At 56.5% G+C, this 60,948-nt stretch overlaps 3 protein-coding genes and 3 non-coding genes across 6 annotated transcripts; 1 reads left to right on the top strand and 5 right to left on the bottom strand.

The window, feature by feature from the left end:
• The first annotated feature begins 2,520 nt into the window (after positions 1-2,520).
• Positions 2,521-8,448, top strand: B3GNT7 (UDP-GlcNAc:betaGal beta-1,3-N-acetylglucosaminyltransferase 7). Its single transcript, XM_075716872.1, has 2 exons — positions 2,521-2,531; positions 7,242-8,448. The coding sequence occupies exons 1-2, from the start codon at positions 2,521-2,523 to the stop codon at positions 8,446-8,448; spliced, it is 1,218 nt and encodes a 405-aa protein (XP_075572987.1).
• A 4,588-nt stretch (positions 8,449-13,036) lies between these two features.
• NCL (nucleolin) lies at positions 13,037-20,962 on the bottom strand. Its single transcript, XM_075716116.1, has 15 exons — positions 20,917-20,962; positions 20,111-20,218; positions 19,227-19,509; positions 18,714-18,866; positions 18,082-18,264; positions 17,778-17,861; positions 17,378-17,513; positions 16,849-16,985; positions 16,254-16,380; positions 15,908-16,041; positions 15,411-15,546; positions 15,155-15,306; positions 14,510-14,636; positions 13,838-14,055; positions 13,037-13,652 (listed from the first exon to the last, which is right to left on the bottom strand). Exons 1-15 carry the CDS (start codon positions 20,932-20,934, stop codon positions 13,573-13,575), a joined length of 2,076 nt encoding a protein of 691 aa, XP_075572231.1. The 5' UTR covers positions 20,935-20,962; the 3' UTR covers positions 13,037-13,572.
• LOC142594372 (small nucleolar RNA SNORA75) lies at positions 14,187-14,326 on the bottom strand. The gene has a single exon (XR_012831366.1). It is a non-coding gene; the product is annotated as a small nucleolar RNA SNORA75 (small nucleolar RNA).
• LOC142594377 (small nucleolar RNA SNORD20) lies at positions 14,942-15,018 on the bottom strand. Its single transcript, XR_012831371.1, has one exon. It is a non-coding gene; the product is annotated as a small nucleolar RNA SNORD20 (small nucleolar RNA).
• On the bottom strand, positions 17,601-17,669 carry LOC142594376 (small nucleolar RNA SNORD82). Its single transcript, XR_012831370.1, has one exon. It is a non-coding gene; the product is annotated as a small nucleolar RNA SNORD82 (small nucleolar RNA).
• Positions 20,963-39,559: 18,597 nt separating the features above from the next.
• On the bottom strand, positions 39,560-42,174 carry NMUR1 (neuromedin U receptor 1). Its single transcript, XM_075717073.1, has 2 exons — positions 41,280-42,174; positions 39,560-39,960 (listed from the first exon to the last, which is right to left on the bottom strand). The coding sequence occupies exons 1-2, from the start codon at positions 42,172-42,174 to the stop codon at positions 39,560-39,562; spliced, it is 1,296 nt and encodes a 431-aa protein (XP_075573188.1).
• Positions 42,175-60,948: the final 18,774 nt, after the last annotated feature.

Here is a 60,948-nt window from a genome sequence, read left to right as displayed (position 1 = left end):
GCGGGGTCTGCCTGCACAGAGGGGGTTATTTGAGCCAAAACCCTGAGCAGCAGCACAGGAGTATTCGGGATGTCTGTGCGCTTGCGGCCCTGCCGCTTTGCTGCACAGAAGCAGCCATCAGAGAGGCGGGAGCCTGGAAGCAGGGCTGGCAGAGCTCCCTGCCGCAGGCTGCCAGGAGCCCTCCTCGCCCCACAGCAGTGCCACTTCCATGCCAGAGGCAGCACAGCCCTCGGGCACGCTGCACTGCGGCCAGCCCCGGGTGCGCCGGCTGGACGTGCTGATGGTGGGGGATCCAGAGAGCCCTGGCAGCGTGTTGCACACCCACAGCATCTGGGCATCCCCTGCAGCTGCAGCAGCTGCTCCAGAGCTATGTTTTGGGTTTTACTCTGGCTCCCCATGGCAGGGATGCTGCTGTCCCCGTCCCCATCGTGGTCCCAGGGCACATTGCAAGGAGGAGACGGTGGCTGCTCTTTTGGGGCTTTGCTGTTTGCATCCCTTTGTGCCTGTTTGTGAAGGGGGGGGTCTCCAGTGGGGTCCCCCTCCACCATGAGCCCCTCTGTGCAGAATGGGGTGAATTCCCATCCATGGGCTGATGTGCACCCACCATCCCTGTGCTACAGGGATGAGACGAGTCCTTCTTGCATCTCACTCCGGTCAAGCTGATGCTCAGTGCGGATCTTTAAGGTACCCCTGACACCCTTTCTCTGTGCATCTCACAGCCATGACTTTCTTGTGCCATGAGTTCAGCAGATACCAACTTTCCTGTGGGCAATGGGAACAGACTAAAAAGAAATCAGAAAAGGTGTGTAGGGACCTTTGGTGGTGATAAGGTTGTGGGGTGCTGCAGAGCTGGTGCAGCCTGTTTGGACAATGTTTTCTGGGGAGCTTTCACAGCCCCCAGGACACGGAGCTGCAGGGCATCTGCTGAGCTGCTGTGGTGGGAAAGCTATAAGCCGAGATAAGGAGAGAGAAGTGAGTCTGGAGAAAGCAACGCAATTTTCCTCCCCAAACTCAGCTGGACCTGGGGGTTTCCTGGAGCAGGACTGAATGCTATTTGAGTAGCAGAGGTTGCATGGGTCCCACCACGTGTCCAGCCTTGGAACAGAAGAGCCTTTCCCATGATAAGTGCAGCATGTCCAGGGGTTGTGAGGGCTGTGCGAGACACTGAGCCTCAGCACTCTTGCAAAACGCAGAGGGGCTGTGCGGGAAAGGGACTGGGATATCTCTGCTGGGCAGGAAAGGAAGTATCCTAAAGGATTTCCTGCAGGCTTCCCAGCCTGGCTTTGTGGTTGATACAAGCAGCTGGTAGGCATGGGAGGATGACAAAAAGGGAGACATCAGAAATTATGGGGGCTGATTTTCATGGCTGAAAACGACCCTCAGCTGAAATGCTACATTTAAGAGGAAAGGAAGGTCTTAAATCTGCTTCACAATGGACAATGGGATGTCCCATGCTGTTATGGCTGCAGCAGGGATGCTGGAGAAACACTGCTCCAAACCAGGGCTGAAGGAGGAGCTTGGAAGGGCACCTCACCTGCCTGTGGTGCTGGTGGAAATTTGACCTATGAGACAGGTCCTGGTATGCTAAGCAGGCACCTTCCTGCTGCAGTAACCCTCCTCCTTGACTCCCTGCACCGCCAGGTGAGGTGTGGGTCCCAGGAGATGTGTGGATCCTGGACAGAGCGAGGGTACCTGGTGAGGTGGGAGTCCTGGGCAGAGTGAGATGTGGGTCCTGGGAGAAATGTGGGTCCCAGGCAAGGTGTGGATCCCAGGGGAGGTGGGGGTCCTGGGTAAGGTGTGGGTCACAGGAGAGGTGTGGCTCTGCTGCTCCAGGGATCCCAAACCATGCTGTGCCCCGAACACAGAGGCAGAGCTGGGCTCTCAGTGTCCCTGTGAGAAACTGGGGTTGGGCCCCAGCTCCCTTTTGGGTTACATCCCAAAGTGACCCGCCTGTGTTGGGGGAGCGGAGGGAGGGGGGGCACAGAAAAGACCCACGTTCCCTTGCCAGAGGTCAAATCCCAGCTGCCAAAAGCACCTCTCCTGGTGAGCACTGGGATCCCCTTCCCAAAACTGTGATCCTTTGCAGTTAACAGCTATGGGGCAGGGCTAACGCACCCCGGAGAGGGCACCGTGCCCGGGGTGCAGAAGACCCTGAGGGGTGCTGGGGTGGGACCCCCAGTCTGCTGACGGGTGGGTGTCCCATCAGCAGCGTGCCGCGGGGAGGGTCCCCGGGGGGGGGCGTGGGGTGTCACCCTTAAACCCCCGCGTCCCCGTCCCCTGCCAGCGCTGGGGGTGGGGCTGGTGCGGCTGGGGAGGGGCGGAGGGGCAGGGCAAGAGTTAACCTACCTGCTCTGCCATCCCTCTTGGCTCCACCTCGGAAAGCGAGGGGAGGGAAAAGGGAAAAAGTAGGGAAAAGGAAAAAAAGAAGAGGAGGAAGAAGAGGAAGAGGGCAGAGAGAAGCGCCCGGACCGCGGGCAGCCCTGTTCAGCAGCGGAGCGGCCGCCCCGTCCCACTCCCAGCATGTTCCAGTGGTGAGTGCCGGCCGGGGAGCGGGGAGCCCGAGCCCCGCTCCTGCCCCGCTCCTGCCCCGCTCCTGCCCCGCTTGGAGCCGGTGTCCCCTGCCCTCCCCTCCCGCCGCCCGGCACTGCCGTCCCGGCGCTGCGCCCTGCCCGGAGCCTGGGGGGCTGCGAGGTGCCCATCCCGTCGGGTCCCTTCCGAGGGGTGCCCCGCTCCCCTCCCCGCCGGGTCCCTTCTGAGGGGTCCCCCGGTCCCCACCCCGCCGAGTCCCTTCCGAGGGGTGCCCCGGGAGCGGCTGGCTGGGTAAGGGGCATCTTGGGTGGGGAGGAGGCTGCGGATGGGGACGGGACAAAAGACGGCGCCTGTCCCCTGTCCGTCTGTCCCCGTCCCGGGAGCGACGCTCCTCCCCGCCCCGGGTCGGGGTACGCCGGGGAAGGGTCTCTGGGGTGTTCGCTCCCAGCGCAAACCTCGCCCCATCGCGGGGCACCGGAGCTCCGGCACGGCGGGAACCGGGCCGGGGGCTCCGGGCAGGGGCTGGCGGTCAGTCCCCCGCCTTCCCTGGGGATGCCTTCCCAGCCCTTCCCGGCACAGGGCTGGTTGCGTGGGGCGAGAGCGGGGCCGTGGGGGCAGCCAGACCTGCCCCGTGGGGTCCCTGTCCCACGGCAGGGGGGACCCCAGGGCCCCTGGGGGCAGATGCCCACGGGGAGGGAAACATCCAGGGTTTCACCTCCTGCCTCTTTCCCAGCACCGTGTTCTTACCACCTTGTATTTAAAGCAGACGTCTTTTATAAGAAGGGGACCTGTCCCTGGGCACCCCGGGACTGGGGACAGCCATTATGAGCTGGGGTTCTGCTTGGTGCTTGCACCCAGCTGGCGTAGGCTGGTTTTGGAGATATTTGGGTGCTTTCTGCCCAGCATCTGCTCCTGGATAAGATACCCACTCCCAAGCCCTTGGCACTGCCAACAGAAAGGGCTCTATACTGGCAGTGCCTCCACCAGCTCAGTGACTGGGTCTAATTGAGGGGCCAGAAAAGTCTAAATAAATAGATAGCACTGGCCGATCAAAGAGGTTTTCATGCGGATCAAAAGTGGCTGTGTGCCTCTCCGGGGACAGAGAGCCCCAGTCTCCTGGGGCCTCGCCTGCCCCACAGCATCACCACCTGAAAGGGAAACTGCCCACCTCTAATTTGGGGGTTTATATTTAACCGCCCGGGGCACAGCCGGCGGTGGCATGGTCATCTCACAGGGAGGCTTTTCAGCTTTTCCTGGTGGAGAAAAGGGAGGAGGAGGAGCTGGTTAGGACCCTTTCAAAGCTCTCTCGATGGCACCAACACTGGCGGTTGGGTCAGCCGCTCCTGGTCGGCGCCGGTGGGAGCCCAGCCCGGATGGGGCATGGGTTGCTGCTGTCCCCGGGTTGCTGCTCTCCCCGGGCCCCGCAGTGCTGCCGGGTGCCCCAGGCTCTTGGGGACGCTGCCGGGGACAGGCTGGGGGTTGTGGCCCAGAGCAGGGTGCTGGGGCTCAGCACGGTGTTTTCTCTGTGACGGCAGCAAACCCAAAGTACCTCCCTCGCCCTCACCTCCTGCAAAGTGGTGGTTCTTGGGGTCTCCAGAGAGTAGGACCTGGTTTCTCCCCCCAAAGTACTTCCCAGCTGAGGAGACCACAGAGCAGAAGGACTCGAGATCAGGAAAGATGCGCAAACAATTGCCACTCTTTTGTCCCCCCAAGTCCTTGCTGGGAGTCGCCTGCAGTTGTGGCTGAGGGTCCCCCCACTCCCCATTGCTTTTCTGCCAGTGGAGGGATGAGGTTTCTGCAGGGCAGAAGGCGGCCATGGGGCTCCCAGCTCCTGCTGGACCCGGTGGTGCCCCGGTGGTTTGCAGAATCAGACCTATAGGAAAAATCCCAAATAGGTTTTTTGTAACAAAGCAAAAATGGCAGGTTGCACTGGTGAGAACTGGGAAACGGTGTCGACTGAAGGAGGGAGGAAGTTAAGTTTCTGCGCTGTTGTGCAACACCTCACTGATACACCTAGATGTACCCAGGCTACCCAACCCTCCACGTCTTACTAAAAGGTGGAGCTCTCCCCTCACCCCCAGGACAGTGTCTGCTGCTGCGCCTGAAATAAAAAGCAGTGACCCAAGTTGGGGAACGGGGGTGAGAGGCTTCCTGCGGCTCCTGTCTATGGCAGGCAGAGCCTGCCAAGGGTGGGACCTATCCGTGCCAGTTAGCAACAGCCCTATCTATGCAAATTTTTAAAAAATTATGTCCATAATTCCTTTCCCATGGCTTCTGGGGAACAGAATGGCTATCCTTCAGGCTGGGTATGTTATCACGTGTTGTTCTTGGGGTGGTGGGGAGTGCAAGGATGGGATGGGGTGGGAGCAAGGCTGGGGTGTCGGAATGGAATGCGTGCAATTGGGGTTACTATGAAGGGGTGACCGGGTTTATTTCTGCTGCAGTGCCAGGTTTTAAACACTGGTTGGCTGTGCAGGGCTTACAGTTGTCACTGTATCAGACCGAAGGGTTTCTAAGAACAATCTCAGAGCTGTGTGGCCAGGGCTGGAGAGGGTTAAGGGAATGGTGAGATCTAATCAGAACTGCTCCCTCATCAGTCGCAGATGAGTGGCCACATATAAAACTGGACAGGGAATATCTCTCCATTTACCCGTAATTACTTATTTCCACGCTGGCTCTCACAGGCCACGCTAGCGATCACAGTTTTCCCACGTGATCACAGTTTTCCCATGTAAATGCAGGGCTGAAAAGTTCTTTGTACTTAAGTGTGAAGATGGAGACAGGAGCTCCCAAAAGCTCCTGGTTCCCGTTTGGGGCTCCTGCATTTCAGGGTGGCCGGAGTCCCCAAGTGTAATGCTGTCCCTGCCCTGGGGAGCCTGAGGGGCATCGGGGTGTCCCACCAAGCAGGTGCTTTGCTGCAGCCTGTGCCCCAAAACCCCAGCAGCTTCCCGGCAGCACTGATCACAGTCTGGCCCCTAGGGCCAGGAGAGTTTCAGGGCTTTATTTTTTTTCGCTATCTGGAAATTACTTGGGTTAAATGTTTTAGATTTCAGCCCCAATCTCCTTCTCTGGACTGTCCCAAAGTGGAGGTGCTATCTGCCTGGTAGAGATGATCTTGGATCTTTCTGGCTCTAACGGGGAGCAGGAGGCTGCGGGGCTGTCCCCGGTGGGTGGCACCCGCGCTGGGATGTGCTTCTGTCACCAAGAAGACGGGCGCAGGGGAGCCGTGAGACCGGTGTCACATCTGTCTCCTTCAGCTCCCCAGCTGAGGTCCCCTTCACCCACCAGCAGGGAAAGGGGCTCCAGGGGCTGCTGAGCACCTTGTGTGTCCCCTCCAAGTGGGAGCAGCCAGAGATGGGGCTGCCCTCAGGAAGCCGTCGGGCCCCAGTGGGCATGTGGAGCCCAGCTTCCACGCCAGTGCCCAGTGCTCATTTGCACAGGGAGATAGCCAGAGGCAGCTGGAGCAAGCATGACTGAGGCTGGAAGAAATTGATGTAGATGTGCCAGCTGTGGAGGAGAGCCGGGCGCTCAGGGGCAACGTGGTGCAGATGGGCAGAGCAGGCAGTTCCTCTGCTCCACGGCAACAGAGCGAGAAACACACCTTGAAGTGGGTGGAAGAGCAGGTGGGGGGGGGTATTTGGTGCATCAGTAGTCTCTGGGTGCAGCCTTCCTGCTGTCCCAAGGACCGCAGGAGGGTCCTTCTCAAGCCCTTGGCGAGCTCCAGGGTTTGTCCTGTGAGCCAGCGGCTTCCCCAGGCAATGGGTCTGCAGCAGGGGCTGGGATGGCCCCAAAAGGGGCTGGGTTTGATCTACCACCCCCAATCCCCCCACTCCCCTGCATACCCTGGACATGCAGACACCTGGTTTGCTGCAGGCTGGGAAAATCTGCTCCCAAACTTGAGTCTGCAGTGGTGCAAATCCCCAGCGGTGCACCCGCTGTCCTTATCCTTATCACTGCAAAGTGAAGCGATGGGTCTCGAGAGCTGGCCAAAACACCCAGCAGTACCCCCAGAAATGCTGGTTCCCAAGCCAGATGCAGAGCTAGGGACATCTTTTCCCCACTGAACTTTGTAGTTCTTCTCAAATGACCATTTTTTTTGTTCTGATCTGCCATTTTGAAATGAAATGGCGATGCCTGTTTCGCGTTGACTTCCGTGGTCTTCCCAGCTTCGGTTTCTCAGTGCTGTGTAACCTGTGATGCCAGTCTAGGGCCATGGGCAGTACATCTGTGTTTTGGAGCTAATGCTTCCATGGAAAAGATAATTCCCTTCTGCTCTTGTCCTAAACTGCAATTTTCAGATGGCTGAAACGGGTTTCCCTTGGGACTTTCCTCCGAAACAGCTGCTTTGCTGAAGCTCTCATCCTGACTTCATCTCTCTCTCTCTCCACCCATTTTCCTCTTTCCTGTGAACCCTTCCCAGCTCTTTGCACAGACCTGGGGTTACCAGATGACACCACAGCCACCTGCCATGTGCCTTGTGCCTGTCCCTGTGCTTGAGTATGACCCCAGAGCCGCCCCACAAGCGGGATGGAGGTGGGAAGAGCATGTGTAGACGTGTCCCACGACTCTTCCCACAATGCTGCTGCACGTCAAAAGGTGATGGGACATGGATTATGAGCATCCCATGACCTCTCTAGGAGGTTCTTTTGCAGAAAAAAGCCTCTCACAGCCTGCAGTTTCCTCTCCTTAACCCCCTCGTCTTGTCCCTTTAGGAAGAAGACCATCTACAAAACAGTTTGCCTTTCCTTCTTGCTGGTGATCACCGTGACGGTGCTGCAACGGGGAATGGCCCCCAGCCAGTTCATGCAGGGCCAGCAGCAGAAAGAGCTGCCCCCTCTGGAGCCCCTGAAAACACAGAAGAGAAACAATGCTTTCTCCATTACCAGCACTTTCTGGAAGAGCAAGAAAGAGAAAGCTCCTCTGAAGGAAGAGGAGGAGCGTGTGATGGCAAAGCAAGTGAAATCCTGGGACATCACCACTACCAACTGCTCGGCCAACCAGAACTTCAGCAAGGCCGACTGGTTCAAAGGACTGGAGCCCAACTTCCAGCAGTTCCTGCTCTATCGGCACTGCCGCTACTTCCCCATGCTGATCAACCACCCGGAGAAATGCAGTGGGGACGTCTACCTGCTCATCGTGATCAAGTCTATCATCACGCAGCATGACCGCCGCGAGGCCATCCGGAGGACCTGGGGCCAGGAGAAGGAGGTGGATGGCAAGAGGATCAGGACACTGTTCTTGCTGGGCACAGCCTCCAAGGAGGAGGAGAGAGCCAACTACCAGAAACTGCTGGATTACGAAAATCATATCTATGGGGACATCTTGCAGTGGGATTTCCTGGACAGTTTCTTCAACCTTACTCTCAAAGAGGTCCATTTCCTGAAGTGGCTGAACATCTACTGTGACAATGTCCACTTCATCTTCAAAGGTGATGATGATGTGTTTGTGAGTCCCAGCAACATCCTGGAGTTCCTGGAGGACAAGAAGGAGGGAGAGGACCTCTTCGTGGGGGATGTCCTCTACAAGGCCAAGCCAATCCGGAAGAAGGAGAACAAGTACTACATCCCCAGCGCCCTCTACAACAAAAGCAACTACCCACCCTATGCAGGGGGTGGGGGTTTCATCATGGATGGGCTCCTGGCCAAGAGACTGCACAAGACCTCGGAGACACTGGAGCTGTACCCCATCGATGATGTCTTCCTAGGGATGTGCTTGGAGGTCCTTAAAGTATCGCCTGTTGGGCATGAGGGCTTCAAAACTTTTGGCATTGTGAAGAACAAGAACAGCAAGATGAACAAGGAGCCGTGTTTTTTCCGGAGTATGTTGGTGGTTCATAAACTGCTGCCTCCAGAGTTGCTCCAAATGTGGGACTTGGTCCATAGTAACTTGACATGCTCGAGAAAACTCAACATCCTTTAGCTCAGCCTCTCGGAGAGCTGGGCCTGGAGGGGCCGGGACAGCCGATCCCTGCTCTGGGATGGGGTGAGCCTCTGCTGGTGGCACACAAGTCTTTTGGGGACATCTCCCTCCAGGGCAAGGAGGGCAGAGACACTGTGCTCGCAAGCAGGGTTTGCAATAGTGTTTGTTCCTGTACTGTAATATGGTTCACTTATCTCCAGCTGGGTTGGGGGTTGTTGTAAAAGAAGAGAAAAAAAAAACAAAACCACAACACAACAAATCTAGCACAAAATGAAGAGAGTGAGAGAGGGCAGAGGGGTTTGTGCTCTGCTTTGGGTACCATCTGCACTGGAGCATGATGAACAGTGGGGTGAGGGGAGGCAGGGAGTGATGTGGCACAGGCATTTTTTGGAGATGTTCAGGGTCTGACTATGCAGGGAAGCTGCTCCAAGGGAGTTGAGCAGTTTACAGGTGCATGAGCCCCCCATGATTCAGAAGTCAAGGGGATTTTATTTGTTATGTCAAATTTCTCCTCCCTCCATGCAAGGTTTTAGTGACATTGACCCTGTGAGCATTGGATTCACCCCTGCCAAAGTCCTCTCTGTGTCCCTGCTACACAGCTGGGGAAAGGAACTCTCCTCCGAGGCTGGACCTCGCCAGCCCTGAGCCCCCATTAGGGGTTCAGCCAGGTGAGTGGGGAACTGGGGTCTTTGTCCCTGATAGAAGGTCCCAGATGACGGTGGCTCCCAGCACCAGCCTGGGCTGTGCTTGTCTCCCCAGGCCCTCTGCCAGCCTTGCTGTGCATGCACTTGGAAGAATGCACCCAGCCGAAATTCCTCAGGGATTTGTTCCTCCTGGCAGGAAAGGAAAGGGATGAGGCAAGCTGTCCTTGCCCATGGCTAAGGAAGTGGCAGAGGAACCCGGTTGGTCCTGGCTAGAGCGGCCCAGGGGCTTATCACACCTGGGACCCCAGCTTGGGTGCAGGATTCCTTGGGGCTTGCTGCAAGGACACCCTCTCCTTGCAGCAGGGCTGCCTTGGTGGGGTTGTCTTGGAGGGGGACAACAGCCCCCAAAGACCCCATGTGTGCCCACTTCGGGCTCAGCCCCGGTTTTGCAGCAAGAGCAATGCTCCAGGGTGGGTAGGAGAGCATTGGTCCCGCCCTGCCACATGGTGCAGGGTCCAAGGGGACAAAGTGAAGGAGGGCTGGTGTTTCACACCGCATCTGCTCCTCTCAGGGTTGTTGCAGTGTTTATTCTGCAGAATGAAGCCAAGGAGCACAACAGGTAGTGGTACCATGAGATATGGCCCTTTTTCTTCGGGCTGAAAGGGCCACTGGAGCTGTTGAGGGAGCCCTGAGCCAGCTGACGTGATGGAAACCCCCAACACAGTGAGACACGTGGCCACGCATGGGGCCACAAATGCTCTCCAGCCACCAACTGCAGGCATGTGCAAAGCCACAGGCATGTGCAAAGCCACACATGTGCACAGGCACTGGCATGCCAGCTCCGAGGCAACAGGCTCTGCACATGCAGGTGTCCCCATGTGCACAGCTTGCATGCCCAGATGTCCTGGTGCACGGGTGGACATGCACAGCCACATCCGTGGCCTTGACCATGCACAGCAGAACACAGGCACATGTGCGCTCTCTCGCTCTCTCTCCCCGCTTCTCTGGTGCCAGGCATTGAAAGGAAAAAATTTCGACTACCTCAAAGGTCCCCCTGTGCAGTGCCTTTTTTTTTTTTTTTTTCCTTTCCTTTTCTTAATGTGTTTTGGAAACGGGCCCGTTTCATTTACTCCAAGTCTGTATGTTCCCCAGGTTAGAAAACAAACAAAAAAAGGGCATAAACTAGCCAAAAAAGGCACCCTCCTGCCAAGCCACGCCATTTCTCGGCAAATGCCCCTCGTCTACTCAGACGAGCTGCGAATTTGAGGAGGAGGAAGAAGAAGAGCCCATTGCTACCCTGGGCTCAGCTGTTGGTACTGGGGCTGGTGGCAATACTGTGAAATTTGATTTTCAATGCACCTAGCAGCACCGTGTCCCTGGGGCAAGTGCCGGCAGCGCAGGGCAGAGCCCCGAGGGCATTTTTGCTGCCTGCTGGGCTTAGGCAGCACACAACACTCCTTCGCTTTCCCGTCCCCTCCCTCCTTCCAAAGGGAGCAAGTTCAGAAATACTTTCCAAAATGACACCTCTGTAATTTATGGCAGGTACAGTACATCAGGCTGTATATTTATCCTATATGCAGGGGACAGCTCTCGCTCTCTGTAGCAATGTGTACTGTGAGTCAGGGCTGTGTGCAGAAACCTCTGTGTTGCTTTTCACCTGGTGGGACCTGTACAGAGAAACCTTGTAGATTTGGTGAATATTCTAGTTTCTAAATAAAAGTTAAAAGAAGGAGAAGAAAAATCCTCAAGCCCTCACCTCATGTCTCTGCTAGTGGGTTTCTGCTGGCCAAGACAACCTGGCTGGTTGGGAACAAAACCTGGTAATGGGCTACAGTGGCAACAGCACTGCTTGGAGCGGGCATTTGGGAGCGTAGCTGCCCTGCTCGGGCTTTGCACAGCTTCCTGGCATGGTGCTTAACAAGGACCAGTGGCCATTTTCTCTCTTCCATGTGCTCCTCCAGCTGCATTTCAGACCCAGCTAAACTTCAGATCGTCCTGGTGCCCTGCATCAAGGAGCTCCTCCCCTCGACCTCCATGGAAAAAGCCACTTTGGCAGATTTGGAAACTCACCTGTTTTGTCGAATACCCTCTCCTCCTCATGCTGAAGGACCTCACCACCTTGCTGTCCCTATCACCCTCTCCATGGCAGGGCCATGCTCACTGCTGGTTTTGCCCCAACTGAAGCACCGCCACATCCCCTGACCATAGCGCAACGGGAGGCACACGGACGGGTCAGCACTGACCCCAGAGCGGAGCGAGCCACGACTGCAGGGACAAACCTGAATCAGTTTGAATCTGGCTGAGGGGAAGAGGAGGAAAGCCATGCGGGAGCCCATGGGTCTCGCCTCAGTGTTCGGGCACTGGGGGCTCAGTTTCTGGAGCTGGTACCTGGCTTGGCCACTCGGCACAGCGATGGGGAGCAGAGAGGCCAGCGATGGGGACCAGCCCATTCTGGACTTGGCCGGCTGGGCCACCTGCCGCCAGGGCCAGCTTCCCTGTGCAACCCAGGATTTCACAGGTGGCACAAAAGGAAAATGCTGAGCAGCTGCACTTGTGGATGCTCTTGCCCTTTCCTTCTCCAGTGTGACCCAGGGCTGCCTCCTCCCGCTGTGGGACTCCTCCCCAGGGCAGCAGCGAATGCTCCAGGCAGGGATGCAGGGTCCCGCCGCGGGAGCAGGGCCCATGTTCCAGCGTGAAAGTGGGGCTGGGCCCCATGGGGCAGGGATGAGGTTGACAGCAGGATGAGGAGGCGAGCTGTGCGGTGTGGGAGGGATGCTCCCTCTGTTCAGCCTCCTTCACGCCTAAGCGGGGGAGGTCTCCGAGCCCCGCCTGCTCCTCGAGGGACATCAACCCGCCCCAAGGCGGCGGCGGAGCCCGCGGGGCCCCAGCCCCAGCCCCAGCCCCGGCTCCGCACCCCGCGGGGCTCAGCCCCGGCCCCGGCCCCGGCCGCGCCGCCGGAGCGCGGGCGGCTGCTGCCCCCTGGCGGCCGGCCTCGCCGTCGCCCTCCGACCATTTGCCGCCGGGCTCGGGCGCCGGCTCCAAAATGGCTGATGCCCAAAGGGCCCGAGGAGCCCTTGCTGAAGGGACGGGGGGTAAACGACCCTCTTCAGGTCTTCAGCAGAAGCGGCACCCTTGAAGCCAAAAGCAACCGCTCCCCCGCTGGCTTAATCTAAAACATTTTATCTGCAGAAAACCCCTTGTTTTTCTCCTCCAGGGGCTGTATGGTAGAAATGACAGACACAACCACACCAGCATTTGAGAGGCTGCAAGGACTTTGCGTGGCAGTAAAAAAGGTCTCAAGTGTTGCTATGGTACGCAAGGAGGGTGGAGCTGTCTGCAACCACAGCCAGACTTGAGGCTTAAGGTCATTCCCGCTAACTGGGAAGCCCAAGGCCAGTCTGGCAGAGGGCCTTTTGGCAGGACACAGCCAGCTGACATTTGAGCCTGCAGGTACCTGTGCCCACGGGAGGCTTGAACTGACAGCTACGCAGCCCTGCAGCCAATGCCGCCCAGGTTAAACCAAAACAGCAGCTGCCCCCGTGCTTTCTGCACCCACGTGCTGCAGTCACTCAAGAGCAGCGTTGTCCCCAGCAGCTGCCACTGCAGGACACCAGCCAAGTGCCCCGTGGGATAAAGAGGCCATTAACTACTGCTGAGGGACTGGGCCAGCACCTTCATCCCCACGCTGGTGGAAGCACTCACCCGTACCAAGCTTGAGAGGAACAGCAGAAGGCATGTGATGGTCAAGGTGGCAAGCAGTTACTTCCCCTGATGCCATGTTTCAATACCATTGCTTCACGTGTAAGAACAAGGTCAAGAGACAAAAGGCAATACCTACAAGAGTGTGACTGAGGTGCGGTGCCTTGGTACCAGATCCAATTTACTCATTTGTTTAAAAAAAAGTAAAACAGCAATTGGCTAGCATACAACAATACATACCTCTTCAGTTAAAAAAATCCCAAACAAACATACATGTAGGCTAGAGCATGTCATGTCATTAATGACCTTAGGAGAGAGAAGACTCACGACAGACCATTTCTAACAGCCCTGCTTCATTTAGCGGCACAGAAGTAACACAAACCAGTTTAGGTCCTTTAATCTGTCCAAGACAGGGTGCTGAAGCACAAATGATAAAACATTCTGCATTTTTACAGCAAAAATGCTACAGAAGTTTATAGGAAAAAAAAATATTTTTGTACATGGGTAAAACATTATAAATTCAAGACAACTCACAGACAAGGGCTAAACTCCCACATCTATCGCTCATTTTTTTAAAAAGTTCATTTGAATAGGCAAGCAGTCAAAATGGCTTGCTCTCTCTTCCTTGAAATGAAAATTGTATCTTCCAAGTGGCTCACAGTACTGCTTCGCATCTTGGAATGTCCTCCGAAGGCTCCGCCAAGATAAAAGGAGAATAAAAACCCCCGGAGTCCTTTCAGATAGTCTCAGAGAGCAGGAGAATGGAAATAAAAGGGGAAGTTTATTCAAACTTTATCTTCCTCCCTTGCGGCTTGTGATCTCCACCTCCTCCTCTGCCTCCTCGGAAGCCACCTCCTCTACCTAGAAAGAAAATTAGGTCAAGAAGCAGAGTTACAAAGTATCCCTGCACAGATACCACTGCCCTTCCAAACCCATCCCCAATTCACATCAAGCGCTCTGTGCAGCACTACACCATCATCCCAAGAATGGCTTGGGATTAATTTTAAGCATGCCCCCTTAGAACAGCAGCATTTGTCTCTTCTTACCTCCAAATCCTCTGCCACCACCTCTGCCACCAAATCCACCTCTTCCTCCTCGGCCTCCTCCTCTGCCACCACGACCACCAAATCCACCGCCACGTTGAAATTCACCCTTTGGCTTGGCAAAATCAAGGATCACTTTGTTTCCATCTATCTCTCCATCCTCCATGGCTTCTTTAGCTGCTTTGGCATCTTCTGGGGAGCTGAAGTCCACAAACCCAAACCTAGGAAACCAAGTTAAGAGAAAGACAGTCAAACTCCACAAGCTGTAGCACCACCTACAGGCACTCGACAGCGATCCCTTTGGAAACAAACACCTGCACTTCTGCAACCACACAGGGATTGGGACCGTGCTACTTGTAGAACAGTAGTGGCTAATCACAATTGATGGGAGCCCCATTGTGAGTTTGCCAGTACTGAACAGTTAATATTCTTCTCGTGCGAATCCATAGGCTGCCACGGATTTGTTGGCAGGAAGGAGCTCATTGAGAAGTGAGCATGTGCTGCCCTCTACAACCAGACCTCAAGCTGTAAGCTCGTTCTCCGCTTCTGTGTGATTTACTGCCTTCAAAGAACCACCCGCCATGAGCATTAGAAACACCCTGCACTGCATACATCAGTTAAAAGTGAGGCTTTTTGTAGCAACTGGACTAATCCCAGGTGACGTTTAACACATACCCTTTAGATGATCCAGTGTCCCTGTCTGTGACTATTCTAGCACTTATAGAGCCTTCAAATGATTCTCTTAGCGTCTCCTCTGTGGTGTCCTCAGAAAGGCCTCTGACAAACAATGTTTTGCTTTGTTCTATGGAAAGAGAATACATTCAGAGATCATTATGTCCGAGCAAGGCAACCATCAGTTTCTTAACATCACAACCAGCTTGCACTACTGGCTCCTAGAACAGCTCACAGGGCTAAGGGCTTTGTTTTGAAGTAACAGCTCAGGCACTTAAAGTCCTTGAAAACTTTTTCAGGACCGCAGTTAGAACCTGATGCCAAAGTATCCCCATCAGCCAACCTGGTACCACCAAAATTCTTCTTCCCCCCCCCCCCTTTTTTTAAATAGATGCTTGCATCTTATCAATAGGGATACTAACTGGACAGACACTGCTGGATCAGCACTTGACTATCTAGAGGACTTCGGCAATAGTTTCATCAGCATTTCAGATAATCAGTCATCATATCCAGCACACTCACTTACAATGCGAGTCACTCCACAGACATGCTTTTTTTTTTTTTTTAAAAGCAGCCCTAAGTTTGCATGAATGGTACACTCCTGCCACAGCTGTCACAAGATCAAATGATCAAACATGGAACACTCACGATTAAATCCTCCTCTTGCATTCGCGTTCCCTTTCTGCCATGCTGGTGAACTGAATTCCAGTCTGATTGCTCTGCCTTCGATCTCTGTGTTGTTACAAGAATTCAGTGCCTCTTTGGCATCCTCAGTCGTGGGAAATTCTACAAACGCATACCTATTTGGAGAGGACGATTTCAGTCAGCCTGGGAGAACAAGGGATCTGTGGAGGTAAGTCATTCGCAATGCCAACCCAGGAGTCAGGAAAAAGGCGCAACATACCCTTTAGGCCTGCCCTGGTTGGTCTGTGGCATCTTGATGGAAGAAGCTTTCTTAAACAGTTCTTGGAGAGTCTCTTCTGAAGCAGCGTATGAGAGGTTGTTGACAATTAGGGTCTTTGACTCCCTCTCTCCACCACCTGTGGAGAAAACTCAGTGCTCTAAGTGCAAGTTTAGAGAGGGAGAGCTCTCTCTTCCTCTAGGCACAACATCCTCTCTAGGGCGAGAGCAGTTGTTGCTCCCTCCTCACCTCAAGGTGAGGCACAAGGTTAAGTGCAACACTGTTTTGGTCACCTAGACTAGTTGTCCCCCCTTGCCCAAAACATGCAGTAGAGACACAAAAGGCATAGGATGCAGAGCACAAGTTAGGCAAAAGGTCCCTTCCCGATATCTTAACAGTTTTCCTGCAGTGCTTCAAGTTGCTCGATCCCTAGCAAACTTCCGAAACTCAAGTGGAATTAAATTCTAAATGTCATTTGCATGCACATTATTGGTCTGTACCTTTCTGATGTTCTTGATGGCTCTTCTCACCAATGAAGTCAATGACCATGGCACGACCATCAATCTCTGTGCCCTGCTTCTCCTCCAGAGCTTTATTTGCCTCAGCTTCCGTTTTAAATTCAACATAGGCCATCCTACAGCACAGAAAAGAATATAAGCAAATGCCTCCTTCCAGGAACGACTAAGTTCATGAGTTAGGAGAGGGAAGGACATGGAAGAAAAAGGCTTCAAAAATTAGCGTTTTCAGTACATCTAATGCAGCAAGTCGCTTAAGGACACAAGCTGATCAAAATACGCCAAGAGTTTGAGGAACAGCAAACATCCAACAGTTCTCTCAGCTACATACCCTTTGCTGTTCCCCTCCTTGTTCATTACTATTCGGACTTCTAGTGCGTTTTCAAACACATCTCTCATTTCATCTTCAGTTAAGCGGTAGGGCAGATTCTTCACAAACAGTGTTCTAGCATCTCTCTCTGCAAAGAGAGAAAACAAGTTACTTTCATGTTACCAGCTAAAAATCCCCTCTTGTCTACACTGCCAGTTCAGTGAGAACCACAGAGAGTTGATCCAGCAGAAAATAAACCACAGTAAGTGTTCACATTTTCAGAAGCTGAAAAAGCAACTATTATGACAGTTAATTAGGCTGCCATTGTACTTCTCTTAAGGGCATCAAGTTCAGAAAACAGGTCCTAAAAGCTTCAGAAAGAGACACATTTCCTCCTCAGACCCCCAATATGCACTATTTCTTGGGATCAGGCAAGTTTGGACTAGCGTATCTGTATGTTAGCATTTGAGAAACTGTTCATGATATAGAGCCCAAACCAGGAAGATATGCCTTAAAAGAGCAGAACAGCGGCCATCAGTTTAAGCCAGCCCCAAGACCCGATTATGACAATTATTATTCTTTGCTGTGCACAGGTATTTAGAGTTATGGGCAGTACCTTTCTTATTTTCTTTCATTGTTTCCTTGCTCTTTGCTTTTTCCAGTTTGATTTCCAAACCCATTAACTTCTTCCCATTCAGTTGGAGAGCTTTATCCAGGTCTTCAGCAGAGGAAAAGTCTACATAGCCAAACCGCCTGAAAGAAGAGTAACCTTACTATTTAAGCTCATTTATCTCTAGTAGCAGAGAACACAAACAGAAACCCAGAACCAGAGAGGACCCCACTGGTCAAGTTAAGAGCGTTAATAAAAGAAATGCTAACTGGCCCACATAACCAAAACAACAGTAGAGAACAACAGCTCTGTAGTGAAGTGGCAGCTCTCCCTTTAGGGAGATGCTGTCTGAAAGAGCTGCAAGCCAGGCAAGTGTTTTACCCTTATTACTACGGTGCCTCCTCCAGCTTCCATACACTACTGAGCAACCACCCCAGAGTCTTGAAGGGAACCAGCATCAGCACAGCATCACCTCTCTGAACAAGTTACTGCCAACTAAAAGAAATAAGCAGCAAAATTCTACTAATGAACTCACTTGGAAGCGCCAATTCTGACTTCTAAAACTTCAATATTCTTCTTCCCAAAGAATTCCTTGAGGCCAGTCTTCAGTTCTTCAAACTCCTTGGTGGGGACCAAATTTCCCACAAAGACGGAAAAAGCTGAAGCAGGCCCTTTAAATGAAAAAAAATAATCAAGTTTGGTTTTGGTTTTTTTTAAGGCAGTTAAAAGAACCAGAAGCCAGACTCCAGACACCATTAGCACATCAGTTTCTGCTCAAAGGTGACATCATACTTCAGTATTAAGTCCCTTATATCATCATTTGTGCTGGAAAAAAAACCCACTCAGCATCCTGTCCCTTCACACTTATGTGCCTCACCAACAGTCCAGTAACAGGCCATCAAACAAACATCGTTTGATGGTCCCACATCACCTACCATCTGTTTTCTTTTTCTTGGCCTCCGGTGCACTTTTATTGGCCATTTCTTTCTTCCTCTTTCCAGGTGCTTCCTTGACAGGTTCTGTGATAAAGAACAAACAACGCTACTGAAATAAAAATACAAAACAACTTTTCCTATACTGGATCAATACAGGAGCATTAAGGTCTTGTGTAACTGTTAACAGTTACTGTAACTGCTACAGTAACTGTTCCTCAGCCCTAAAGACCATGATAGGACAAAAATTTTGCTCAGGCATCTTTCCTGTTATTAGAGTTATGGTCTCAAAAACATTTAAACTCACTTTCATCCTCACTTTCCTCCTCGGCGTCCTCTTCATCCTCCTCCTCTTCATCATCATCTTCATCATCATCCTCTTCATCTTCCTCATCTTCAGAGTCTGCCTTAGCTTTCACTGGTGCGGGCTTTGCTGGAGTAGGTTTCTTTACCTGAATGGGGGCTGTGTCCATAGCTTCATCTTCAGACTCTGAAACAAGTTGAGCAGAAGATTTCAGACACGTTCAAGATTAAACCCCTTTTGAGACTAAGGAAAGAAAAGCTGTGAAGTAAAATAGGGCTTTTCATGCCTCCTTAAAGTTATATATTCTCAGGAAAGGAATTTAATATATTTATAGTGTTTATAAAAGCTGCCTCTCCCTCAAGTTTTACTGCATTAAAAACCAATACTTGTTCCCCAAGAGAAAAAGAAATTTTATTAGCGATAACAGAAACAAACACCTACTCAGCCACATCTGATGGACACTAGCAGCCAGCTAAAATCAGCTGGGCACTAAATGGAGACACACAGACACACTCTGCCTCAATCCCACTAATCCATTAAGTTACACCCCCCCCCCCAGCTCCCTGTAAGCATTTATCAGTTTAACTTTTTTTTTTTTTAAAAAAAGAGTCAAAGTTTTCCTAAATCCCACATACCATCATCCTCCTCATCATCATCATCCTCTTCCTCATCATCCTCCTCTTCCTCAGATTCTTGTTTTGCTGGCACAACTGCAGGCTTTTTGGCTGGTACTGCTGCAGGCTTTTTGGCTGCAGGCTTCACAGGCATTGCTGGTTCCTCTTCCTCATCTGCAACAACAGTACCACAAGTGTTTACCTGTACCACTCAGCCTTCAAAACTGTACTAGTAACGTACTTTTTTTTTTTTTTCCAAACAAGATTTTGGCTAAGTTCAGGAAAGAACAATCAGGAAACTATAAGATGCTTTACATGCTGCGTGTAATGCAGTTGCAGCCCACGTTCTCCTCCAAACTTCACTGATCCCCCACTCTTCCTTCCTCACCACCTCTTAATCAATGAACCCCCCCTCTTGAGAGTATTAGATCATACTCAACTTTCAATTTCAAAGGTACTCGAATTCAGCAACTTGATTGGACCAGCTTCAGTCAACTTATACAAGGATGAACACATATTTCAAAAGTAACTTACCAGAATCATCCTCCTCCTCCTCTTCTTCCTCATCATCATCTTCCTCATCATCTTCATCTTCCTCCTCGCTCTCTTCCTTCTTGGCATTCTTTCCATTTTTTGCTCCTTTGGGTAGGACAGCAGCTTTTTTAGGTGACGGAGCAACAGTCTTTTTAGCTGGAGTAGCCACAGTCTTCTTGGCGGGTGTAACTGCCTTTTTCGCAGGGGTAGCGGCCTTCTTTGCAGGGGTAGCGGCCTTCTTGGCTGGTGTAACTGCTGCTTTTTGTTTCTTCTGAGGGATCATCTGAAATACACATTAGTGTAAGACACTTATGCTGGCCCTCTAAGCTACTATTACTTCAATGTCAGACAAACATACAGCAGCTGCAATCTAAAGCATATTCTTCTGACAGACTTATTTTCTGTTGAATGCCCTTAATTGCCTATTCTGTTGAATTAACAAAGCTCAAACCCAGCTTTTCCATGCTTTTAACAGACTACTTATGGAACATTAAAGCATCTCCAAATTCCCTGGTCCCGAAGCAAGACCAGTGACCTCTCCAGTAGCTTGAAAGTTTTAGTTTTGCATATTATTTGTGTGATAAATCACTTATTGCTTATGTGCTACTAGAGTAATTAATCATCCACTTGCTCATCGGTACTAGGAACAGCTTTAAGATCCCAGCAGACCTTCCAAAGCCTAGAAGTACAGACCTAGCAGCTAAGCTAGTTTTCCCCACACTGCTTTCCTCTTATGAAATCCAGTTCATTCTTTAGCCACGGTTAACTGACAGACACAAATTGTTTATTAACGCTGATTCTCCGTCACATACTATGTGCCCCCCAAACCTCATGACACTTTCGTAACACGTGCATCCTTTCGACTTCATTTCTAGATCGATCACCTCTTCCCCGCTGCTTTCCTCCAGCTCAGAGGACTCCTCTTCCTCGCTCTCCTCGACCTTTTTGGGGGGAGGAGCCATCTTTTTCTGTTTGTTCTGATTCTTGGGAGTCTGAAAGACAGATCGAGCTGTTAGGCGGCGTTGGTCTCTGGGCCGGGCGGGAAGGGAGCAGCACGCTGACGCTCCGAGGGCCCCCCCGCCCCCGCGGACAATTGTCCCAACCACGTGGCCGCCCCGCGCCTGCCCAAGGGGCCGCCGCAGCCCGGCCGGGGGGGCGCTCGGCCCGGTCCCGGGGGGTGTGTGTGGGGGTGCCCGGTGGCCCCCTCGTGCCGGCGGGGCCCTCCCGGGGCGGGCGGGGGGGGCGCCCCGCGCTCCCACGTGCTCGCTCTCCGCGGCGCAACCACGTGGCCGCGCGGCGGCGTCGCCCCGCCCCCTCCCCCGGCCTGGGCGCGCTCGCACGCGGCGCGCGCCGAGGTCGTCGTCCCCGTCCCCGTCCCCCGTCCCCGCTCCCCCTCCCGCGGCCGGGCCCCCGCGCGCGACAACATGGAGGAGAACGGGACGGGACGGGGCTTGAAACCGCTCCCACCGAGCCCCTCCCCTCGCCGCCATCTTCACGGCGAGGGAGGGGAGGCCTGGAAACCGTCGCGCGGCCTGAGGAGACGGCGGCGGGAAGGCGGCGCGGCTCCCCCCCCCCCCCCCCCCCACCCCCCCACCCCCGTCCCCCCCATCGCCGTCCGCCCGCCCCGCCATGGCGGCGGCCGCTCGCTTCCCGCCCGGCGCCCGAGCGCGGCCCCGCCCGGCGCCCTCACCTTGGCGATCTTCACCATGATGGCGGCGGTGCCTGGCGGCGCAGGGGCGGCGGCCGAGCTGCCTCAGGAGAGAGGTGGGCACGTCCGGCGGGGCGGCGGCGAGGAGCGGAGCGGGCCCCGGGCGGTCGGCGGGAGCGGCGGCGAAGCGCTAGCGACCCGGACCGGGGATTGAAAGGAAAGAGCGAGCGCAGGCCCCTTCCGCTCGCTTGCCTAGCCCTGCGCCACGCCACGCCCCCTCCGCCCCCGCTTCGGCCAATCGCCGCGCGCGCCGCGCCGCTCGGCCAATCGGCCCTCCCGCCCCTCGAGCCCCCTCCGCCAATCGTCGACGCTTTGCGATCAGCCAACGGGAAAGCGCGTTACAGCAGCCGGCGAGAGCGAGCCTGGGAGGTGGGGGGCGAGCGCGGGGGGACGCGCTGCCCACCCGGGAGGAATCGGCGTTAGCCAATGAGAGAGCAGCAGCTCGGCGCCTGCGCCCTGATTGGGCGGAGGAGCGTAGCGGAGGGTGGGCGTGGCCGGGGCCGCGGGACAGCACGTGGCGATTGGCGGGCCACGTGGTGGAGCCGAGCCGGGCCGGGGCCGGGAGGGGGGTGCGGGGGTCCCGCGCCGGGAGGGGAGCTCGGGGGGGCCGGGAGGGGCGTCCGGGGGGGCCGGGGTCGGGAGCGAGCCTGCCAGCCGCTTTCCAGGCCGGCCCTGCGGCAACTCGGCTCCAGGGATGAAACTCAGCCTGAGCACGCTTTTGCCTTTTCCTTTGGCCTTGGTAAAGGGACTGGGCTGGGGCCTCCGCAGCGCTGCCTCTACCACCCCCCTCCGCATCGCCTCCCCGACCCTCGGGAGGCGCTAAGCCCTCTTGGACAGCTTGAAACATCGCCAGGAGCTGGTCGGTGTGCAGCTGCTGGGGTTGCAGTTGGCACAGGAGCACCCTGCAGCTGCCGCCCTCCACTGGCTCCCGGCAGGGAGAAAAGGCCCAATGCTGGAGAAAAAAAAAAAAAAAAAAGTGCTTGCCTGATGAATGCTTTTGAATTCATGCATTAAAGAAGACACCAGCCTTTCTCCCTGGAGTTTTACCCCAGTGGCTATAAAGTCAGGGTAGGAATGACCGCAGGGCAGCGTGCAGCACCCCCATTTAACTTGCCAGTCTGCTGGCAGGGCTGAATGCTGCCTTGCCCCTGCCTGACATGGTGTTCCCCGAGGACCTGAGCAGCCTCTACTGCTGGGGCTTCCCTGCTGCCTTACATCCCCTCCCACTGCAAACCGGGCATCCAGCCAGCTCCTGAGGGCTCCTGACAGACTTCAGGATTATAGCAGTTTGCCCTTCTGAGGCCTGCTTGAAAGAAGCCCCTAACTTGGGGAACACAGGATCCTAGGGAGCCCTACAGAAAAAAAAAAAGTCAGACTCTCGATGAATGCAGTCCTGCAGGGCCCTGATAGCCTTGAGGAGACACCCCTGGGTTGCTCAGTGCCACCCGAAAGCAAGGGACACACTGTGGGTGGGGCAATGTACCCAGCTATGAGGCTGTCCTGGTGCCTCCTTCTCCTCTGCTGGGTGAGGAGAGGCAGTTTCCAGGCAGGCAGAGCCATAGCTGAGGGCACCTGCTCACGGAGAGGTGATGGGATCATCGGCCGCTCCAGGAGTAAGCCAGCCTGTGGAGAGATTGCCACCATCAGTCAGTACAGGGAGGGAGGGAGCTGGGACAGGGGAGGGCACTGCCCATGTCCTGGCTCTGGTCACATACGCAGGCAGATGGGGATCCCACCTGGGGAAACCCCTTGTATAGGGCAGCTGGACTCTGTGAAACAGCAACGCCTGGCTCACGTCCCACTGTGTGCTGTAGGAGCTGTCCAGGGGAAGCAGCGACACAGACCCAGGGTGGCCCATGGGGATGCTGGGTGATGGAGATGGCGGAGGTAGAGGCCTGGCAGGAATTTTTAGCTGTCTGAAGCAAGAGCTGATTGCTCCCTCCTTACCATGCCTGCACATGGTGCAACAAAATCCTGTATTATCATTGCTCATACAGCTCTGCCGCCAGTGCCGGGGCTGGCCTTGGTTCCTCTCCATACTGCAGGAGGGCTGGCTTGCCATGGGAAAGGGACAACTGTTGCTTCAGCCAGGGGCAGTTTTGGCAGCCAGGGCACTGCATGCGTCTAATAACATAGTGCCAGCGGTGGGATCAGCAAAGGGTTGGGCTGGCAGCTGGCCAGTCTTGGTTCCCAGCCCTGGCAGGGGCTGTCTCAGTACAGCCTGTGCTCCATCTCTTCTCCCATGCAGCATCCTCGGCACTGGCGGGTTGTCCTCGGTGCTGGCACAGCTGAAGCTGCAGCTGGACCCATGTGCGGAGGAGTGAGAACTGATGCTGCCCGCGGCACTGCGTTAGTCCATGCACTGTGTTAATCCATGCACCGGGTTAATCCACGCACCGGCTTAATCCACGCACTGTTGAGCAGGTCTGGATACGGCCCGACCCTGCCAGCCGCTGCTGTGGCCATCAAGGGCCAGGGATGCCACAGGGAGGAAAGTAGCCAGGGGCCTGCAGGTGCTGGCATTTAGGCTGGGCTGTTCCCCGTATCCGACCCGTGGTCAGGACCTCCGGGCAGCCCTAGCACTGGGCAGGAGGATGACAGAGCAGCAGTGATGCCAGCCTTTTTCTGGGGACATACCGCATTGCAAGGCTGTCCCAGCGGCACAGCACAGCCCTGCTCCTCTGCAGGCACCACCAGAAATTTCAGGGCCAAGGGAGGTCTGCAGAGTGGCATCGGTTGCGAGTAATTTGGCCAAAAGGGCAGGTTTAACAGCTCTATTTGTGGAGTAAATGTATTTTCGGTGCTTTTATGGCTGTCTCTTGTTGTAGCATGTCTACACCTTGGGAGCATTGATCTAATTGCACAGTTAAAGGGAATTTAGCTGGTTTAATGGAGATCCCAGGAGGGATTTGCCGAGGATTCGCAGTTTCTGGCACAGCAGAGGCTTGTCCCCTGTGCTTGTCCCCAGCCTGGCAGTGCTGGGGACAGCTTGCCCGGCTGCCAGTGCCCAGGGCCGGGAGGGAGCGGAGCTGCGGGGCAAATGTGGCTCCCCAAAAGCCAGGCCAGATGGGTGCCTAGCCGGGGGGACACGTCCATAGGTGGGGGAGTGAGTGTCCTCAAATGTCCTGTTCAGCCTGTGCCTGGTCGCAGCTGGGTGTTTCCACTAGATGGTGACAAACGGCTGCAACTCCTGTCCCAAGTGGGAGCCCGCGGGGTTACCCTGGCTCCCCAAAACAGGCCTCCGTGGGTGCAGCTGAGCAGGACATCCCACCCTGCCTGCTGCATCTCTCCCAGGAGATCCCGGGACACGGAGGACGGTCTGAGACGAGCCCCACGTTTGATACGCACCAAATAAAAGCAGTAGCCAAGCGCAGCCGGGAGGGGAAAAGTTTTGCCTGTGGCTTGTGCAGGCATCTGCTGCCAGAAAATCATCAGGGACTTCAAACCAAACACCCCAAGGGTGCCCAGAGAGGGGGGAAACGAGCTAGGAAAGCCTGCAAATGTGGCCCTGAGTTCCCCAGCCCCAGCCTTGCTTCCCTGGCATCACAGCTCAGCTGCTACGTGGTCTGAGCGGTGGCCTGGTGTGGGCATGGCATGGCAAAGGTGACAGCAAAAAAAAAAAAAAAGCAAATTTACCCATCCCAGGTCTAGGCGCTGCTTAAAACCTCTTGAGCACCCCAATGTCCCATCACCAAAGCCCCTTCACCTGCCACCAGTGCCCACCTCACCCTATCACACTGCTCCCCTGCCCATCGCCTGCTGCCAGCAATGGGTGGGTACTGCAGATGCCCAGTGGGTACTGCAGAGCATCTCATGGATGGTAATCCAGTAGGGCCAGACACACAGGACTTGTCCCCTCTCTTCCCAACCACACACCTCACCTAAATACCCAGCAGGTGGAGAAAACTCTCCCCATGCCCTGATTAATGTAGAGCATCAAATGAGACAGGCCTGTATTGTACCCTAATTAAGCCTTTTCTTCATTACCCACCCGGCTGTGCCGAGAGAAGAGCCCTTGAGGATGACAAGCATGAAGCAGGCACAAGGTTTGCCATGACAAATGGCATTTAGTTCAAGCGGCCACGTGCCAGCCCACATCCTGTGCCTTGAAATGAGTGCCTTGGGACCTGGTGTGCTGCAGGGATGAAAGTCAGTGGTGTCTAGCAGAGTATGGGATTTCTTCTCTGGGGAGCATCCTTTCTGGAGGTGGGATGCTGCAAGGATTGGCATGGGCCCCTGGAACCAGACACACCCTCTGCCCCCAGCCGATGGTGGGTGATAACCCAGCACATCCCTCCTGGATAAGGCTGTGCTATTTTCTGGGGTTCGTGACAAGGAAATGTCCTGTGACTCACACAGGGAGTTTTGTACATGCAGCGTTTAGGCTCCCCATGACCTCCAAGGATCCCTCAAAGTGATCATTCCCGGTACCTTGCAGAGAAAAAGGGCTTTTCTGTTTCCAGAAGAAGTTGATTGCCCCAAGACGTCTCTTCTGCCAGCCCGGTTCCTCTCTGTAACACCCCTCGCCTGGAGCTGGCAGCAGGACCTTGCAGCCTGCCTGCAAGCTCCCACACAGCTGCCCAGAGCCTCTGGGCCAGGCAGGACTCCCCTCCGGCTCTGCTCAGCAGGAGAAAAAAGTGCAGCCCTGGAAAAAAAGTTATGAGGGAGAGAAGTGGGACTGAAACAAAAAGGACTTGCGTTAGGTGTGAGATGAAGAAGGGAAACCAGGCTAGGGAGCTGTGGAGCGATTCGGGTGGCAAGAGGGAAGCTTGTGAACACCCTCTTCTCTCTATCAGGAGATGGAGGAAGTCAGTGGGATGGGAACAGGGAGGCATTTTGAAGCAATACGTGCAAATGCCTTTATAACCCACAGGGAAGTCAACCTGGGGAGAAGTTACAGGTGATCCCAGTTCAGCGATCCCAGGCCAGCAGCCAGCATACCCGTCGCCACCCCACACAATTGCACATCTCCCTGCGCTGCCTCACAGTGCTTGGGAAGGCTTTGCAGACTTTTGTGGAGACAGCCCAGAAGGGGGAAGCTCCTCTTTGCACAAGGCATTTCTGTGCATCCTATTCATCTCCCAGAGCTGGGGCAATAGGGAACGGTATCCAGACAAGTGCCAGGTCCCCGGGGATGACTGTCGAGAGATTCAAGTAAAACATCTGCAAACTGCTTGTGGCTCAGCACATCTGCCCCTTGGCACAGGCCCACAGTGCAGTGACACGGGGCTTTGCCTCTCCTCGCTCACATTTTACCTGCTGGAAGCTCCCTCTGCTCACAGGCTTGTGTTGGGCTATTTCCATTTCACGGCAGCTCCTGGGCACGGGGCCAGCAGAAGGCAGATGCTCTGCCTGGAACAAACCCAAACCAGGGGAATTTTTTTTTTCTTTTTTTTTTTTTTTTCCTTCTCAAACAAAAAACTGAATCTTTGTTGAGTCCAAACTGGAAAAGCAGGAGTCTCCCTCCGCTCATCCCATTTTTGTGTTTATATCCGAGCAAGGGGGTGAGCTCCCTGCCTTGGGAGCTGCATGAACCCACCGCTCAGCGAAGGCAGTGAGCAGTGTGGCACGGCAACCCTGGAGCTTCCCCATGTCCTTACCTCTAAAACTAGGACAGAGCTAAATGCAACTGGAGAGAGCAGAGCCACAGTGCGCTGCTGTTCTCGGGACCCCTGTTGCAACCCCCAGGCGCACACACACACATGTCCCAAATATAATGTGTCCCAGCCTCTGCCAGGGGAGCCAGCAGATCCCTGCCATCAGAGTCACATCAAAACTGCCCTTGGAAACAGGAATTGGTACTTGTGGAAAGCATGCTGGGTGGCTTCTTTATCTTAGTGGGAAATGGTCTGATGTTTTCCCTGGCAGCTGCTGTGCTGTGTTGTCCCAGCAGAAGTTGCCCACTGAACCCCATCCATGAGATTTGCAAAGCTTCTGCCCCAACTTGCCAGCAGTAGGGACCAGCCACCCCAAGGGCTTTCGTGATTGCATCGGGAGGTCCAGTCACGAGCCGAGCGTTTTGGGAAGTGTCACTTTGCACTTGACTGTACCTGCAGAGCTCAAGCGACCTGGGCTGGTGTTGAGCTGTACAGACCACCCAAGAGCCCAGGGAAGGTCAGAGCTCAGGAGTCACCAGCACAGCGCCAGGGATGCTGAGCCCACCCAGCTTTCACCCTCCATCTGCCCTGGCCTCTGCAGCAAGCTCCATCAAAAGGAGGTTAAAAATAAGGGCTGGAAGTACTTCCCCAGCCTGGACCACTCTCAGGCTGTTTGTGCCTTGTCCCAGCAGCACATTGGGCCATTTCACTTACCAGCTCTCGCCACGGGAATTCCCACTGGCAGAGTGCGAGTTAAAACCACTGCTTTCAAACTTCCTATGACTGTAGTTAAAAATTAGATTCAGAGCAATAATTTTCCCACTGTTGGTGTTGTCAGACCTGAAACCTGGTCCTGAACAAGCCAGTGGTGTCTCATTAAGGTGGGCAAGTGTGTGATCATGATGTCTGCATCCTAGGAGGGAGGCAAGAACATGGTTTCTTGGGGAAAAGTCCTCTCCTTCCCATCCCTTACAAGCCATCAGCTCATCTCCCTGCACACAAAACGGCGGAGGAAGCTTAAAGCAGACTGAAAATTACACTGCATCTCTCCTGCTCAGTTTTAATTGTAGAGCAAAGAAAGACGTACATCAATTCATCCCGCTGGGTAATTAAGTGCTTAATGCCATGGACTATAAAGACATTATCGTTCAGCAGCCCAACGCTAACACATTAATAATCGCTTATATCATAGCTAGGAAGGGGCACGAGCTGCTCCCAAGGAACATGGTTGTTATGTGGGACGAGAGCTTGAAGTGAAAAACCTTAGGACCTGAATTAGTGCAGTGATGACCTGCAGGAGTGAGAACTTCTCCCGGGGATCTTGGGGGACAGGGGAGGGCTAGGAGGACCGTGGAGGGGGCAGGCAGCCCCTACCCCAGGGAAGCCCCCCCCAGCCACACAATGGATGGGCAGTGGGGATGGGGGTCTGGGCTCTGAGCGTCAGTGCTGCCCTTGGCACAGCGCTGGGATGTTGTCAGCCATGGGATCAGGAAGATAAATCTGAGCAGAGAAACCCTTTTATAACAAGCCATGGCTCAGGCATGAGCAGGGTCTGCCCACCTCCTGCCAGGTTCTATATTCCCAATAATTAGCTGGCTGCTTTAGCTTATTATCATGCAGACCATGTGGAGCACAGGGCAGAGACTGCACACTGCCTGGGGTCAACCACATCAAAACATGGCCGAGCGAGCGCTGCTCCAAGCCGGAGAGGGCGATTTGCTCACTGGGAGAGGTGGTGTTGACCCTCAAAGCGTGGCGTGCCGGTAGGTACCATGCACTCCCCGAGGGGTCTCACCCAGCGAAGGATGGAGATCACTATGGTGGCTGCACAACATCCCACCTGTGGGGTCTTCAGAGTCCAGCACAGGGCAGCAGTCCCATGTCCTGTGGCCAGGCAGGCTGGATAAGGCCCGTTTACAGAAGGTGGAGGAAGGAAGGACCCACAGCAGCAAGGGGAGAGGGGACCCTTCTCAAGACTATCCTCTGCTGAGTTTTTTCTCACCTCCCCATGAGCAAGGTGTTGTCCCTCCAGCCATGGCACGCTGGGTTAACCCAGCACCTCACCTGCAGCCACTTCAAGATACAGAGCAGACATGGCCCAAAAAGCCACCAGAGGCACAATTTCCATCCAAGCTCTCAAATCCATGTCAGCAAGCCCTGCCCAAGGATAGGGGAGATGGTGCAGCTCTTCCTGGCCTCCAGCACGAAGACCAAAAGCACTTGCAATTTTCTCTGAGCAAATACAAGTGCAGATCATGTTGTCAAACCCTTATTTGATTTGTTTCTCTGGTGGCTCTGCACCATTTGCCTTCATTACTTTCTCTGCCCCATGCCACAGTCCAATAACATAGCATCTGCCCAATAAAAGGTCCATTAATATAATTTACAAGTAGTTGGCACTTTCTTGCCTTGCCCAGGAGAACGGACTCCCTGGGTACCCTGTTGCTTGGAAAAAGAGGGTTTTTTACAATTATTCAGAGCAGGATAAGTAACCTCCAAGCACTGTTTATTGTCTGATTTAGCTTCGTGAAGTTACATTTCTCCCAAAGATTTGATTCACGGCTTGAAATCTAGACTGTTTAAGTGTATTTCTTTAAAGAGTCTTGAAAAAAAATAAGGCTGGAAAGAAAGAGAAGGGAAGATGCTTTCCTACAGCCTCCAGGGATGAGGAAGAAGGTGCCTCTCGCTCTTTGGGAATGACCAAAGGGGGACACTGAGTCAGGGGAGGAGGAGTGCCTGGTGCTCCCAGTCTTCCACCTTGCCAGGTAAGGCAGCCCTGACTGGATGAGCTGCCTCATTTCCTCTAGAAAAGCCTTTCTGAGATCTAGGTTTGCCTAAATACATACCTATGTTGGTACGTATGCGTGCATAAAAGCCTCGCTAAGGGTTTGTTGGGATATTAGGAGCAAAACGTGTTTCCTGAGGATGCTGTGAGGGGAAGGGAAGCGTGCTGCTGTTGCTGGGTCTCCGCACCCCTTTGCTCTGAGGCTTCAGGACGTGGCCGTGCAGCAATGGGCAGAGGTTGGGGTCTGTGCTGTGGAGCAGTGCTCACTTTGCGCCCTTTTTTAGGAGCAGAATGAATCATCACCGCTATGGGTGCAAAACCCAGCATCCTCTGGGCTGTGAGCCTCACAGCCTCATGTCTAAACTTGCTGAAATTGGTTGGGGCTTCTGCAAGGTGGGTGGTGTCACCCTGCACCTTTCGGCTGAGGAGCACCCGAACCGGTCCCACCGCCTCACTGGGGCTCACCCTGCACCTGCGTCCTCACCCTGGCTCGGGGCGTCACTCCCCAGAAAACTGAGCTCTTCTGCACAAGGCACTTCCCGCCGCAGGGCCAGCATCTCCCAGACCTGGAAGGTGATAAAAGGCCCCTGGCAGATGAGCCAGAGGCTGGGAGGGGGAAAATCCATCTGCAAAAGGAGATCGCGCTGGGAGAAAGGTCCAGAAGAGAAAGGGCAATTTTCAGGGAAAGCCCAAACGTCTCCAGCCACAGTAGTGCCAGGTTTCTTTATTTAAATGGGTTTTCCTTGGCCTTCAGTTTTCAAGCGGCTCCATCACGATGCGGGTGAAGGCTGCCTGTGCACAGACAGGAGACGGGCAGTTTCTTTACAGGACTGGCCCAAGCCCTCCTGCACACTGGGGCAGCAGCAGCACAAGGGTTAGCACGCAGCCTGGTCTCACCATCCACCTTCTGCCAAAGCCTTGGCTAAAAACCATGCTGGGGCTAACAAAATGATCCTGCAGATTGGCCAAGCGTGGGGGGCCAAGAGCCGCTCCCACCCCCGGCAAAGGCAGGGGAGACAAGCGCATCCCAGGTCCCTGCCCCGGCCACCAGCTTTGCTGAAAAATTAGCTAAAGGCAAACCTTAACGGATCTAAAAGAGCACCGAGCTGTACTTGCACTGTCATTAGTGCAGAATTTGTGCAGTGCTGCATAGCCTAAACCTTCACCCTCTAGGTATTAAAAGGTACATCTAGCACTGAAAGGGCTGGAGGGTGCAAAAATGCACCAAGCAGGGGGAGTCCAGCTTTGCTCGCTCATATTCAGTCCTCTCCCTTTTCCCGCAGAGCCTCGGACCCAAGGGGGTATTTGCACAAAATCAGGGTCTCTTTTTCTACCTCTGCTTCTGTCCTTGCTCTCACCTGCAGAAAGGAGATCTTCCTCCTACCACCACTGAGGATGGAGCGCAGGCAGCAAACTGGGGGGAGTTCAGAGGGGACAGCGGCAACGTGGTGGCTCGCAGCAAAGCACCCAGCTGTTTTCTGCAAAAACCATTAAAACCTTCTCTTGGGGGATGAGCCTGTTTTTGCAGGGCTGGTACTGGGCACAGAGCAGCCTCTTGGGTGAGGGGAAATTAGACCAGAAGGTCCTGAAGACACCAGCAAGTGCCCTTCTGCCACATCACACCCACAAGCATCCCAGCTGCCAAAAACAGTTACCCTGGGGTGACCTGTGAATTCACACCCACTGGTGTCACAGCACAGGAGAGGACCTGTTCTCACCGGCAAGGAGGGGATGCGGCTGAAGCAAGCCCCTTGGCAGAGTGGGGCTGCGGTGGGACCACGTCTCCCTGCAGCTTGTGCTTGGAGATGGTCTGGCTCCGTCCGGGTGCTAAATCGAAAGGATACCAGATTGCTTGGCTTGGTGTTTCCTACTGTTTTAAATTGTTCTCCCAAATTCTGGCTCGAGCGCAGTCAGGCTTTGCAACCAGAATTATCACTGGCACAAAAAAGCTGGGTGTTGGGACCACCTGAATGGGGCTGGAGATCTCCAAACCTGTTTCTAGAAGGTCTTGGGGGAAAACCATGAGCCACACACAGGGTGTTTCACCACTGACCCCAGCCTCTCCCAATCCACACATGCAGAATAAAATTGCACAAGTGTCTGCCAAAGGCCCTGTTCAGCTCTGGAGCTGTTGCACCAGGGGGATGTGAAACTTTTGGGGCAAGGAAGCAGGCGAGTTGCTGGGAGGAACAGCAAGCAGATGCAGAGACATCTCAAAGGCTGGTGCTCCCAGCAAGGGAGGAGATGCTCGCAGATATGACCCATCAGACCAATCTCAGCTCCCAGGATGGATGGGTGGCTTCCTACTGCAAACCGTGGCTTCTGGAAGAGGGTTAAACTCCATTACATCTCCCAGTTATATCTGCACAAGGAACATCAGCAGAGAGACACAAATCCTCTTTCCAGGAGGAAAAATCTTTAAATGCTTCAGTTGCCACACTCACCCACCCTGACTGGGTACAAACAGGTGCTTTTAAGTCCTGTTATCACCATTTACTGTGTTTTCTTTCTTTTAGCTTTTTGCTGCTGTATATTTAATTCAACCATCCACCACACAGTCAGTAGAAATCACTCTCATCTATCTTCCTTCTTCCATGGCAGGGGGCTGAAGAAGTCCTCACCCAGCCCTCATCTTGTGGGGCTCCCGCAGATGATGCTTTTGCGTGGTACTTGCTGCTGTTGCGTTTCAGGATCCTGCCAGATGGACTCACTGCCTGCAAGCTGGGATTGCCACAGAAAAATAGAAATGAAACCCAGCTCAAACCATTTGGTTTTCCATCTGTGCAAGGCAGTTGTTTAAATCAGCATCGGCAGAGAGGTTTGGAGCGGGGGCCAGGATTAGTCTGGACAACCAAAGAGCTGGAAAGAGACATGGGTCTTCCTTTAACCAGAGCAGAAATCACTTGAAGACACCAGGAAGAGCAAAGAGGTCTTAAACAGAGGGGCTCAGACCATGGTGCAAATACAAGGCAGTACCTGCAAAAAGTCAGCTTGGGATTGCTAACAGGCTCCTGGGATGACTAGGAGCTGAGGGAGTGGGAGAGAAGAGCAGGGCAGGCAGCACCTCTCCTGTTCCTCATTAATACAGCAGTGAAGCTTGATGGGTCTCCTAAATTATAATGACTTTCTTGTCATTAACTTGATTTCTTTCTGGTGACAGCAGCAGCAAATTGGTCCCAGCTGTTCTAAGCATGGGATGAGAAATTAAAAGGAATTAAACCAAGCCAAGTGCTGGAGGGGTTGGTATGTTGGGGGGGCAGTGGTAATCTAGGGGCTGCAGTAGTGGGGGCAGTGGGAGATGCCAGGAAGGGAGAAGTGGGGTCAGGGCTTACATTTCTCCCTGCAAGCAGGGCACTGAAAAGCAGGTGCCTGCTACAATGGGGTCTGGCTGGGGAGGGGACACCCATGTGTGTGCTGAGGCCACTGCCATGGGAGAGGACACATGGAGACTGATGGGTTGTAGGGTCTGGCCCTGCCAAGAGAGACCAGGCAACCTGTAGGGATGTTTTTTGGGTTGAAAGTTGCCTGAAAGCAACTTGGACTAACAAGCCAAAGGCCTGCCCTGAGGAAAGCAGGATCTTGTCCACCACTTGCCACAAGCCTGCAGCTCTCCAGGGATTTCCCCTTCCCAGGAGCATCACCTGGGCAGGACCTGGCTGGGGGACAAAGGAGGGCAGCGCTGCTGAGCTTCTTTCTGAGCTGGTGCAGGCAAGTGTCAGTCAGCAAAGGTTTTTATCAGCTGTCCCTGCAGAGGTCAGGCACAGGAGCTGAAGAAAACCAGATTTATTTCTGTGTCTTTATTTTCTGCTGCCTGTTGGCAGCTCCCATACCTGCAGGCACCTGCCTGCCAGGGCATGGGAAGGGGCTTGCTTGGGAAAGCTGCTCCATTTCATCTCTGCCAAATACCCACTGGGCACCCATGTCCTCCCCTCCTGGCAGCCCCAGGCTGATTCCTGTGTGAAATAGCTTTTGGTCTGGCTTTTAGCCCCAGGGCCAGCTGGGACCATCCTGTGTGAGCTCTGGGGGTAGGAGGGGATGTCTCACACTTGGTCTCAGCATCGTTAATGTGAGATGGTCATTACTGTGAGACAGTCACTCTACCTACTCGGGAAAGATAACAAGAAAGATGTGTTTTGCCTTCAGATGCCTCTTGGACAGCTTTCTCCAATGTGTCACGTTGAATAGTTCCCAAATGAGAAGGCAAACTCGCCCTGGCTGCCATGATAAGCACAAAGAGCGATAAAACCCTGTAATTAAAGTCTGCTGCTATAATAATGTTGCAGCAGGGACAGCTGGGGTCTAGCTCTGAGCGCAGGTCCATGTCTTGGGTTTTTACTTGTTTTCATTGCAAACTCATTTTGGAGGGGGTCACCCCAGGTACCACTGGGTGCTTTGGATGCTGAGAGGGAGGGGAAGATGCTGTCGGGGCAGAGTGGATTGGGGAGCGAGGGCTGTCCTTCCCTTCCTGACTGTAACACAGACTGGGTCCTTAGCAGAAGTAAATACCCTCAAAACTGCATTGGAAGGAGCTTACAGAAAAGCACCCAATCCGTGGGGGGGCATTTCCCTTCAAGGGATTTCACCACCACCCTTGGGAACATGTGCTCATGTTTCACTGGTCCTAAGCATATATAAAACTAGATAAAAGTTAGCTTTTTCCAGTCTGGGCATCCTAGCCATCCTCTTCATGCTGGAATTTGTTCCATCCCAATGAGGCCTGGCAAGCCAGTGTCCCCTCATCCCCATCCACGCAGGGGACCAGGGCAGACCCCTGGGACATGTGAGCTGGGTGCTGGGGACCCCAAACATGGCTTTTGCAGGCTGGGGGGAGGCCCTTTGCAGACTGTTGTCCCACAGGTCAATCTTGGGGTCTGCCACTTGCACCCCCCTAGTCCCAGGATCTGCTTGGGGACAATGCTCAGGGACAATGTAGGGGCCTGGGGCTGAGTGTGATCCCCCCAGTCCCGTCGGCAATCGCAGCCAGTTGTTAGCAGTCCCTGCTTGCCCTGGAGCTCTGCCATCCAGCCAGCTTTTATCCACTTAATGCCATGCTAATTATGCCTCACTTTCATTTCTTAACCAAAGTGTCCCCATGAACCAAATTAAGCATCATGCAGGCTCCTCTGACATCAATTCTGTCATCTTTAGCAACAACACGTCGTTGGGAAAAGGCGTGGGCTAACCAGACAGTCTGTCTCTTCTAACCCATTGCAGCGGGGTTTTAATCCTGCCCTAGGTTATGCTTGTGAAGGTGCCCGGTGGCTTTAATGGGCCACTTTTCCCCTGAAATTGTCCCTGCGTGTTGCTGCTAGGCTGTGGGAAGGGCACTGTGCATCGCACGTCTGTCCTTCCCATCACCCTGCCATGAGGACGGTGGGATTTCAGGTAGGGGAGTCCTTAACACACAGACCTTCATTTCTTGGAGATGCCCTTTGCCCATCTAGCAAAGCGTGTCCCCTCCCTCTGTGCCCTAAGTGGGGACAGGTGGGGTACGGGGAGCCCATCCCTTCAAGGATGTGGCCCAGCCCCTCCAGGGCTCTTGGGTTTGCTGTGACATGGAGCAAACCATCCCCAGTGCAGGTGACAGTCACACCGCAACATGGCTGTGAGTCAGCCCGAGCATCCAGAGCCGTGGCTGAGCCCCTCCATCCAGGGCCCTTGGGCTGGGCTGTGCTTCCCACATCGCCTCTTCCCAGCCTCCCTGCAGCACACGTCTGCCTGGAAAGCTGGTTCCTACATGAGTCCTGCCTCTTTGGGAAGCCACCGAGGAGCCAGGCAGGAAGGTGGGCTGCCTTCAGTGTGCGGCTAAAAACTGAGCCCGCGGGTGTCCCTGAGGAGCAGAATCAAACCCTACATGTATTTCCCTCACCTGTCCGTTTGTCCTCCTGCCTACCTCTATGTTGCCCATCACCAGTCTGCAGGCACTAGGTGTTAGCTTTTCACCACCACCACTATCCTGGAGTAAGAGGAATAATTTAAGTATAGTTCAAAAAGCAACCTAAATCAGTGCCGAGCTCAAACCCAGCACATCCCTGCGGTTTCCTGGCATTTACATTTTCCTGCTTTCCTGCTCCCCTCGCAAAGGCTGGGAGCTCGGTGGGAAAGGCTGCCATGCCATATCCATAGCTGGGCAGCCTGAATCCACCCCATTGCCTGGCCCCAGATAGGGACCGCTCGCTCCCAGGCATGCGAGGGCTTTGCCAAATTCACGCTGTATGAGTTTTCCTCATACCACGGCTACACGAAGGAAGCAAAAAACAATCCTTCCCTTGGCTTATTGAGGAGGGGAGGCAAAAAAATCCACTGGCGTTCTCTGGAGCCATCTATCATGGCTCCAAATATACAAGGCAATCACTGTAAAACTTGAGTTTGGCTCTGTAAAGGAAAAAAAAATACCACCCCATGCCTGTTGCAAACAACCACAGCACAAAAAAAAAAGCCTTACAAGGCTGGGGCAGCCTCACAGATGGATTGCTTTTTAATCCCCAAAGCTAAGGTGATAAATCTTTTTATTGGAAGCTCTGAAGATACTGTGTCACTCAGGGTGTGCGGCAGCGCGGGGAGAAAACAGCTCCACGAGCTGCTGGGAGAGAGGGAGTCTCCTGGGAGTGGGACTGGACGTGATGGAGGAGGGATGGGTGCTCGCCATGGGGGTGCTGAGTGGGCACGGGGGGGCAGGAGGGTTCCCCCAGGGCTGGGAGCGGGTGGTTAGGCAGGAACTGGCCATTGGACAGATGCTGCCGTGAATCTGGGAGGACAGATGGACAACTTTTGGGAAACGGCTCTTTGGAAACAAAGCGTTTGAAGAGGAGAGGGTGGCGTGGAGCCCAACTCGGCCACGTGCTCTGTACTGCAGGGACAGAGAGATGCTTCCCCCAGCTCCAAGCAAAGACCCGGAGCAATGGCATCCGCTCACTCCCCCCCCGCTACTGGCCCCCCGACGTCCCTCTGCTCTGTCGCCTCCAGCCTCCCTTGGGTCCTGAAAGGATTATTTACTTGGTGAGAACTCCCAGGCAGTGTTTTGGGATCCTCCTTCCCGCACGGCCATCCTGAAGTGCCTGTCAATCCCCCCAGCCAGTTACATGGGTGGGAGCAGTGGGAGCAACTTGCCCCATCCCTGGCTTCCGCTGCCTCGCCCCCCAGGGGTCTCTGCTTCTATACCACCTCCCCGGCAGGAATAATCCCTCTGGTTTATACCAGCAAGGTGGCAGGGGACCAGGCTGACCCCAAGGGCACAGGGCAGTGGGGAGCATCATCCTTGGAGCAAGCAGGCTCCATAAATTCCCTTCTGGGGGGGCTGCAATGAGCCTGAGGCAGGCAGGAGCTGACAGCCACTGCCTTCCTGGTGATGTAAAAGGTGTAAAACCCTCTCCGTGAAATCGTTCTCCCCTGGAAGATCAGTTCCTTTTTTGTTAGGTTTCATGCCCTGACTGCAGCTTTTACTAAAATTAATTACGGGATTAAAGGGCTTGCCTGGGACCCTTCAACAGCAGCATCTCTTGTGAGCCTGGCTGGCATGCGGTACCTGGGGACATGGGGCTGTCTCCACACGCTGTCACAAAACCCCGGCCAGGGGAGCAAAGTTTGCCTGCACATCTTCACCCAGGAGGTGCCACTGGCTGTGCTGCAGCTGCGGCTTTGGCAAGCCTTCGGGGTGCTTTTCAGGGTGATCCCTGGCCCAGCTGTGCACGGGGGGGCGGGTGGTGGGGCAGCCCCCAGCATCACCACCTGACACTGGGGCCTGAGCAGCACATTCTCCTTCTGCACCTCCGAGAGAGGAATTTGGGGTAGCCGAGGAGGACAGGGAGTCCCAGATCAGATGGCAGGGCAACTGGGGACACAAGACTGGATGAAGGCGAAGCCAGTGCCTCACCTTTCTGGCTGCTCTGAACTCCACTCCAGCTGTGCTGAGCCCCAGGACCCCCCAAAAAAAACCCTGGGGACACACACACTGTCCTCTGGCACTGACCAAGGAGCTTGAGCTGCAGCAGCCGCAGCCATACCCTCACACAGCCCAGCTGCTCATGAGCAGGGGGATGCGTCCTCCTGACTCGCAGCACGAGGGACCCCGAAGCTCCATGCAAGCAGCTGTCACTGCGTAATAAAATGCTATTGACCACCTATTAAAAAGCCATTCCCTGCAGATTTGCAGCCGGGGAAGCTGCCGGGTGAAATGAGATGGGGCAATAATGGCCATCGAAGAGGCATCAGTCACGTCCACCTGCGCAGCAGTGACAAGGGGCCCTGCACAGCTGCCAGGGTGCTGTCCCCTGCCAGGACCATCAGCGATGGGAGCCAGAGAGGGAAGGAAATAGATGGATCTCGATGCCCTTGGCCATGCTGACATCCTCCAGAGAAAGGCTGCGAGCAGCCGGCAGGACCTCAAAGTGCAAAGTTACTGCAGCCCCACGCCCACCCTCACCTAGCAGCACACAGCAGGACCCCACAAGGGCTGAGGAAGGGCTTTGCCCACAGCAGACGCTGCTGTGGGGATGGGGAGTAGGGGGAAACTGGCCACACTGCTCCCGAGCCAGGGACCAGGTCAACGGGGGCAGGAGGGAGTTTGCAAGCCCCAAATCCTGCCCATTCTGGGTGGCTGGCCTGGCTGCAGCCCTGTGTGATGTGCTTAGGAGGGGCTGGAAGCAGAGCAGTAGCAGGCAGTGATGCCCCTGCCAGCGCTCTGCCTGGGGCTTGCTCCTCTGGTGTTTCTGCTCAGCGGTGAGCCCCGCTGGCACATCCACGCTGTGGGACGCCGAGCCAGGGGAGCCTCCCCGGCTGGCCGGGGGGCACTGGGGCTGGGGAAGTCACGCGAGGCAAGAGCTCAAGCTGCTCGGACAGCCCCTCAGGTGGCATTTCAGAGCCTCGATACTTCATCCTGCGGGAGGACCTGGCGTACGCCAGGAAGTCAGCGGCATCGATCTCAGACAGTAAATCGATGGGTCCTTCCAGCCTGGGGGAGCACAACCAGGCAGCCTGCGCTCCCTGGCATTTTTGTGACATTTCCGGAGCTGTGTGTCTGGGGACAGATTGATCGCCACCGCTCCGGAGGCAGCTCCCCCCCTCAATGGCCCCAGCTCCATCTTGGCCAGAGCATCCTGGAGACTGGGAAGGGTGCATGCATCCCGTTGTGCCGTGCCCTGAGCCCGCCTGACCCCGAAAACCCACCATGGCAGCAGAGCCCACAGGCAGAGCCGGTGGGACACCCCGGTGCCCATCACCGCATGGCCTGCCTGTCACCCCCCGGGAGGATGGCCCGGGTTCAGTCCTGTGCTGGGAGCAGAGCTGCGGGACACAACGAGGGCACAGATCAGGCCAATGGCTTTTTTTAATTCCCAATGAGGCTCGGCCTGTGCAGGGCAGGGATGGAGAAGGGCTCCCCACATTTCCCGGGGGTGCAGGGGACCATGGCAGGCTGAGGAAGAGGAGGGTGGCACCCACCAGATGTGCGTTGGAGTGGGGAGAGCGGGGCGTGTTTGTGGGGCCCGGGGAAGGCACAGAGCTGCGCCTCAGCGCTGCAGGCAGCCTGCGGCTCCCATTGCCCTGTATTTCCCCCTGCAGGCTCCGGCTCTGGAGGGAGCAGCCGCGCTCCTTCCCTTGCCCTTGGGGGCATAGGGTGGGAGGAAGGCTGGGAGCAAGGAGCCGTACAGGCACCCTGCAGTCAGACACCGGCTGGCACCACCAAAGGGATGTGCATGAAAATCAGGGGCATGTCAGTGCCAGAGGGCCCTGGGGAGGTCTCGAGGGGGAAGGCACCCACAGACCTTTCTTTCCCCACTCCAGCCTGTGCAAACCTCTCCCGCCCCTGTGGGTCTGAACCCTGGGTGCGAGCACCTCTCAGGGCACCCACTCAGCACAGTGTCCCGAAACAGCCTGGAGTGCCTGACACCCCTGACACCTGCACCCATGGGCTCACCCCACTGGGCCGGGAGGGATGGGATGTTTTGGGGGATCGCTGGCATATCCCTGACGTAGAAGCCAGCCGTCCCCGCACCACGAGGGATGCCCCAGTGCTGAATGCAGCAGGTGCAATGCATCCAGCGCACAGTATGGCCACCGCTGCTGTGTCCCCAGTGCAGTGCTGACGAGAAAAACAGCCTTCACATCCCAACTGGATGGCACAGAGAGGCGGGGACCACTCCATTGCTCCTGCCCCACTCCCCACCATGGGATGGGTGCCAGGGTGAGATGGATGCTGGTGGTGGGGGAAGCCGGTCCCAGTTCCCCCGTGTCCTCCTGCTCATCATCAGAGGGACCTTGCATGCGTGGTGGCCTGGCCCCCCTCCACTTCCTCCAGCTCGTACTCCTCGGCGTCAGAGAGGGGCAGCCCATTGGCGCTGGGCATGGGCTCGCACTCGGTGCTGCGGGTGGTGGCACGGGTGACACTGGGCGAGTATTTCCGTGGCCGTGGTGGGTGGTGGCCGGGGTGGCACATCACCTCCTTGAACATCTCCCGGAAGCGGGTGGACATCAGGTTGTAGAGGATGGGGTTGGCGGCCGAGCTCAGGTAGAAGAAGACGCCCGAGATGATGTGGACGTACTGGAACATGTGGAGCATGTGGCTGGTCCAGGTGGAGACGAAGCTCCAGACAAGGCGGTCGGTGTGGAAGGGGGCCCAGCAGATCCCGAACACCACCACCAGCATGACTGTGGGGAGCCGAGAAGCCGGTGTTACTGGGTGTACAGGGCTCACCCCTCCGGGGACCTCCAGTCCCTGGCCAAGCACTGCCCTGTTTCAGCTTCGGCCATAGCAAAGAACACCCAAAAAACCACATGAGAGAGGAAGGGGGAGGGGGGAAGGGCCCCCCAATGCCTTGTTGACCTGGCATGGAGGGGCTGGACATCTGGGCAGGATCTCCCTCCCTCCATCTCCTGCCAGGGCTGCTCCAGATGGTGCTGTGCCATGCCTCTCTGCTCCCCACCGGCAGTCAGCTGGCCCCACCACAGCCCCACAGCATGGCTGGGGGATGCGTCTGTGGGCATCCAGCCTCCAGGCACCCCTCCACCTCTGCAAGCAAAGCAAAAGTGCTCCCCGCTAACTGGGTAACCCGTGGGGCACAACCAAGTCCAAGGCGTGAGAGCTATTTGCGCCCTCTCCTTGTGCTCTGTTGATTTTTTTTTTATAACCCAACTCTGCTGATGCATACCCACACGATGCCATACCTGTGCCACGCTGCATCTCCATGGCATGCGGAGACAAGTCCCCCTTTTTCCCCCTCCCAGCCCTGGTGCTGGGGGAAACTGGAGAGCAGTTACCATTTGTCTGGGACATGGCAGAGAAGCAGCCCTGGCCCCGCTGATGGACTGGGCTGGGCAACCCGCCATCGCTGTGCCGTCACGGGGCTGGGAGCACACAGAGGTCAGCGTGCCGGGGACAGACAGCAACCCAAGGGCAGCCAGCTCCTGCTGCTGGGAAGGGGGTCAGAGGCTGTGGGGCTGGGGCTGGGGAGGGGAGCAACGGCACAGAGCAGTGGGACAGAGGGATGCTCCACTCCAGCCTTGGGTCAGTGCATCATTGCCCCAGGTCGGTCGCAGAGGCTGCAGGGCTGGCTAGGAACTGGTCCCTCTCTGGGAAAACCCACCACCACCACCAGCACACAAGGTCTGGGCTAGGGGACCGGGGGCAGGTTCCCCTATCCCATCCCATCCCATCCCATCCCATCCCATCCCATCCCATCCCATCCCAGCTCCTTTCCCTTTCTCACCCAGCACGTTCCTGGAGGAGAGGAGGTCTTGTGGCTGGGAGGGAGCTGGCACCAGCAATCCCCACCGCTGGACTGGAGCCACCAGATCTGCCTTTGCCCCAACACCCCATGAGCCAGCTCTGCAGCCTTCCTCCAGTATGACCCAGCAGCTCTGGACTGGCTGTGCCCCAGTTTCCACCCGGCACCCTCCCACCACAGCCTTGGGAGATACTCCCTGGCTCTGCCCATCCCCAGCATTGGATTCCCCAGCATTGGACTCACACAGCATCTTTGTGACCTGCCTCCTCTTGCCTTTCTTCTGCCCCCGGGCATTGTGGCAGTCGCGGCCACTGCCGGACTTGGCTCCCAAGGCCTCCAGCATCTTTTCTTTCCTGAGCTGCAGGCCAATGAGCAGGTAGAGGACGCTGATGGTCCCCATGGGCAGGAAGAAGAAGACGATGGTGGTGATCTGGATGATGAGGTTGTAGGTTAAGCGTGGCTTCACCAGGGTGCAGATCTCCGAATTGGGCACCCGCCCTCGGCCAGGCACATAGAGAGGCTGCAGCCCATGGAGGCTGGTGTTGGGGATGGAGCAGACAACCGACAAGACCCAGATGGTGACGATGACCCTCTTGGCATGATTCCTGGTCACCACGTACTTGGCCTTGAGTGGGTGCACCACGGCGATGTAGCGCTCCACGCTCAGGGCTGTGACGTTGAGGATGGAGGCGAAGCAGACGGCCTCGAAGAGCAGCGTCTTGAAATAGCAGCCGCTGGCGCCCAGCAGGAAGGGGTAGTTGCTCCACATGTCGTACAGCTCCAGCGGCATCCCCAGCAGCAGCACCAGCAGGTCGGAGACAGCCAGGCTGAACAGGTAGTAGTTGGTGGGTGTCCTCATGAACCGGTGCCGGAGGATGACGATGCAGGTGAGCGTGTTGCCCACAGCCCCCACCACAAAGATGAGCAGGTAGATGACGCAGACAGGGACAAAGAAATTGGACCGTCGAGGTCCCAGGTACTTATCCCGCAGCTGCTCCTCCGTCAGGTTGGCATCCTTGGGGTCGAACATGGTCTCCAGGTGAGTTCTGTTGCAGAAATCAGGGCTGATGGGCTCCACAGGAAAGTCTCGCTGGGGCAGGGGGAACTCGGGGCCAGAGCAGTTGACGTAGGGATTCATGGCTGCGGAGAGACAGGGAGGTTTGCGGGATGCTTCCCCAACCCTTCTGCTGCTCCTGCTCCCGCTGCCCCTCTCCCTGTTGATGTCAAGGTGCCAGGATGATGCTGATCACCATGGCTCTGCACCCTCACCCCCATCCTGCCACAGCCACAGCCTTTCCTTTGGGAAACCATCCAAAAGCTCCCCCCCAGCAACCTCCCTCCAGGGTTCCCAAGCGCTCCTTGCCCCATTTCCCACCCGCAAACAAGCCTGGCAGCTCCCCAGCCCACCATGGCCCATTTATTCCGTCATCAGGGGGTGTCAGCAGGGCTGTTCCCTCTCCCTGCTCCCAAAGCAGAGCAGGATACAGTCCCAAAGCCAACCCCCAGAATTTATCCCGGCTGCAGAGGGGCTGATGGGGTGACCATAAAACAGTCAGAGGGAAAATTGATTTCCCAACCCAAGAAGGACTTACGGCGTGTTGGGAAGCTCCAGATGAAGGCTGAGGTCCCGCCACCACTGTGCCGGACAGGGTCAGGCTGGGGAGGGAGCATGGGAGGGGATGGAGACTTCACTGCCTTAAGAGGCAGGCTGATGAAATCCTGCTGCCGCTCTCCCCTCGGAGCTCAGCTCGGAGAAGCTGCCTGCCCTTACCCACCTTCTCCCTCTTGTTCTCCGTCAGCCGAGAGGCTGGCAGGCGAACGGGAGGGAGTGCCGGGGGCTTCCTCTCCCACCGCTGGGCAAGCAAAGCCCGGTGCTGAGACCCTACCCTGCCAGGGGCTGGCTCCTTGTTTGCAAAGCAGCACTGCCGAAAGGATGCTTTTCAGAAAGAGAGAGAGGGGAAATATGTTAAAGTAATAAACTCCATTGACTCTAAGAGAGTCCCAGGGGAGGGCGGTGCAGCCGTCTCCAGCCCCACCAGCCGCCTTCGCAGGGAGGGATTTGCCATTTGCGTGGCCTCCGTGGCAAGGCATCGATCGGCCCCGCTGCCGTCCTGACACTGCCAGGCGCCGGGGCCCACGCAGCGCCCGGTTCTCTGGGCTCATCTCGGGGAGACAGAGACAGACCCAGCAGCTTCCTGGGGTGTCCCCACTTCCAGATGTGCAACCCCTGGATCACCCAAATCACTCCCCCACGGAGCAGGTGGCTCCAGCCAGCTTCCTTCACACTTTGGTGCAAGGAAGTTGTTGCGCTCGCAGTGTCACCCCTCGCTCCGCGCCAGGGTCTGCTCCCTCCCTGTGCCCAGTGTCTGTCTGTCTGTCTGTCTGCGCTCCTGCCTGTCCCCTGCGCTGGCACCTCATCCTGCTGATAACCCCCTGGTCGCAGGGCAACACTCCTGCTTTGTAGCCACGCGCAGACCCGTGCGCACACACACATACACATGCATGCACGCAGACATGCACGTGTGCACATACACATGCACACACACACATATATGAACGCACATACACGTGCACGTACACATGCACACACACATACGCGTGCACACACGTGCACGCACGTATGCATGCACATAGACATGCACACACACACTCACGCGTTCCTGCGCCCCACGGATGCGTGGCAGGGCTGCGTGTGCCCGCTCCACCCGCGGCTCCTCTCTCCTCCCACACGTGTTCTACCGGTCCGAGCCCAGCCTGGAGCCGGCGGAGCCCACGGGCGCCCGCTGCCGCCCCCGAGCCCGCACCCCGCGGCGGCCCCTCCCCGCCGCCCCGGCCCCGCCGCTGCCTCCCGCTCCCGCCCGCGGAGGAGCCGGGGCTGACGGCGGCGGAGCGGGGCGGGGGCTCTCCGGGAGGTGGGGAGAAGGCGGCGGGAGATGAGGGGTCGGGGGAAAGGGGGTGACACGGGGGGGCTGTGCCTGGCGGGGAGGGGGTCACAGTAAGGGGGGAGGTGGCTGCGCATGGCTCCGCCGCTCCGTGCGACGGCAGAGGGCACTGCCATCCCGCGGGACGGGCGGGCACCCGTGGGCACAGGTACACGCATCGGTCCCTTCATCCCCTCCGAGGGTGCCAGGGCCCAGGGGGACCCGGTGTCCCCCTCCCCGGGGATGACACCTTGAAGGGCTCTGGCATCCCGGGGACCCTCCTCGATTTAGCCTATCCCAGCACCATCCTCGCTGTGGGCAGAGGTGTTTGGCTGGGCTGGGTGGGATGGAGCTGGAAGAGCCTCCGGCGGGGCTGGATTCGAGCAGGCAGGACAGGGATCTTGGAGAAGGAGCCCGGAGGGACCTGCCGGGAGAGACCCTGCCTCCAGCCCTGCGCCCCCCGCTCCCACCCGGGCTGAGCCCCAGCACAGCTCGCTGCACCGCTGAGCCCAGCACCTGCGGCCGGACCGTGAGGAGCTGCCTGGATCTGGTGGCCTCCAGCATCAGGATGCTGCCCCTGGGGTCCTGCACCCTCAAATCCCTCTCCTGATACCAGAGCACACAGCAGACAGGAGCAGCACCGCTCACCCCTCTTCCCTCCCACAGCCCAAGGGGTAAACTGAGGCACCAAGTTCCCACTGGTGCCTTCCTTCCCAGGAGGCTCGGTGCCCATGGGAATGCTCTACCTCACCGCTGTTTTGGAGGGAAACTAATAGAACCTGGTTGCAACCAGAGATGGTTGGCAGCACATGGGTGGGCACAAATGTCCCCAGTGCCACCAGGCATAGCCTGGCAGTGGGGCAGAGCACCCAGCACAGCCCCTGCTCAGGAGACACCCGTGCGGACTGCACACCCTAGCACACTGCTCCAGACCACCCTTGGGCTGAGGGGTGCCCGTTGCATGCTGGGGGGGATGCAGCACCCCATTTCCCCACCAGCTGGTGAAATAAAGCCAAAGCACAGCAGCAGGGGATGGCACCCAGGGGGAAGGGAGTGGACAGTGTGCTTGGACCAGCCCAAGGGGTGACGCACACAGTGGGAACTGATCCCCCAAAGCCCTGGAGGCATTTTTCCTCCCCATTTTAATAAGACACAAAGATCCTGAAAGCCTTGAGAGCGCCTGGCCTGGCCTCTGCACACCCTGCCCCTCCACATGGGCTGGCAGCAAAGGCAAAATTAGCCCACAGCCTCCCTGGCCTGCGGCCCGCTGTGCTGGAGCGATGGATCTGTGCCCAGCTCTGTCCCCGCTGGGTGACAACGATGAGGGGGAGGAAGGCCACAGGGACGCCAAAGGAGCCATTGCTGCAGCACTGCATGCTGGTGCCAGCCCCAACGGGCTGCATGTCCAGGTCTGTAGCAGAGCAAAGGAATTCCAAGGCAGGCAAGGGATGATAGGACAAAACTAGCAAAGTTCTGTGCCAGCTTGGTGGCCCTAAGCTGGCACTGCCTCTGCTGCCGGCAGCAAACAGGCTGCAAACAAAGGGGAGCTGGCAGAGCGAATACGCAGAGGGCAGGAAGGGTCCAGGGCTGCCCTGAGACATGAGTTTCCTTGGGACATCATCTCTCACAGCAGAGGAGAGAAGCTACTGAAGCCAAAGGGCTGGAGGGTAAATGGCTGTAAACAAGATATTATGCAAGGGAAAAAACCAACAAGCTGGAAACAGTGTTTGAAACTGGGAGGGAGAAGAGGTGCTGCCCGCTCCTACAGGAGTGATGAAGGCAAAGAAACCTCATCCCCTCTGAGGATGGAAGCACGCTAAAACCCAGGGGTTTATGTCACAGAGCTAGTGACTGCAGGGACAGGACACACGGACAGCAGCTAGGTAACGCTGGCAGGGGCTCAGTGGGGCTGGCTTGGCAGATGCTGGTGTAGGCGATGGTGCTTGGGAGCTGGCATATCGCAGGCCACAGATCCTGGGTGGCAGAGCCAGAAACAGTAGCTGATGGGCACAGATTTCTGTCCGTGCCTCCGGATGGAGCGCAGGCTCCTTTTTTCCCGGGGGATGCCCAAGCAAGGGACAGATCCATGCCGGTGCAGAGGCAGGTTGTGCTGTACCACTGAGGTGCCGGGAGCCTGAGCAAAAGCACACTTGAGAGATTGCATCAGGGGATGAAGCATTCCTGGAAATCTCTCTCTCTCTTGTTCCCCCTCCTTTCTCCCTTTCACCCCTCATCTGCCTCCCCCTGTTTTCTGGCCGCCCTGCTGAGCCAGCACACAACGCAGCCGGCTCCCAGCACGGTCCCAGCTGCTCCCTGGGCTCTGTGCTCTGTGGCATGGCCATCTCCCCCATCCTTGGGGCAGAGGCTGTTCCTTGCATGCAGCCACGATGCCTCCCACCCCTGCCCCATTCCTCACCCCTGCCCAGGCTTTGCTGCAGGGCGGCCCCTGGGGAGTCCCCTGAGCTCTGCACCTGTGTCCTTGTCCCTGCAGAGACCCCCACGGCTCATTTGTCCTGCATCACCATGGGGATGAGGGGATGCCTGCTGGGACTGTGGTGTTTGGAGGTTGCTTGGGTTGCAGCAAAGCAATGGAGATGCTGCTGGGCTCTTACCAAACTTCAACATCTGTTTCCCTGAAGTCTCCTTTCCTAGCTGAAGACAACAGGCACACTGTAAGGGTGGTCTGCAAGGAGCAAGGACCAGACAGAGCTTGGTTTACTCAGAGCTGAACCATGGGTCCATCCATCCCCCCAAGCTGCCAGATCCTGGCTTCCAGGTGGCGACAGGTCTCCCTGTCCTGCTCACCCGCGGTCCAGCTCTCACAGCCCCGGTTTTGCTGGGATGCCAGAACCACTGGACCAGGTGTCCTTCTCCCTTTGCCTCCCCTTTTCCTCCACCATTTGCATCAGCAGGCTGGAGCATCCCCTATAAGTGGGGCCTCAACAGCTGCTCCCACCCTACCTGCTGTCATATCTTTGGGAAGAGTTGGTAGCTCTCAGGGACTACACATCACTTCTTTCCTTCAGCATCTCTGTTTCTTGCTACTCCCCACCCCGAGTCCCTGCAGGCCTGACAGTGCTTCAGAGTGATCCATTCTGGTTTTCAATTTTCTGATAAACCAAATAACCAGGAGGTGGCAACCCCTCTTCCATTACTGTTCCCCGACTGCTTACGGGGGGTGAACTGCACATGGGAGCATGACCCTTCAGACTACTCCCCTTATCAAGTACTTTACTATATTAACCCTGTGCAGGGAGGGAGCAGGGGGGATGGCCAGCAGCACGCCAAAACCCACTCCTTGCCACCACCTGTCAGCCACAGCCCGGCTGTCTCCATGGCTGGAGCATCTCTGAGCTGGGCTGAAAATTTCAGCAGCAAGTAGGCAAGCCATGGGCACCCACAAGACTCCCTGCATAACCCCAGCCCAAGGGATCTCTCCAATCTTCCTCCTGCTCCCTGCCATGCATCTATCCCTTCCAGTGAGCCAGCCAGTGCAGAGATTGTCCCTGCTGATAGCTGGGTCCCTCCACATGTGGGTTAAGGCTGGCACACAGAAGTTGAGCAAGGCCAGCTCTGCAGCATTGCCAGGAGAATTAAGAGGCTGAAAGAGAAGACAAACAGCAGCTTTGAAGCTTGAGAGCTGTAGCCCTAATAACCAACTGCATCCACTCCTGGCTCTTTTCAAGGGCGCATCACTCAAGGTAATTGCAGGGTAGACCAGCACAGCCTTTTACAGAGCTGTCTGAGCTCCGTTCCCCCATTTCTTCCCCTACTTTGCAGTTTTAATTAACACCCTCTGGTCCTGGGCACAAAAAGCCACCAAGCCAGAGTGACACTGCAACTGAGAGGGGAACTGAGGCACAGACAGTCGCTTGTCCCCTCTGTGCCATCCTGCAGCAGGCGAGAGCCCCCGGAGCGCATCCCTCACCACCAATGAAGCAAGCAGATGAGCAGCCCATTCACAGGGTATTGCTACAGCAAATCTTCCTGGGCAGGGATAGCCAGCATGGACAGAATGGGGTTATGAAGCTTTGGGACAAGTATGAACCCTCTCTCCTTGGAGAACAAGCAAATCTCTTGGCCACTGGGATGTAAAAGGGTCTTCTGTCCCTGCTGGGAGCTGCCTACTACAAAGGTGCCCCTCTTTGTTCACCTGGAGGTGGCATGTCCAGAGGATGCTCATTTCAGTCCCCAAGGCCAGGAAGGGCCACTCAGACCCACAAGGCACCAAACAGACCTGGATCTGGGTAATTATGCAGTAACATAGCTGGAGGCAAATGCAGGTCAGTGGGGTGGCCTTTCCAAAGCAGCGCCGCTGTCATTTACCCAGCAGAGCCCACCCACACACCCTTGTCTGGTGTGGGACACTCTCCTCTAGTAATTTTTTGGCCATCACTACCCTGTTCATTTCCAGTCACTAGCTCTCCAGAGGCCTTTTTCCACTGTGTAAAAGCTGTACCCACTCCCAAAACCTCATCTCAGCATTGTAACCTCCTCATCCCCTCTCATGCAGCCCAAGCAGGTGACATTTTGACCTTTCCCAGTAGTGGCAGCTCTTTCTAGATCTCCAAGTCCCCTTTTCTGAGCTGGTCATAACTTGCCAGCACCCTTTCCAGGGTGCAGGAACCCAGCAAAGGAGCCAGCAAGGAGACCTTGCTTCCTGGGACAGCTAACTGCATCCCTGTAGGATGCAGGGCTGGTACCCTGGGTACCCAGCTCACAGCCCAGGGTTTCTCCCTGCAGCAACTGCTGCACCTAAAGCCCCACAACTCATCTAAGAAATTGCTGGGAAGGGGCATTTCTCCTCCACGCCAAACTGTGCTGAAAGGAGAAAGAAGTTTAAAAAAAAGGACTATTTCAATGTTCACTGGGATAAAAGCAATCAGCTTTCTAAGGAACAGCAAAATTGGCCTCTGCTCCATGGCATGTGTCCCCCAGGTCTGCTGGGGGACAAGGCAGGCAGGCACTCTCTGAGCAGGTATTCGGGCTCCATGGCAACCATAATTTTGCTAATCAGGGCCGGCACAGACTTGAAGTGCTTTTTCACCTGGCAGGAGCACTGGCCTTTTACAGGTTCCCATCAGGCCGAGTTGCCCAGGGGTGCTGCCTTGGCCATGCCCCCTGCACAGTGATGGAGCAGGATGAAGGTTGGCTGCAGCCAGGGCATCCCAATGAGAAGCCACACAGCCCCAGTGTTGCATCCCCCATGCAGCATGAGGCTGGAGACCATGTTTTTCTACTGAGGCCAGGGTGAATCACCCAATATCTAAAAAGCTTCAGGTTATTTCTCCCTGAGCTGCAGATGTGTCTGTCGGCCAGGGCTTTGCTCATAACATGCCGTTTTCCTGCCTCCTCCTCACCACCTCCTTCAGCTCCTGTCTGGCACTGCCCTGTGGCTCCCCGTGGTGTTGGCAGAGGTGGCAGAGCAGATGCTGGCACCGGGAGCAGCAATGGAGATGGCATTTTGTACCCCTTTCCAGCATCCCTGGGGAGGAGAGGTGCAGCTGCAGGCAGGGAGGTCTCACACCTCATCCAGCCCCATACTCAGCTACTGCCACATTTTCTGTAGCCTGTGGGGCAGGTTAAAGGGCAGATTTTTCCTTAACGTGGAAAATCCCAGCTTGGGGAGGATGACAGGCAGCCCACAGCAGGTCCTGGGGCTGTGGCAGAGTGCTCTGTGGGCACAAGGAGCAGCAAACAAGCCATGATGGAAATGCCTTGTTCTGGCTGAAAGCTGCTCCATGCCAAAGGCTGTGACATGCTCGGTGGGCAGGAGGGGCTGAGCTCCTGGCCAAACCAGCCCTGCCTTCACCCAGAAATGCAGCCAAGCCAGGGAACACCCAAAGGAGCATTTCACCAGCTGAAAATATTCCAGCCAACCTATAATGAGCTTGGGATCACCTCAGCTACAGCAAGACCTTCTCTGGAACATGTTTAAATGGAGCACAGATCCAGGGCATCTTCCCAAGCATCAAGGAATCACTTTATGGACGCTATTTATTCCTTTCCAAACCTCCTCCTTTGTGATTTACCAATGATAGATAACTACATGGCACATCACAGGGATGGCCTCTCTCCCCATCCTTTGGTTCAGAGCCACTTTGCATTTGCAAGTTGATTTAAGGTGCCCACTACCAGCTCTCCCAGGATTGATTGCCATGATTTTTATTAGCTCTCCCTCCTGGCCCATGGTTGATATACATTCCCTGCCTGCACATTGCTCTCCACACCCAATTCATAGGCCTTTACATGGGACTGGGAAGAGGTTTTCAGCTAGAAGGAAAAGCAGCTGCTCGAGCTCTGCAAAACCTCATTTGCAAAGGACACCGGGCAAGGAAATATGGTCTCTGTGATGGGATCCCATTTGCCACGTGGTGACTCAGTCTTCAAGTAAAAATCTAACCCTACAGCCATAAAAAAAAAAAAACAACCAGGGGTTGGTTTTGGGTTTTCATCCCAATGAAAAACAAACGTGGCAGCAAATAGAGATGTAGGCTAGAAAGAGGGGAAACTCATCATGGGGTCTGTAGTGGGAATATCTTACACTGGTGTTGCTGGCACCTTTACTGGTTCACTGAGAGAAAAAGGACTGGGGTTAAGAGGGTGGCTGCTTCGGGGAGAAGAGCAGGGAGCCTTCCCCATATCTGCAGCATCCTCTCACAAGGCACAGGAAAAGTTGCATGAGGCATATGGGAGAGGTGAGAAGGCTTTGGAGAGGGTCACACTGACTTGATGGTCACCCTGTCATCTGAAATGCCACAGCAGTCCCAGACATGGCATTTCAACCAAGTATGAACCCTGGTGCTGATGGTAAAGGGGGGGATGTCCGAGCAGAGCTGGGCTCAGGGTGCCCAGTGAGGCCCCAGCACCTCCCTACCCAGCTGGCAGCCAAGGGTGCTACCAATTCTCCATACAGACCTGCCTGTCCCACATGCCACATTCAAAGCCCTTTTCACGCAGCCACAGATCCCAGCTGCCAGGCATGGGACAACATGCTCTCCCTGCATCTTCTCTGTGCAAGAAGTAGCAGGCTCTGCTCCTGGTCCTGGGACAGGTTTTTACTCTAAGCCTCAATTTCCAGGCACAGATAAACTTCAGGGTTGAACTTCTCCAGGCTTGTTCTGCATCCAAAAGATAAATTCAACTGAAAAAGAGTGGGACACATGCGCACACTTTCTTTTTTTCCAGCAGAAAATTTGTGCTTCAGCTGAAGAGAATAAAAACTCAAGGCACACCACAAGTTCTCAGGGATGCCAATGCAGCAACTTTAGCATGAATGAAAGTGGTCTGAGCCCCCAGGAGGAAAAAAACCACACATGTGAGCAAACAGCCTGAAATACTCCTGCCTGCTGAGAAGAAGTCATCTAGCAAATTGGGGGAGCTGGCAGGGTTCATCTCTGAGCTCAGGCAAACGGCACCTCAATTCGTGAGACAGCTGCCAGCAACACTGCTGTGCTAGAGAGCATGGGATGCTCGGGCTCTGCTGGGGAGGACAGCGGATCCAACACCTTCAGAAACTTGTAGTGTTTTGCTGCCAGCTAATTGGAGCTGGATATGAGGAGAGCTCCAGGGTGAGCTCCCAGCTCCTTGTACAGCCTGCCTGACTATCCACTTGGTTCAGGGAGAAGGGACCATCGCAGAGGCCAGGGAGACTGAAGAATCCAGGAAATCCGATTTCTGCTCTGGGAAGGATCAGATATATTACACCAGGATGGGCAAGAAGAAGAAACAGGAGAAGTGCCATGGCTTGGGCTTTGCAGAAGGCTCACCTGCGCTTCTCAGGACTGTTGACATCACCTCACCCCTCCAGCAGCAAGCGGAGGTCAGTGAGGTGGGCAGCAGGAGGCGCCTCTGTCGATGGCCCCCAAGGGTGACAGCTCACCACACCTCAGGCCAGAGGATCATCCCTCCAACATGAAAATGCCTTTGGCCAATACTGCTTTCCATGGCTTGCCCACCCCACCAAACCCATCAGTGCTGCGACGTACCTCCCTCATCCCAATACCACAACCCCACCACCTATCCCCTCCTCCCTGCCTCTGCAACCCTCGCCAGGCCCTCTTTCACTGCATTCAAACAGGATGGGGCACAGGGCAAAGATCCAACCTGTGTCTACCATCACCATAAAACACATTGTAACCATACCCAGGGATGCTGGCAAAGCCACCCACTCAGTGTGGCACAGGGTGGGCTCAACAAGAAGCCACAGGGCCAAGTCAAATGAGCTTAATTATGGTGTGACATGTACTGTGATGGAGCGAAGCCAGAGGTGGGGACACAGGCGCTAAGAGGTTAAGTGGACACATGCAGGGTGGCAGGTCCAGATGACACCCACCCTGGGGGACCACAGCAAGAGACCAAAGTCACCCTGCCATTAGTTGAGACCTTGGGGACACCCAGGGGATGGAAGAAGATTAGGGATGATAATTCTAAGTGGGGGGATAGAGATGAGAGACTCAGCCTCGTTTCCACACTCAGAAAAAAAATGGAATGAATAATTAAACATCCCACCTGCAAGCACTGAGGAAAACCCCAAACCCACAACTCACAGGCACAGCAGATCCAACCGGTCCAGTTCCCCTCTCCGGCAGATGGTGGTCAGTGGGTGAAAGCCATCAGGCTGGCACCGCCTCACTGCAGGAAAACTCCCAGTGCTGTCCAGTAAAACATGCTCCCAAAACAGGGAACAGGCTCTGGGGTGACTGCACTCACCCCCACTTCTGCCCAGACCCCAGCACAGCCCCACTGCCACCCCCCTTTCCAAGCCTGGAGGAGGAGGCAGCAGCAGCAGCATCCACCCTCTCCTGCCTCATTAGCCCTTCCTACAGCCTCCCCCCCCCAGCCCCTTTACAGCCCTGGGAAGCTCCAGCAGCTGGGCCAGGCTGGGCAGCACCTGGGTGAGGAGGTGGGCTGGGTTAACCCTCCACTCGCCAGCCACCAGCCTAACGGCACCCTCACCAGCAGCTCTGGAGGAGAGGGTTGGGGACAGTTATGCATCTATATATTTGGCACACACGCTTCAACTGCCCTCTCCCGCCCCATCCCATCAGTCCAGTCTCCCGTGCCTCACTTTCCTTCCGTGCCCCTGCCTGCTGCTGTGGTTCTAAGGAAATTCGTGTTTTCTCCTCTTTTCCTTCCTTGATGTGTTTCCCAGACAGGCAGGCATCTTTCCCCACCCCAGCTGGCCAGCCACAAGACTTGGGGCATGCACACCCTGCTTCCAGCATTGCTGGAACTGGTGGAAAGGGTCTGGGGCACAAACGCAGCTCCTAAAAGGGCTTCCCTCCCACTGGCCCTGCAACTCCCAGATGGGGCTTCCCAGCCACGCTTAGGGGCCTCCCAGAAGCATCTTGGCCTCTGGTTGCTTCCTGTGACCCAAAGTCCCCAGGAGCTGGGCATTTCAAGCCACTCTACTGGAAAGACAGGATTAAATGCTGGAGCTGGCTGGGATTTCCTCTCCCCAGCCGTGCCAGGCTGCTCTGGCAGCCGTGCTGAGTGGCAGCCTGGCGCTGCCTGCCTAGATTTGGCCCAGATCCCATTTAGCCCATGATTTTCCCTGGCCCACAGCCTCTCTCCTTCTTGCTGACACTGTGGCAGCCCCCTGCTCTCAGCCCCAGCCTCTGATGTGCCCAAAATCTCCCTTGTGCAGGTGAGGGGCTGGGACCCCCAGACCTCCTGGCCACTGCAGAAAGCGAGAGTTTTCAGTGGAAAGTAGAAATTTGGAGAGGACTTTTGGTGGATTAGACACATGGCCAAAACATGGCACCTGATTCACTCAGGACTGGTGTGAATCCCACCCCACGTGGCTGCTGCTAATGATAGGCTTTAAATAAACGAGCAAATGCTGGGCAAATGGGAGAGATTTTCTTCTGGCACCATGCAGCATTGCCTGTGATATTTTTTCTCCGACTCTCCCTCCGCCCACCTCCCATCCCCATCTGGCAGGTTATTTCCATCCTGCTCCCTTTTCCCACCAATAACATGTCCAACACTACCCAAACCTGGGGAACAGCGAGGTGTGAACAGGGAAGAGCTTCTGGTGAGATACCATGAGCTGCTGTTCCAAAAGCACCAGGAGCATCATTTCAAACTCTCCCTTTCTGGTGCATTAATTTAGACTGATTATGTCCACTATAAAGTGATCAGAGGAGAGTTTCTTCATCCCCAGTCTGGGTTCGGACACGGTGCTGGGTGATGGTTTGAACTGGGAGAAACCCATTTGTCAGAGAGGCGATTCGGGGCTGCCCCAAGGTGTGGGGAGCACCCTCTTGGCTGCTGTGGTCGCTGTTTCCAGACACAACCGGCCCCAAATCCCCTGCACAGGCAGCTGGGCTGGGGGAGAGTGCTGGCAGCGGGGTACAGCCGCCCGGGGCAGCGGCTGTGAGCCCGGGGGACAGGAGCTGCCAGCCCACCGGCCCACACACGGAGGAACAGACACGCGGGTTTTCTCCCCGGGGTGTGCGGCAGCTGGAAAGGGGTTTCCTGGCAGGTTGGCTTTGCAAGCCACATGGAGGGGTGACAGTCCCCGTTTTGCTTCCCACGGCTGGGGCGTGGCCCGGCGCCCCGACGCCGCAATGATGGGCGGCCATGACCGTGCCGTGGCCGCGGTTCGTGGCATTTTGGCTCCCTCTGGTGGAAACACGTGGGAGCTCCGGCGTGTCCCACGGCCACAGGCCACCACTGGGCCACCACGGGCCACCAGCTGGCCCCGCTGGTGCGAGGCTCCCGGGCAGGGCAGGCATTTGCCTGCACCCCCGCGGCACCAGGGGGTCCCCAGGGACCAGGCCAGCAATGCCCACACGGCCGGGCAGGGGTGCAGCCGGTGATGGGGGCACCCTGGGAACGTGCTGGCACGGTGACCCCCTGGGAAAAGGGGGGCCTGGAGCAGGTCTGGGCTTGTCCATGGAGGGGTGGGGTGGAAAATGGGGAAGAAGGGGTGTGAAACAGGGGGAGAAAGGGTGTGAAATGGCAGGGAGAAGGTTGGCATGCAGGGGAGAGCCTCTCTCAGGGCTCGGGGGGGCAGAGAAGATCCCCCCCCAGCCCCATCTCATCCTTCCATGTCTGGCCACTTGTGGTCATTTATTGTCCCCCTTTCCCTTGCCCAGGGGACTGGGGCGGGGGGTCCTCACCAGATCAGCAGGAGCTCAACTCCTTAATGCAGCCACGGTTTGGGGGTGGTCAGAGCAGGTGGGGTACAGCAGTGGGGGTGATGGGGTGGGAAAGGAGGGCACAGCCACCGGTGGCTGAGGGGGAAAGGCAAGCAGTGGGCAAGGTTTTGAGGGACATGGGGTGGTGGGAGGTGTACACAAACCCCCTTGGTGTTCAGGACAGCCTGGGAAAGCAGCGCTGCCAAGCGCTGTCCCTGCGGCCGGGGAAGGCTGTGGAGCGCAGGGATGGGGACGAGGGGCCTGTGGAAGTGTCCACACGATGGCACCAGACCCGGAGCGGTGTCCCCAGCCGGGGTGGCATGGCAGGAACCCATCCCCGGGACTCAGGGCCGTGTGACCCCGCGCCTGGGAGAGACAGCGGCTTTTTTGGTAGTGCCCCGCTTGCGGGGGGAGGGTTAGGGTAAGAACTATGCAAACAGCTCCCTGCCAGCAGCTCTGCTCACCATCCCTCCAGCTTTGGATGCTCCTGCTTTTGCTCCAGGTGTAAAACAGGAGAGAGGTGTCTAAAACCTGGTCCTTGTTTCTCTGCTCCACCCCCTGGTCTCATCTGTCACCTCTCTCTACAAACCTCACCTGGCTCAGGTGTGCACAGAGCCACCCTGCCTGGCCCACACCTCCCCGTGGCAGGGGCAGAGCCTCCCACCTCCCCACCCTACCAGCTGAACCAGAGCCCCCCTCCCCTGGGAAGGAGGGAGGCAGTGGGTGGGGGAGGCAGATGCAAGGGAGTCGGGGCCAGACGGACGGATCCTGCCTTGTGCTCGAGCAACACACAGGGCACATGGGGGCTGCTCAGCGGTGACCAGAATTCGTTGCTTCGTGTTTGGCAGAGGAGGGCTTTGACCATCCTGTCCATCCACAGTAGCCTGGGCGAGGAGAAGGGGCCAGGCTGGAGGTCACCACAGAGGGCTTGGGAATGTAATGACTGTGATGGTGGCATCCCTACAAATCACCTGGGTTAAACCACATGCTATGCAAGGGTCCCAGCTGATCCTGCAGAGGCTCAGCACCAGCAGGATTAGGCCCTAAACCTCTCGGTGGGCAGCCAGGCTCTCCTCCATCCACAGCGCAGCCCTGTGCCCTGGGCTGGTGGCTGTAGGCCAGGATCCACCCCGCTCCTCCACCTGCTGAACTCTTCCCATGGGATATGGGGTCCTTCCTCTCCCCCTACTGCAGCCAGCTTTTCCTCTGAGCCTCTTCCCATAAGGCAACGTGCATTAGTAGAGGACGGGGCCTCCAGAGGAGACTTTGGGGAGCCCAGAGCAGGTTTGGGGTCCCTCTGATGGAGCTTCCCCTTCACCTGTGTGCTTCAGCAGGGTGGGGGCTTTCTGCTGCTCACAACTTCGCCTGCTGCAAAGTTTGCATAGGCTTGGCGGGGAGTTTTTCTTGTTGGTCTCCGCAGTGGTCCAGGGGGTCCAACACAGCAGTGATGCACACAACGCTCCCCATGCCATTGGCAGGCCAGGCATGTGTCCTGGATGGGGCTGCATCCCCCAGCCACAGCTCCAGCCAGGCCCCTCATCTCCATGATTTTAGCAAAGCCCTTCCCTGCTCTTTCCCCAGCTGCCCCCCATGCTGGGGAGTCACCAAGCTCCCAATCCCCTTCCTCCCCCAGGAGCCCTGCAGCTCCCCAGCCCCAGTAAGCCCAGCAGCTGTTTAACCAGCAGTGAGCCAAGATCCCGTCACGGCAAAGAGCGTCTCGACGCAGACTCGCGCTCCTCCATCTGCCTGCCTCCATCTGCCAGCTCTTGTCCTACATCCCGACTGACAGTGCCCTGAGAGCGGGGTCTGCCCTTTCCCCATCCCTCTGTCCCACCTGCGCAGGATGAAGATTTGGCTGAAAGGTCTCTACAAGGCTTTGGAAATAATGCAGAGGCTGGCAGCTCCTTGGAGTGAAGGAAGACACTGCAGGACACCCAGTTTGGCTGAACCTTTACCAAGAGACGCTGAGCTATTAACCCCAGGCAGCCCCTTTCCCACTCAGCATCCTTAGGAGGGCTCAGGCCGCATATCCCGGCTTTCCCCATATCCTCTATCCAACCAAGCCGGCCGCTGCTCACCCTGCGCAGCTCTCACTAAGTAGCTTTGGCTACATCCCCGGCCGGAGGAAGCTGCTAATCCCCACGGCTTCGTGGCCAGTGGGATCGTCGGCAGTGCCGGGGCCACCGCTGCCAGCCCGGTGGGGCAAAGCCACCCGGCTGCGATGTCGCCTGGCCCAGCCAGGGTCCCAAAGCCGGCAACAGGAGGGTAGCAGGGATTTGTGCTTTGGAAGGAGCAGCTCCATCACTTTCCATGAAGCAGACGTCAGGGCTTAGGAATAAATCTCCTCCAGCAGGAATGTGAGCTAGGGGAAATGTGAAACGCAGCCTCCCAGCAGCCACGGGGACCCAGACGGGAGCAGAAACTGGGCTGCTGCTGCTTTAGCACCGGTGCGGGGCCGATGCCACCCTGGCAGGCCCCATTGCCCCCAGCCCGCTCCCCACAGAGCCCAGCCCCGCCGCTGCCTGTTTCCACAAGGAACTGCGTTTCCCGTGGAATGAGAGGACGTTCCCGATGCGGGCAGCTTTTCCGCCAGGATTTCTAAAAATAGCAAATCAGGCCGAGCCAAAAACAAGCTTTATTTTCCTTTTTTTCACTCTTTTAATGCGAAGCTTTTGCTGCTCCCCGGGAGGACCCCCCTCCCCGCCCGGGGTGAGGGAAGCCCGGCGGTCCGTGCCGGGGGGCGGCAGCGGCTCCGGCCCCGGGGCCGCCCCCCCCACGTCCCGCCCGGCCCCCCGGGAGGCCCCGCATTCCCCCCCCCTCCCCGGCCCGTCGCCATGGCGACAGTGACCTCACGCGGGGACGGGCCAGCGGACCGGTCGCGTAGCAACAGTCCCGGTGACATCAGAAGCCCAGTCCGGTTCCCACGGCAACCCGCGGGGTAGGGAGGGAGGCGGGGGCCGTTCGCGGGGGGATCCCGGGCTCCCCCCCGCCCTGCAGCCGCCGCCTCCCCAGGAGCCCCCGAGCCCCGCGGGAAAAGGGTTAACGCGCATAAATCAGCATATCTTAGTGACGTCAGCCGCGGGGCCCCGCTGCAGCCAACCGCAGGGGGGTCGGATAAGGAAATGAGCCCCAGCCGGCCCTCAAGGGGTTTGGGGGGGTAAAAAGGGGCAGTGCATCCTGCCCCCCTCCCCAAGCCCCTGGCATCGCTCAGCCGCACCCCACCCCTGCCCGGGCGGGGGCACCAAGCCCGGCACGGCCCCCCCCGCCCTGCTGGGGACCGGGGAGGGGACGGGGCTGACGCACCCTGGGGGACACCGTGGCGGCGGCTCCTGAGGGAGCAGCACGGAAAGGCTTTGGCAGGGTGCTCCTCGGGTGCAGCCGGGTGAGAGCGCGTCTGGGCGAAGCGCCTGGCGTGAGACGCTTCCTGCCCCCCCCCAAGCAAACACGCATGAATCACACACCCCCCCCCCAAAATGTGTGCACCCCTCACCCTGACAAACACGCTCCCAGGCCCTGCACACCCTCTTCCGTGGCTCCGAGCCCTGGATGTCCCTCCAGCCTCAAGAGAGACCAGGGAAAAGAGCAGCTTTTTTGGACCCTGCATAAACTCGCCACCTTGGGCTACCAGTCCCCAAACTGGGATGGTAAAGCAATGCTCATAGAGGTGACCGGTGTCACCCGGAGGCCTTTGCAGAAGTTAATCCCCAGCATCACTGGTGTCCCCAGTGGGATTAGCCACTAGATAGCACTCTTGCTTTACACACGGGCGAGGGAGCTGGCAGGTATTTGGCAGCGGGAGAGGGGATGCTGGAGGCAGCCTGCTCACCCAAGCGCTACCCACCATGCAAGATGTAATCCCAAACGGGGTGCACTGCAGCGGCTGGGAGAGAGCCAGCTCCTCCAGCCCTGCCGCCAGCCGAAAATAACCACGGCGGGGTGACTTTCAGCGGGGAAGCAATCTGCGTGGCTATAGGGGTAGGGTACTGTGCCCTGAAACGCAGCCGACTCCAGGGCGGTGACTGCTCATCCCTTGGGATGAAAGCGGGAAGGATCAGGGGATGCTTTTGGTGCAGGAGAGGGCTGGATCTCTGTTTTGCAGCTCACTGGACACAGTCCCGTCAGTGGGATAACAACACCCTCCTGGGACAGCCGGCTCCGAGGGGGAGCACCTACACGCGAGGCACTCACCATCGCTGGGAGAAGCTGGGCTCATCCCCATGACCCAATGCATGCTGCAAATTCCCCTCATGCATTTATTTCCCTCTCGGTTGCTGTGACTCACGCTCTCCAGCTGCCTGTTTACAGGCTGTTTTCCCAAGGCCCCTGCGGAGGCAATGACCAGTTGGGAGGAACTGGGCTGCTTGCCCAGGTCCTCGAGGGAAACCCCCCCCAGAGGTCTGGGAGCAGGAGGGACGGGGCAGGAGTCAGACCTCTCTGAAGGGATGGAGGCCACTGTGCATCCCACAGACCAGCTACACCCACAGACTGGCTACACCCACAGACCAGCTACAACCAGGAGCCCAGGGCAATGCCAGGGCCGACACCACCGGCCTGCCTGGCACTGCTCTGGCAGCCAGGCGCCCGTGGGGCAGAGGTGGGTACCACCCACACGGCTCCATCTCCAAAAGGTCAAGTGTCACCAGCCTGGAAATTATCCCCACGCTGCCTCCCTTCATCTCCCATCAGTGGGTGTCCAGCATGCCAACCCCCCTTGGGCCAGGGCTGGGGAGAAAGGACCCCAAGAGGGTCCCAAAGCGATGGGAGGGCTGATGGCAGGGGAAGGGCAAGAGGGCGGAGGGAGCCCCAAGGGCTGGTGGGTTGCCCTTGAAATAGTCCCAGAGGAAGGCTCCTGGTGCGTGCATCCCGGCCCTGCCTCCCTGGGGATGCTGAGGCGCTGGGGAGGGGGAGCGGGGGGAGGCAGTGCTTTGTGGTTTCACGGTGCATCTGTGCCCTTTGAATCCCCATGTGAATGTGGAGGTGGTAAAATGTCACCAGCTGGGCCATGGGGAAGGGGGCCAGGCGCGTAAAACCGCAACAAAGGGCCGCCATTGTCTGGGGAGAGGCAGCGGGGGGCCGGCAAGGGAGCCCGCTGCGTGCCCCCCGGCCCCCCCGGCCCCTGCCGCCCCACAGCTCAGGTGCCCGATGAAAAGGCAGCTTTATTCCCCCCCACCTCAAGGCCCCAGTGGGAGGTGATGCAGATCCCCAGCGTCTCGGGGCACGGCCCAAATGTGTCCCTCAGGGAAGCAGGGGAAGGAGAACGGGAGCACAGTGTGCCCCAGCTCCCTGATTCCACTCCAGGCTGCCGGGGCCGCTCTCCTCCCTCCAGCCCCCCGTTCCCACGTCCTGGCAAGCCTGGCCCGCGTGGGAAGACCAGACAATCCTGCCTGGGCTCAAGCAGCAGCCCGGCCCCCCGTCCGCCTCCTCTATTTCAGGGCCTTTTATGGCCATCGGCTCCGGCAGGGCAGAAGCTTGGGGTGGCTTCCCAGCCCACCGGGTCCCTGCTAGGCAGGGGGAAGGGACACTGGTGGGGTCACCCGGGGATGCCCTGAAGGCGGCTCACCCTCCACTACGCCAGGAATTGGGTCCTGCTGTGGAACAGCAGCATTTTGGGGGCACCACATCTGACAGGCTGCCAAGTTTACTTTGTGCCTGCTGCCCTGTGTTGAGACGGATGGAGCAAGGGATACTCCCAAATATTCGACAAGGGTGTTGTGAACTCCATGGGGTCCCGAATGAGGGAATTGTGGCACAAAAAGGCCCCTGCCATGGAGCAGGGCTGAACACCCCAGTCCAGCTTTGGGGTGAGGTGCTGGGGGGGAGCTGGTGGGCACCAGGGTCAGGGTG

Source organism: Pelecanus crispus, chromosome 9 (assembly GCF_030463565.1).
Source record: "Pelecanus crispus isolate bPelCri1 chromosome 9, bPelCri1.pri, whole genome shotgun sequence".
NCBI classification, from domain to species: domain Eukaryota; kingdom Metazoa; phylum Chordata; class Aves; order Pelecaniformes; family Pelecanidae; genus Pelecanus; species Pelecanus crispus.
This window is presented reverse-complemented; position numbering and strand designations above follow the sequence as displayed.

Bases quoted from the DNA above. Each gene is read 5' to 3' on its own strand.
- NCL (XM_075716116.1), bottom strand. The intron at 16,381-16,848 runs GTACTGCCCATA...CTCTCTTTGCAG, and splicing joins AATGAAAGAAAATAAGAAAG to AGAGAGATGCTAGAACACTG. The intron at 16,042-16,253 runs GTATGTAGCTGA...TCTGTGCTGTAG, and splicing joins AAGGAGGGGAACAGCAAAGG to GATGGCCTATGTTGAATTTA.
- NMUR1 (XM_075717073.1), bottom strand. From the start codon at position 42,174: ATGAATCCCTACGTCAACTGCTCTGGCCCCGAGTTCCCCCTGCCCCAG. The intron at 39,961-41,279 runs GTGAGTCCAATG...GGCTCCCCACAG, and splicing joins GCAGGTCACAAAGATGCTGT to TCATGCTGGTGGTGGTGTTC.